Genomic DNA, 63,829 nt, shown 5'->3' on the forward strand with positions numbered 1-63,829 from the left:
TGCGTCCACTTCAAGAGAACCGTTTGGCACACCAAGTCTAGATGGGATATTTCTCAATGAAAATTGGGAATATGATCTACACACAGAGACTCTAACAGACCTATACACGGGTTACACATACCATGTGGGTTGGTTAGTAACTTTAGCTTTCCAACCTTGGCTCAACTTTCCATTCATGAATCCACAATGCCTACCCCAATGATGAGCATAGCGGAAAATGCACCTGTTACCGCTGTAGTTAGTACGACACCGCTACCTAGTGGAACAGTACCTACAACAGTGCGTGCCAATGCCTATCAACCATATGTACCTATCGCTACTCATGCTCATGTAGCTCCTACGCCTCTTAGTATGCCAATGGCGTATGCTCCACGACCACCTTATCATAACCATTATCCAAGGGGAGCTAGGCCTAGTCACATATCATATCCTACGTCGTTTGCCAACATACTCAGACCAACGCCAACTCCTATCAGCCAGGCTATCCCAGAAGTGCCTCCACCAGCTATGCCTGCTCACCTAGGTGATCTCGCAGCGTTTGCTCAGACGATCGGACGATCTATTGCAGAAAACATGCGGGGTATGCCTAAGAGAGAACCTAGAAGCAAGGCAGTACAAGTGGCTAAGCTCACTCAAAACTTCAGTGGTAACGAGGATGTTAGGAAGCACATTGAAGTCTTTGAACACGTGTGTGATTCTTTGGAAGAGCACAATGAGCTGCATAAGTGTAAAGCCTTAGGCTTAACCTTGAGTGGGAAGGCCGGAGATTGGTATCGAACCTTAAGGGTTGAAGAGCGCACTCACTACCCCACTCTTAAGAGATTGTTCTTGAAAGAATACATACGCGAGGGTGTGCTTTGGTGGGGGGTAGCATCTCAACTCCAAAAAGCTGAACGCGAGGAAGGGGAGTCAGTGAGAGACTTTATAAGTCGATTGAAGCATCTAAATTCTTGCTGCACTCCCGATGAACGCTTCAATAACAACCAACTCCTCGATAGATTCATCCGAGGATTGCGCCACGAGGACATTTACAATGGCCTAGTCATTAGAGGTCTTACAACAACGTGGGAAGCAGTCTCACTGCCAATGCAATCCAGTTAGAAGACAACTTAATGATTGCAGGTAAAAAGGTGTCTTCAGAAACAAAATCCGTTAGTTCGCAAGTATCTGGGCACGAGCCAATGACGATAAAACCTATTGCCAAGGAGCCCAAGATATCTGAAATGTTTGTGACCGACCTTACTAAGGCTCTCCAAGAATACTTTAGGGGTAATCGAGCTCCTCAGAATAGCCATATGTACCCAAGAAGAGAGCAACAATGGTGTTCGGTGTGCTTAGGACCACATAGCACGAGTGAATGTCCCACATTCAGAGTCAAATTCAATGGGAATTGCAATGCGTGTGGTAAGTATGGCCATCAATCTAAAGATTGCCTAGTACTTAAGCGAATGTTGGCAAACCAGGCACCACTAGCTTGGTCAAATACACCTCAAGTACCCGCGCTAATGCCTGCACAACCTGTCGAGCAACCGTCACAGCACATAGTTCCAAGGAACCCGAATGTAGTCCAGTCTGTGCCGTTACCACCGCCAGTGCTAGGACCACAACCTCCACATCCAAGGATTACCCCTATAAACCAGATGGGTTGTGAGTCACATAGCGCGTGTGGGGATTATGAAGAGGAGATAGACCCCACTGCTCCATACGGGATTGATACATTTGAAATGATTCCCCAGTACTACATGGAGGATCATTTCGGGCAAGTCAAGCCTGTATATCAAGCGGCTGCTCTTGCCACAAGAGGGCAAAACCTTAATACCATGGCAAGGAGACCACCTCTTCAACGCTACGAGTGTGGTGGACCGCATCGTGTAGCGGAGTGCCCTAATAGGCTACAGAAGATCTCTACTCAAATGCAACCAAATCAAGGGAGCACATCGGGAATGCCGGTACTTACATGTAATCGTTGTGGCATAGATCATTTGATCGCTCAATGTCCACATAATCCTAATGCACCCAAGATTACGCCATTGAATTTGGTTGAAGTCACCAACCAAGCACGAGGAACCACACCCGTTGTACCCGCGAATGTAGTTACACGGTCAATGCTTCAAAATCAAAACTACATTCTTGAAGAGAGGGATACTGCATCAATCGCTCAGGCAAAGAAAAAGAAAACACGACGAAAGAGATCGCTTAATGCCACGAGCTCCAAGCCCAGTTCAAAGACTAACATAGGGACAGGAGACGACCCCATGTATATGAATGATCCTGAAGATGATTCTAATTCAATAGAAACCATGGGGACCAAAGCCACTACCTTAAGGGAGGAACCCACTCGGGAGCTCAATGAAGGAGAATCAAACGAGTACATAAATAAGGAAAACCAGAAGGAAACTCCCTCAGCCCCACAACCAAGTCAGTTAATGCCCTCTCGACCACCCAAACTGACTGAGACTCCCCAAGACAAGCCACGTGGGCCAAAAACCCTCAAGAAAAAGATTGGAACTTAGCCAAACCTAGTTGAGGAGATTGAACAAGTGCAACACTTAAGGGGTTTGGTGGAAGAAACACAAAGAGAACTGGAGCCAAACCCGAGAAAAATCAAAATTCCAGACACAATGTTTCCTATGCAAGTTCAGCCTCACCGGAACCATAAACCGTTAGCTATACCTAGTATCATTCGGGAAGAAAGTGAGGATAGGACATCCGGAAGTGGGCAAACACCCTTCTTGCTGGAAAGAATGTTTAGTGAGGGAATGCCTGACCCCATTGAAGAGGAAGTGATTCCATCTTCACCAGTCCCTAGTCAAGGGGCGATGTCTCGAAAAGTACCGTTGAATGTGTCTAAGCTAATGGATTTCATGTCCTCTGAAATCAGAACCACGATCATATCCAAATTATACGGAGATCCTGAGCTATTCTTAGCTCTTCGGGCATTTCTCAATGGAGAACTAAAGGCGGGGCTACCACAATTTGCAAATATGGATAGAGCCGACACGCTTCAAGATGAGGAGGAACATTGGGATCTACAACCCAACCTAGATGAAAACTCGGTCGTGGAAATACCTGTTAACAAGTTGGGACAGTACTTTGAAGGTGACGAATCTAATGCCACCCTCCCCATTACTACCAAGGGATTAACTCTAAAGGGAATCCTTGATGGTGGTGCTGGAGTGAGCATTGTGACTAAAAATTGTTGGGAATCTATGGGGAGACCTCACCTCGAAGTCACAAACATAGTGGTTAAGATGGCAAACGGAACTATTGCTAAACCTATTGGAATGCTAAGGAACCTTAAGATCAAGGTCTTGGGATACAAGGTAAAACATACCTTCATTGTAATGGATTTCTCCAAGCATCCTATGTCATATCAAATGATCTTAGGACGTCCTTTCATGAGGGAAGCACAAATGGTGCATGACTGGTCAAAAAACCATGTCTACCTACAATTCCAGGACTCTGTCATTCGAGTTGATCTTGAGAATGGTCGTGCACATCCTTTAGGAAGCAAGGTTATCATTGATAATCGATCGGATACCACTATTCACTCCGCCCCATTAAGGTATTGCTATACATGCAAAAAAGAGACTGATGATGGGAAAGATTCTCCTTATATGGATGTCCTACCGGGTATGACTGAGTCGGATAACGTGGATTGGGTACACCTAGCGGCAACCATAGACACATGGGGGAATAGAGGTACAAGCTGGGTAACACCTGAGGGGCAAGATATGCCACCGTTAGTGCCAATAAACATGATAGGTGTTATGCACTTGACCCCTGATGGTGAGAAAGTGGCAAACTCCACCGACACTGAAAGTAGCGAAGACTCTGACCAATGCAACTCTGAGTATGAATCTCAAGAACTGACCCTGAGCCTGATGGGGAAAATGAATCAAATATTCACCCAAATGTGGAAGCAAGGTGCTCAAGGCCTAGGACAGTGACCTCCTGCAGTTCATCCGAGAGTGAGGGGGACACAAGTGACGATCGACCAAGTGAGTTTGAATATGATAGAAACAAAAATCAAAAACTTGGTAAGAAGAAAATGAGACATAAGCGCCAACACTATCGAGCTAATGTACGCACTGCAATAAACAAGGAAAGATCCACTGCAGAATGGCTTAGTTATGTAGGAGCCGTTGATGCTCATCGGAAGATAGCGGACAATACCTCCAAAGTGTCATGTGGTGTATTCCGCAACCTCATGACGTTGCCCAATTAGAAATCGAAGAGAAGCCAAAACTAAGTCGTACTGCAAGAAGGCGGCAAAACCAAGAGTTGGCTCAACAACAAAAGGAGGCGGAATTAAAAGAAAAAAACCGGGCACAACAAGAACCAGTAGACTTACACCCCGCACCTGAGCATTTCAAATCATTCACCACAGGGGAACGTAAAGTAGTCTACACAAAAGCCAACGAACGCCTACCAATGGGAGTAGCGGTGTCTACGATGGCCCTGCGGTAGTTAAGGAGATAGACTTAGCAGATCCGGGTGAGGAGTCTAAACCAGTTTTTATTGCTCAAGACCTCACCAAGGCGGAAGAAGCTGCACTTACGAAGCTTCTTAAAGAATTCAAGGACATGTTTGCTTGGACATATCATGATATGAAGGGTGTTCCACCCTCGGTGGTGCAACACACGATTCCAATGATTAGCACTGCTAAACCAGTCCAGCAACGTCCCTACCCAATGAATCCTAAGTACGCAAAGATTGTACAAGAGGAAATTGAAAAGCTGGTAAAATGTGGATTCATATACCCAATTGAGCACTCAGAATGGGTTTCTCCGATAGTCATCGTGCCAAAGAAGAATGGGAAACTCAGAGTGTGCGTTGATCTCAAAAAGGTTAATGCAGCCACCAAAAGGGATCATTACCCCTTGCCATATTCTGAACATGTGCTTGAAAGAGTGGCAGGCAAGGAGGCATATAGCTTTTTAGATGGGTACTCGGGTTACAATCAGATCACAATTGCAGTCGAGGACCAAGCTAAAACATCATTTATCACGGAGTTTGGAGTGTTTGCCTTTCGCGTCATGGCTTTTGGCTTGACCAATGCACCTGCAACATTCCAACAATTGATAAACACGGCCTTTAAGGAATATCTAAGGGACTTCTGTGAAGCTTTCTTAGATGATCTTTGTGTTCATTCCTCTTGGGACGAGCACTTGATGTGTTTACGAAAAATATTTGAAAGGTGTAGATTATATCGCATCTCCTTGAATCCTTTCAAATGCCAATTCTGGGTTAAACACAGAGTTATCTTAGGGCATATAGTGTCCAAAAATAGGATTTCCACTGACGAGAGTAAAATCAAGGTCATTCTGGAATTACCCCCACCCACCAACTACAAGGGAGTCCAACGGTTTATGGGCCATGTTGGTTATTATCGAAGGTTTATTCTATTCTTCGCCGAGATAGCTCGACCATTGTATAAGCTTCTCATTGAGTTTACTTGGACCGAAGAATGTGACCGTGCCTATGAGCTATTAAAGAAGGCCTTGGCGAATGCCTAACTGGGATTTGCTCTTCCATGTGCATATTGATGCATCAAACTTTGCTATTGGGTGTGTGTTAACTCAACATGGAGAACACAAGCTAGACTACCCCATTAGCTTTGCCAGTCGCCAGTTGAACGATGCTGAGATGAACTACACCACTACGGAACGAGAAGGGTTGGCAATGATATATGCAGTAAGGAAATTTCGTTATTACCTCCTTGCCACCAAGTTTGTTTTCTATGTGGATCATCAAGCATTGTTGTATCTGGTAAACAAACCATGTTCCACAGGAAGAATCACACGATGGCTATTGATTCTCCTTGAGTTTGATTTCACTGTTGTTGTGAGACCTGGCAAAAAACATGTTATGGCTGATCATTTGTCTCGCATACCTAATGGTGAGGCTCCTACAGGGGTTGATGATGACTTACCTGACACTTCCATGTTCATGGTAGAGACAATGCCTGAATGGAGTGAGAAGATTGTTAACTTTTTGGTTAATGGCTTCCCACCCAAGGAGCTACGTAAAGATGTAGCTCGAAAGCTGATCAAAGAATGCGAACCCTATTGCCTGATAGCCGGGACTCTTTATAAAAGAGGAAAGGATGACGTTCTTAGGCGTTGTGCCCGAGAGGATGAGTATCTATACATTTTGCAAGAGGCACATATGGGTGTAGCCGGTGGTCACTTCTCAGGAGAATTAACTGCGCAAAAGATCTTACAATCAGGGTATTGGTGGCCCACTATGTTCCAAGATGCATCACTCTTTGTGAAGGGTTGCGATGAATGCCAACGATACAAGAAACCCCAACGGAAAGATCAGATGCCCCTACATCCAATCAAAGTAAACCAACCATTTGAAAAGTGGGGTTTAGACTTTGTAGGTCCAATTAGCCCAGCGGCCCGAAACACACAATCTCGCTATATTATTGTGGCCACTAACTATATGACCAAATGGGTTGAAGCGAAAGCGACACGTAAGGCAGATGCAAGGACAATAGCCAAGTTCCTCTTTGAAAATATAATCACACGCTTCGGTTGTCCTTTTGAACTTGTGAGCGACAATGGTACGCATTTTATAAATGACGTGATTAAGGAGCTCACAACAAATTTCATGATATCCCATCATAAATCTACTCCTTATTATCTGCAAGCGAATGGCCAAGCCGAGAGTACAAACAAGGCATTAATCTCTGTTTTGACAAAGACAGTTGAAGCTCATCGCACAGATTGGGATCTAAAGCTTACAACAGCTTTATGGGCCTATCGTACTGCGTACAAAGTGGCTATTAATTGCACACCATTCAAAATGGTATATGGCCAAGAAGCAGTCATGCCGTGGGAATTTATCATTCCTAGTCTTCGTGTTGCTACTCAAGAGGGTTGGGATGGTAATCCCTTAGTAGAGCGTCTATATATCCTTGAGCGGCTAAACGAAGAAAGACAATTGGCTGTATACAATGCCCTTGTGGAGAAGGATAGAAGGAAAAAATGGTTTGATCGCCATCTAAAGGACAAGGACATCAAAGTTGGGGATAAAGTTCTGATGTATGGAGTGCGAAACGAAAAGAAGAAGCTCAAATATGCTAGTAAGGGACCATATAGAGTATGTGAAATTACCCCGCAAGGTACCATCAGAGTGGAGACTCTCGACGGAGTTGAAACCGTTGGATTCCTTAATGGGAGTAAATTCAAAAGATACTATGACCCCCTGAGCCAGGAGGAGTTACATGTAATCCATCAAAAGAAGGCAGCTAAAGAACAAGCTGAGCTTAAAAAGATACAAGCGAGAGTCGAAGCCAAAGAATGTCAATAGCGTGCTAGGCGACAACGAGAAGCCAACTTGGGAATTACGCAAGTATTTTTTGAGGAAGCAGAGGAGGATGCACTGGAATTTGACCCACCTCTAAGATACCCAATTGAGTTACAGAGTCCTTACGAGGAGGTGCTGTATAATGTATTATTGGATACAGGAGCTCAACACAATTTGCTATCATATGGCGTGTGGTGTCAACTGGGAAAACCACCTTTATCCAAGAGTTCTATCCAAGTTCAAGGAATCAACAAGAAGAAAACCCCTATCTCAGGAATTCTGCACACTCCGATTACTTATGACAAGGGAACCATAATTCAAAGCTTTTTGGTTATGCCTGCTGGTACCATGGAAGGGACTGTAAACTTAGGGCGCAAATGGATGATGGCCACCAAATGCAATATCGATTGGGCAACCAGACGAGTCACGATGCAAGAACCAACACTAGGTCTGACCGCTCAAAATCCCGCTCCTAAGCCATCGACAAAATGCTGGATAACGAAAAATCACAAAGTCCAGTGGCAAAACCATCTTTGATTGTTTGCCACCCCTCTAACGCTTCAACGCCAAGAGTGGAAACAGGCAAGGTGGTATCTAAGGTTCCGCTTACTATGCCAAAGAGTATATACAAATGGGTCCCAAAAGCTTCGTTAACAGCTACTCCCCTTGCTCAATCTCGTTCAGCCACCAAGAAGCCTCGTAAAAGGAAAGCAGCTACTTACCCGAGAAAGGGCAATGTAACATCGTGATGGATCCCTAAAAAATTATTAGTAGCCCAAGGGTACTACGAGGGGAATGACCACATTTGGGTCCCTAAACATAAGCTGAATCCCTCTACATCACCTGTAAAACCTTGCAAACCAATTGTTGCCACCCCAATGACAATTCAAGACCGTGGTAAGGGAAAGGTAACAGAGTGCCCCGCACCACTTCTTCCAGAGTTAGTTTGGATCCCCAAACAATATCGATCATTACCACACCTAGCTCAGGATGGGGGGAGCCACATGAAGCTTCTAGCTCCTCATGCCAGGCACACACTCATATAGAAGTTTCTACATGCTCTACACCTACTCTTGTCAACACCCAACAAAAAACCGATGAGTCTACGTCTCCCCTTGTAATAGTATCGTCGGAAACCATTTCCTCCATTCATCAATGGGAGCGTACACTACCATCTCTACAATTGGATGTGGCCACAAGGGTCATAAAAAGCTATCTGCCCACATCACAACCTATGACCTGCTGGACAAATTGGTTCCAAGAGGCTGCAACATCATTGCAAATAATATGATCTACCCAAGGAAAGGGGGAGCATGTACTCACGCTCGACATTCTAATGCTTCCTCCTTAACCTTCTCCCCTGACCATGTAATTGCCAAATTCAAGGGGATGTATATATATAGCTTCATACATTTTTTTTAAAAAAAAAACAAAGAAAAGAAAAACAAAAAATAGTAAAAAGAGCAAGAGCACAAAAACAAGAGAAATATCCGTATACAATCAAGAACTAGATGGACCTGTCATAAACCTACTGATGCTATATCTGTGTTTGCAGATATGGCAGATGCCCGATCATCATACACTTCATCCACTCCCACCTTTGGTGAGAGGTATCATCTGTACCTTCCTCAGATATTTCACATGTGCTATCCTATAATTGAAACTAAATGGGATCATATAGATGTACTAGCCAGAGAGGAAAATGTTGAAGAATTAGAATGGCTAATTCGCCTATTGACCATGACTGACCCCTACTCCGTAGAGGACATATCCCCGATAGCCCAATGCTTTCCTTTTCCACAAGATGACTATCCTCGCATGGTTACATTCTTGATGAGTTTATGTGGATGGGAAAATGAAAAGGAAATATCTGACAATGATGAATGGATGGATGAAACTCATGGCACTACTGAGGTTGACTTTATTTGTTTGGATGATGCGGATAGAGGCTTAGCCTTAGGGCTAGAGCCAGGACTCTACAACATCCTCTTACCGTATCCTCAGTAGTAGTGTGGTGACTGGTAGGTAGGTTAGTGTTTTCAAGTTTTTTCTAGTTTAGATTCCTTAAACAAGTCTTGAAATTTTCACACTGATGTGCCTCTCGAGGTATAGTGCTTGTTAGTTGATTGTACAGGTTGAAAAGTTTGAGGTGGGTTCGCTTTCAAGTCCTGCGACTGCCGCAACGTTCATCAAAATATATCTACATCAAATTGCAAGCTGTCTCGTCAAATCAAGGAGATCTCCAATTACAGGTGTAATTCTTCCATCCCCACTCTCTTTCTTTTTTACTGTTCAATTAATTGCATAAACTATAATGCATGACCACATGGAAATTGTCAATGTACTACTTAGTTTTTGAAGTTGCTTGCATGCTAGTGTAAATCATTAATGAGCTTAACTTTATTGGAAATATTCCTAGGCAGCATGACGTCTTTAGTTAACCTTGGAATACGATTGTCTTAGGTCTAGGGTCAAACCATCTTAATGTTTGACACCTGGCCATGTGTGTGTTGACCTCTAGGACATAGCTATTACCCCTTTGTCGAAAGGATGCAAGACAAATTATAGTTCAGGAGCAAAGATCAAAAGAAATAGATTTAAAAAAAAAGCCTACAATAAATGGCAATACAAGTCTATGATGTGCTTTAATTTTGGCCTATCGCCTTATTGATACTTGGTAGGCGAGGAGTATTCTACTCCAGACCGATGCCTTGGTTGGTAGGGGGTAGCCTTGCCTAAAGTGAGCTAATAGATTCCTGGATAATGCCTTGTGTTAAACATGGTACCAGGATCGATGTTAGTTTTGCCTTAGGAAGGTCGCCATTGTGTGTAAAAATTGTCACGTGCATTTTTTTTTAAAAAAAAAGGCAAAAGGCTCCTGTAACTCTGATGTTTCTTGTGTCCCTAGGCTTGTGGTATTAACTTGTTCTTAGAGTAGACACAGTGTGGTCATCTGTTTATTTATTAAGCTTGGTTATTTTCCTTGACTTAGGCCAGTTATAAACCTTGATTAACCTTTGCCACCTTGCTAACTCTTGAATTACTTTCAATAATTTTAAACTCCTGTTAATTTGCTACACTAGCTCATTCATGTGACCCTTAAACTAAGTTCTCATAGCAACATCCATTGTGGTCTAACATGCTTGAATTTATACACTTTATATCTTTTGAATTCCAGCATACTTTCACTCTACTTCCCTGTTTTACAGACGATCTACCACAACAACCCTCTCGAGCTTACCATACCATAGCTTCCGAGGACGGAATCTACATCAGGAAGGGGGGCATGTTAATCTATGATGGACATTGAGACGTATTATGTTTTACGTCATTAATTTAAATATTCTGAGTCATGGGCCTGGCTTGTCGGCACCATATGTTAAGGATGAAGGGATTGGGTGATCGCCGATGAGAGGCGCACCTTGACTATCAGTAGGATAAGGGTTAGGATCGGCCGGCCATGTATGGGCACCCAAGTGTGAACGGCCAAGTCACCTATAAGAGTCAAATGTAACCCTAAAATCCTCATTCTCATGTGTTGTGAATACAAGAGTGCTCTTGCCTTATCTCTTTGGTTTCCTTCTCCTGCGTGTGTGAGAGAGAGAGAGAGAGAGAGAGTGAGAGAGCGATCGAGCACTGTGTAGCGGCATGGCGGCGGAGAGGCGGTAGAGCGACGACGGCGGCTCCTTCTTCACGGCTGCGACGCGGGAATCCTTCACGGCGGCGGTTGAGCGGTGAGTGACACACCTTTTGCATTCTGTTTGAGCTTCCTTCCCTGGTTGTATGCTTGCAGCCATTTGTGGCTCGCATACGGTGTCCGGCAAGTCCCTAGCTACGACCTGTGCGGCAAAAGCGCACACACATAACCATGAGCAAGCAGCTATCCATGCTCAACAGCTACAGGAGCTCAAGCACACTTCCTTAACCAAGGAAGAAGAGCTACAAGGCCAACTCCATACACTATCCTTAACTCTTGAAGGAAGCAAAAAATAGAGTGAGCCAATTACAACAAGAAAGAGAACAAATCAACAAAGCAAATGCTGAGAAGATTAGAGCACTCAATGACACCATCAGCACCAATCAGTTTGATATGCAAAGAATGATGATTACACACCAAGAAGCTATGGTGCAAGTCACATAGTAGCTACAAGAAAGTCAAAAATTGGTTGTAGCAGAAAGACTTCAAAGGATTATAGAGGCAAAGGGAAGAGAGGCTACTGCCAGACGAGCATAAGAAGCAACATGGTGCTTTGAGGAGCTGGATGCTACCAGGATGGTCAGAGAAACAGCTATTTCAAACATTCTCAGCACCAAGGACTTGCACATCCAAGAGTTGGAATGCCAACTGGCCATCCAAGAGTTGGAACGCCAACTAGCCATCCAAGAATGAAGTCAATGACCAAGAAACCACAGACGAGATGTGCGTACTCCTTGAGTGAGCCTCAAGGATGGGTTAGTTGCCCCAGTAACTCCTCGGGCCCCTCCTCAAACTCTAACTCTCTTTTTGTCAACACTAACCCTCTCTTTGCTTCAATATGATATAAACCTATCTGAGGACCTAAGCCGAAGAGAACTAACACTCATTAAACAAGACACCGAACATGATGTTGATCCCACGTGGCATCATCATGGGAATTTTTTGGGGGGGACGTAGTATTAACTGATCCTCAAGATATTTACTTATATCCCTTGTAGCCAATTGTGCTCAACCTTCGTAATTGGTGTCAGGTGCTTCAGAACTTCAAAATCTTGGACAACAACATTGTCAATAAATTAGACCTATTTGTTCCAAATGACACACTGGCCAACTACTATGAGGTTGTAGCCCAAAGTTATCAATGGATCATAAGACATGGGTGGCTATAGGTATATAATACTCACCACCAACACTTAAATCTATGTGAATCCTCTTTATATCATCCTTTTGGTATTCTAAAACTATATCATAATATCTACGAACATCTGTTAGATATCATCCCCTACTTGCTGGCTTCCTATTTGGTGTCCTATTTTAGCCTCTAGGGCTGACCGTGTTAGTCTAAGGGACTGGTCACCTCTCACATGTATTTTAGCCTCTAGGGCTGACCATGTTAGTCTGAGGGACTGGTCACCTCTCACATGTATTTTACCCATATTTTATTCCCCATTTATGGTCCTGGGTATTTGTCCCAGTCGTGGAGATATTTATCACTAGTCGGTTGCCTTCATGTGTAGAGGTATATATAGCCGGCATGCCTCCCTCATATTTCACTGCTTGCCTAGTTGCAGCCCCTCACTTACAAGGTTCTCCCCTCTTGCTCGGGTCATGTATTCCTTTTGGTGATTATATTGAGAGCAGGTTCTCACCTGTGTTTCCTCTCCATCTCTCTCTCTCTCTCTCTCTCTCTCTCTCTCTCTCCTGTGTTTCCACTTTCCCTTCTTCTGCTGCACATTCTATCATGGTATCAGAGCGCCGATGATTTTCAGTGTTGGATGCTCCCTCCTCTACCTCTACATATCTGCGTTTTTCTACCCATGGACAGATCTGCGTTTTTTCTCTAGTTGAGGCTTGTGTTTCAAATTTTCAAGGGCTGATTCATCACCACTTCAGTGGGCTGCAGTTTTCTCTCTTCAGGGCTTCAGTTTGCAGTTTTTAGGCAGCCTGACAAGGGCGTTTTTTTTGGACAGCATACCTGCCCATCTTGGCGGCACCTTCCAGGGGTTCTCAAGCATTTTTTTCCAAGTCTGGACAGCAACATAGCTGTCCCAAACAGGCTGCATTTTTGGCCTGTTTGGGCTTGCTTTCCCAGCCCTGATCTTGGAGCTCTCTGGGCTCCCTTTTGCCTATCCTTTCTGGTTATCTTGTGCCATCCCTCCCACCCCCTCATTGTTCTCTACAGTAGTTCTTGATCTGAGGCTTCAGCGTTTCCATATTCATCCCCTTATACCTCTGCGTTTTCAAATTTGCAGTCATGGTTGCTGTGTTTTTCTGAACCGATTTTGTTGGTAGCTCTACCTTCACTTGGGCTTCATCTGTTGGACCCAAAGGTACCTTCAGCGTTTTTCCTCATCTGTTGGACCCAAAGGTACCTTCTCTTCAACGTTTTTCCTCATAATAGGTGTGGACACTGGTTGGCCTGAATTTTCAGGTTTGTAGCCCTTGTTTGGCTGTTTTTTCCTTCTCCAGTGGACATAGATCACTTGCAGAGGGGGTTTTTTGTTTGGATTGTGGCTTCGTAGGCAGTTTGGTACTTGAGGAGGATTCTGAATTTCATATTTCAATCAGCGTTTTGCTGATTTTGGAGCATTTGTACCTGTGTTTTGTTCCTGGCCTACACGGTTTCCCGGTTTCTACATGTTCCTTGCCTTCTGTTGGCAGTGGAGTGCTTTTTTGGTGGATAGCAGTGTTTTGGCTGCGCTTTGCTTCCCACAGGAGTTTTCTACACTCAGAGGGGGCCCTACTTCACTTGAGGATCAGTTTCGAGAGCTGTGTTGTATCTGTGGAGACTTTCTTCCTTGACAGGAGTTTATAGTTATTTGGAGGAGAGCAGTGATCTTTTTAGAGATCCTGAGCAAAGTTTATTTTGTCCGAGCTTGTGTTCTTTGCAGTATTTGCAGAACAAGGAGGGTGTTTTTCCCTTTTGCGGTGTGATCTTTTTTGCAGTGGATCTTTTATCTGTTTTGCGGTGTGATCTTTTTTGCAGTGGATCTTTTATCTGTTTTGCTAATTCTTGGGATCTGGTTCTACTTCTGGAACAATCTTCTGCTATCTGTGAAGCTTTTGAGGACTTTGTTGCCACTGCAATTTATATTCCTGCTTCCTTTCCTCACTCTATGAGGAGTCTATCTCTTCATCTCTTTGTGATGCTTCTGAGGATGCCCCTCCCCCTGTGCCAGTTCTGCTGGCTTGTTGTTTTGGAGGATGGTTTCTTGGACCCGATGAGATGCTTTGGATCTGTGGTTGCTAACCGTGCCTCGGGCACAGTGGTACTTCCAGAGTTTTTTGGATTTGGATCAGAATCAGGTTGGACTTATATCAGTCCGACGATATCTTTTTTCAGAGGGGGATGTGGAGTCATTTCATCTTGCGATGCTTACCTCAGTGGTCGTGTACTTATGTTGTACAGCATTGGGCAACTCATGTTATGGAGTTTGAGCAGATGGACCCCATCTTTTCTACAGATGGACCCCATCTTTTCTACAAATGGACCCCATCTTTTCTACAGAGTCTTTCCATCTTGCAATGCCGACCTTTTCAGAGGATGCTTTTATACAGCATTTGGCTACTCGTGGTACAGAGTTGGAGCAGATTGACTCTATTTCTTTTGAGGGTTCTAGTGAGGAACAGTTTGCTTCTCCCAGGATTGATTATCTACAGGATCTGATCTTGGTTGGTTATGAGGTTTTTCATACCTTCTCTAGGCTAGATACATGACATTCGACTTCACGGAGTGTTCTTACACTTGGGTTTGGAACCATTATTTGGAGCAGCACATCGCAACCTACATGGTTGTTTTCTTCCAGAGGAGCAGTGTACCTGGCAGCTTGTTCTGTTGCTTTTGTAGCTGAGTTGCTGAGGAGATTGCTTGTGGAGCTTTCTTGGTACCTGTTTCTACAGTCTTTCATCTTTGATCAAGGAGGACGGCATCTCTGGCTTTTTGGAGTTTTCTCAGCATCCGCCGGTGCTGATGAGAGGGTGTTAGATATCATCCCCTACTTGGTGTCCTATTTTAGCCTCTAGGGCTGACCATGTCAGTCTGAGGGACTGGTCACCTCTCACATGTATTTTACCCATATTTTATTCCCCATTTATGGTCCTGGGTATTTTTCCCAGTTGTGGAGATATTTATCACCTGTCAGCTGCCTTCATGTAGAGGTATATATAGCCGGCATGCCTCCCTCATATTTCACTACTTGCCTAGTTGCAGTCCCTCACTTACGAGGTTCTCCCCTCTTGCTTGGGACATGTATTCCTTTTGGTGATGATATTGAGAGCAGGTTCTCACCTGTGTTTCCTCTCCATCTCTCTCTCTCTCTCTCTCTCTCTCTCTCTCTCTCTCTCTCTCTCTCTCTCTCTCTCTCTCTCTCTCTCTCTCTCTCTCTCTCTCTCTCTCTCTCTCTCCCCTCCTGTGTTTCCACTTTCCCTTCTTCCGCTGCACATTCTATCAACATCTAGAAGCTATGTTAACCAACGTCCTTTATACTTTTGATAAAACACATATTGAGTATTCCAACATAAATCATCCGGAGGATATAACTGAGCTTCAAGACTTTATGAAACTCCACAAACCCAACCACCCACCCCCAAGTTCAGGCCATGGTCAAGAAGAAACATCAAGTTCATCATTTAACCCTACTTATCCCGTATATTCTAATGTTGCCAGTAAATTACTTAATCCATACCCAAATGCTCCACCTACTAAAAATTTTCAATCGGACTGTATTTTTTCTACTCTTCCTTCTCAATCCTTAGAATTTCCCACTAACACTCGCCCTCGAGGAGGTACCGGCACCTGACCCGTCTCCCCCAATGGCAAACTCAGGAGGTACGTGTCACACTCTCCCACAAGACACCATTGAATCTTTTACTGATGATACTATTCTTGAGTCCTTGTCTACTCTGCAAAGTACAGAGGATTCATAAGAGCCAAGAATCCACTACTAAAACCAAAGATCATGTTCAAGGTGTTAATGTAAATAACACCCTTTGAACCAACATGGTGGATTCTACCAGAAGCATACTCAGATGTCACACCGACGAAGCAACCCTATGTACCATACCCTCTCCGAGCACCTAGACCGGAATTAGAAGAGCTCATACCTTTGGCTGGAGAGGCCACTTTATGGTCTAATGTGGCACAGCACACCAAGCTAGCAAATCCACAATTGGCCGATCCGTTTTGTGATCAATTAGTGCTTCCCGAGGTGGAGGAAGGCTCATCCAGTCCACACAAGAGGGGGGTATATAGCAATTCTCACATATGATGCCAACCCCAAGCTGGAGGATTTCATAATACAACCAAATTGGAAAAAGAGTACATCACAATTCCAGAATATAGCCATGAATATGTGTGCACCACCAACTCAAAGAGTAGATCCCTTGTACCTGCCACCACTGAAGAGAAGATGGACACCTTTGGAGTTTCAAGAGGCAAAGCAATGGGATTCACATGTATGGTATAACTTCCCCATCTTCATGTGCCAGCCACATTTATAGATATAGGAGAGCAAAGGAAGCAAATGCTGAATTGGATACAGGCATGGCACTGTATCCCGGACCCGACAATAGTGGCCAGCATTTGATTCCTAAAATTGTTCTTGGTCCTGATAAATCAACCCAAGGAAAGGTATGCTAGATATAGTGCTGTGATCAGCTTCAGTTCGACATGAATCAAGGACCGTGTGACAAAGGCATGATGTTGTATTATCATCACCTACTAAGGTATCTACCAGCCTATATGCATGTCACATTCGAAGACATGGTCGACACTAGGTTCTGGAGATCACACGCTGCATTCAGAAGAACCCTAAAAAAGCTTCAGTCATACCTTAACTTCTATCATCAGGAGTTCGACGACCAGGTCTTTAAACCTCGGTAACAGGTTCTGAGGATAGAACCTACATCAAGTAGGGGGAGATGTTAATCCCATTTTGGATTAACAAATATGCTCCTCCATTTTAGGACATTAATAAGTGTCATGCAAAGGCACTATAAAAGTTGTACATTATGAGATATTGGCCACCCAAGGCCTTAGTGAAGTAAGTTTTGGGCGCCCAAGTGTGAATAAGGGCCAATTGTATATAAGGCATTTTCTTATATTAATGAATGGACACAATCCCCCTTTGTGCTAATGAGAGCTCTTGCTTTTGTTTTGAGAGAGAGCATTCTAGCACTTGTGCCTCCTCTATACTTGTATGTTGCATTCTTGTGTTGAGGAGTGAGAGAGAGTGATTGTCTTATGTGGTGGTCTGAGCAACTCTACAGTGACAATGTGAAGGTGGAGCTTGGAGGATTGGAGCTTCTCAAGTGAGCTTGAATACCTCAAGGGACATAGGTTCGAAGCATTGGTAAGTGCCCTATGACAGTTGTGTTCTATTGCTCTTCCCTAAGGTGAATGCATTGAGTTCCCTCTTAGAGGTGTGGTAGCCCATAACACCATCTTGGCCTAACTTGTACAATTGCCTCTCACAATCAATTAGTAAGGGGTTGCCTTTTTGATAAGGTTCCAACAAGGGGTCTCTCTTGGGAAAAATCATTAGCCAATAGTTGAACAATCTCTTCAGCCCATTCTTAAACAATGCAGAGTCTTGCTGGCTCATTTCCTCAAAAGCTCCTCACTTGAGGTGGATCTAGTCTTCTTAATATAAGGAGCACTCTATTGTTTGATGGGATCAAAGTCTTGGTAGGTTTGAGAAAGTGTGGTTCGATTCACTGTAGTAAAATGTATTGGTGTTTCCACCAATAGTCCAGATCGGGTTTGCATCATAGGTCCTTAGTGTTTCTCTAAATAAATCAAGTCTAAAAATGGTTTTACATACGTTCCTTTTTTGGACTCACATCTCTACATTTGTAGGCTCTCGTGTGTCTAGGTTCATGCCTCTACACTCACATCTAGAGGTTCATGTCAACAAGCTCGCGTGTCCATGTTCATGTATCTAGGTTCACACCTCCAAGCTCACATCTATGCCAATTCACATCTTTTCATGTATGAACAAGCTCATGTCTACATGTTCATGTATCTAGGTTCATGTCATAAGCTAACGTGTCCATGTTCATGTATCTAGGTTTACACATCGAGGCTCACATCTATGCCATTTCACGTCTTTTTTTGTATGAACTAGACTCACGTACTACTTTCTTTTTATGAAATAAGCCTACCTAAACACAGACTTCTAGGTCAATGATATGAAAGAATGAGTGTTACCAAAATTGATTAAAAGATGAAATTGCTTTCCCTGGTCATCCTGCCAAAGCTTGAATCACCAAAAATCATTTGTTTTGGTATGAGTGTTCTATAGCTATATGAATTTTTCCTTTTTGTTTGCCATCTAGGTCTGCAATTTCTGGTGACAATGCTGTGGTGTGATAAAGAAGAAAATCTTTCTATTGAGTTCTCCTGATTTGAAGAGGGGGATCGATTACTCTGAACAGAAACAAATGGCTTTCAATACAATGAATTCTAATTGTACTGATTAGGTACAAAGGGCCTTGGTGTCATGTCTACTAACACCAAAAGCACTTATGATCTTTGAAGAGTCTATCTTTCTACTGAAGGAATAGAATTACCTTCCTACCATAGATCTACCTTCCATTAATCTCGGTTTCTTTTAAGAACAGGGAGGGGGCTTGGAAATGATGTTGCTAGAAGAAAAAGATATTTTTGTAGCAAATGGTAAGGACTTCTGTGTAGTTTTGGCTAGAAAGGCTCTTGCAAAGTCCTTTGCCAAAGCTACAGCTTCAAAAGTTAATGCTAGCTTTTCTTTTTTTACCAAGCTGCTGCCAAGATGCTCATCTAGCTTTCATATAAATGTCCAAGACAGTTGCATCATCCCAATTGTCAAGCGGACAAGGATGGCAAAGGCCCATGATGCTACTCATGTTGAGGGCAAAGCAACGAGGGCAAAGTGGAGAAGGCTGGCAAAGGCCTATGATGGTACTCCCACGAGGGAAAAGTGGAGAAGGTTGGCAAAGGCCTGTGATGGTACTCCTCAATTGTCCTTGTTACACGTTTTGCGTATACCTCATGGGTTTTTTATAGTGTAAATGAACTCTTGTACATGGGCATTTTTTTACCTTCTTTGCTAGGAAGAGTTTTTTTCAGGGAATCCTTTCTACCAAAAAATACCAGCAATAGCATGTGTGGTATTTTGGTTAAAAAATCCATAAAATACTTATTTTAACCATAAAAATAGAGAAAAATAGCATTTCCACTCACGGAATTTCCCCGCAACATCAATGCGTCCATGCAAAAGTCAAGAAGCACCATGTTCCAACCACCATATTGATGTTCCCAACACATAGACCACTAAAACAAACTAAAAAATAACTTTTTTTTTTGCTTAGTAAATGTTACATTTTACTTTAAAAATGCTAAAAATTTAGAATAATGAGAGAAAAATAAGAGAAAAAAACATCAAAACTAGAGACCACTTTGATACCACTGTTAAAACCCTAAAGATCTCTCTAGCTAATCACTATGCATAAACATGCATAAACTAGGCATATACTCATCCACTTGATCACCCCCGAGCCCAAGGGTGCACACATAAATACAATGAAGTACTACATACCTTATCTTGGTGTCCCATACCACCAAGAGATATGACTTCATGCCAGCAGCACATAGCTCTAGCATGAAATGACAAGAGGGTAGATACAATGCTCTACACAAGAGAACATCCCTTTAGAGTTCCCCATGTCCCTATTATATAGGAGGTCCCTCAAGTGACTCTTAACTCTCCATTTCCATGTGTGACCCTTGGTTGCCTGACCCTAACCTCAACCCAAGGTTAGACCTAACCCTTGCCCCACTAGAGCATGTTCCCATGCTCCCATGCTCACATGCCTAGGATGGGTTAGCCTCCTAGTATATGCACATATAATGTGCACATGACAGTACCCTAGAGCATTGTACCATCCCTTCTCATATATGTTATATCTAGAATAACTATTCCAACTCTCTTGTTCTCATGTGTATGTGCATGTGCATTTGAGCTTGGTGCCCTCCTCAACCTACTAGTGGTTGTTACCATATTATAGTAGTGATGTGTGTGAACACACTTAGGACCGCCGGGGCACTTTTTCCCTCACTAGGAGGTTTTTTCCCCCGTGCATTGTATATACGCCCATTATCTTCTAGGGCTTGTTATCTTTCATTTTTGGCACTCATAATACACTACTGTGTTGTGCTCAAGCTTCCTCATCTTCTTGAAGTTGTGTGTGCATTCCTGCAACCCTAATTCCAACAATTGGTATCAGAGCAGGCTTCCTCCTCCCGGGCAGCATCACCGGCACCTGCCGCTTCATCTCCTCCGATTGCAACGAGGTTTCACGAGCGTCTGCAGGTTAGTATATGCCGTGGGTCATTTCGCCCTCCGTTTTTGCATTCCAAGTACTGCGCAGGCAAAATCGTCCTACTGTGCAGATTTTCTGTCAAGATTAAAATCTGCAGGACAGGTGCCCATTCGTCTGTTTTGGGCTGTGCTATATAGCACAGGTCGATTTTATACAGGTTTACCTCTTGCAGACAGCATTTACATCTAGTAGTACAGTCATTGGCCATGGCTGACAACAATGATGTATTCCGCATGTTGGCTGCTGAGGATAAGTTGGATGGCACCAACTATCCATTGTGGGCATATATGATGCGACATGTATTGGTAGCAAAGGGGTTATGGAACATTGTGCAGGGTATTGATGCACGTCCTATTGTGGCTGGGAATGCTGCAAACACATCAGAAACAGGTACTGTTGATGATGGTGCAGGCACAAGTGCTGTAGCAGCTGTTCGAGAACCACCACTTTCAGCAGAGCAGATTCGTTGGGATGGTAGAGATGCGCAGGCTCATGCCTTGATTGCGCTGTCTGTCAAACGTACCATTATCCCACATATTCGCTCCTGCAGGACTTCTAAGGATGCTTGGGATGTACTTGCCACATTGTATCAGGCAAGAAATGAGGCTCGTGTTGCTTATCTCCGAAAACAGTTGGAGAGTGAGCATATGAACGAAGGTGATTCTATGGATAGCTTTTTGACAAAGATCAAGGATTTCAAAGAGCAGCTCATTTCTGCAGATGAAATCCTGTCAGACAGTTCACTTGTGCAGACTGTTTTGAATGGTCTACCAGATTCTTATCAGGGTTTTGCTTCCACTCTTCGCTTAATGATGAAAGGCAATCCCAATGCCTTATCATTTGAGGAGTTAGTTTCTGTTTTGCTGCAAGAAGACCAATCAAGGCAAAACAGGAATATTATGCGTGTCGCAGATCAAGCTTTCGTTGCTAGTCAGAGAAGCGGGAAAGGTAAAGCTGGCTTTTCTTCTAGTAAGCAGAAATCTGCAAATGCTGCGCAACCAAAGAAGGAAGACAAAGATGAGAAGAAGGGTGACAAACAGAAAACATTTTGCAAGTACTGTAAGGGAAATGATCATGTCATCAAAGCGTGTCCTAAGCTGGCTGCGAAAGAGGCTAAGAAGAAAGAGGCTGGTATGGCTGTTGCAGATGCCTCTCCTTCTAACAATGAATCTGCTAATGTTGTGCTAGATACAGAATGGGCATTCAATGCGCAGTGCAGTTATGACCCATCTTTGCATGACACATGTATGTCTGCAGTAGATTCAGATGTATGGTACTTTGACAGTGGTGCCACTAAGCATATCACCTCGCAGCGCAGTTTATTCACTTTCCTTGAGTCTGCTCCCACAGGGAATACTGTCACTTGTGCCAATAACTCCTCTTATCCCGTTAAAGGAGTTGGACAGATTGTGCTGAATGTTGCAAATGGCAACACCTTTACACTTTTTGATGCATTGTATGTGCCAGGGATCAAAAAGAATCTGCTGTCAGTCTCCGCATTTGCCAAAACAGGTTTGGTTGTAAAATTTGTGGATGACAGATGTACTGTTCATGATCTCTCTTGTGGTGACATCATTGTAGCATCTGGTTCACTATGTCGAGGGCTGTATAAGCTCAATATGGATGGCAAATGTGTAGAGGATTCAGCATGTGCTATTATGGATACGCAGGCTATTTCAAATGCAAAACTGTGGCATGCACGTTTTGGTCATCTGAATTTTGCAAGTTTGCTGCGCCTGCAGAAATCTGAAATGGTGTCTTCTTTGCCTAAGCTTGAGGCACCTGTCAAGCATGTTTGTGAGGGCTGCATATTGGGTAAAATGCAGCGTGCTTCCTTTCCCAAAGATGGATCAGTGAGAGCTGAACGCAGATTGCAGCTTGTTCACAGTGATGTTTGTGGTCCCATGCAAACTCCATCATTTGGAAACTACCTTTACTTCGTTACTTTCATTGATGATTTTACCAGGCATGCATGGGTATATCCTTTGAAGGCAAAGTCCGAAGTGTTTTTGTGCTTCAAACAGTTTTTGGTTATGGCTGAAAATGTGTCAGAAAGTAAGATGGGCACCCTCCGTTCAGATCGAGGGGGGGAGTATATGTCTTCAGAATTTAATGCATTTCTGGCTGAGCGTGGGATAAAACACCAATGTACAGTGCCGTATACACCACAGCAAAATGGTGTGGCTGAGAGAAAAAACAGGTCTCTCATGGAAATGGCAAGATGTATGGTTAAGAGTCAAAGTCTACCACATGGTTTTTGGCTTGAGGCTGTCATGTGTGCCACTTATGTACTAAACAGGTGTCCCACCAAAGCATTACAGGTTGTCACTCCATATGAGGCTTGGCATGGCCGCAAGCCATCTGTTAGCCATTTACGTGTTTTTGGTTGCCTGGCATATGCATTAGTGCCTGTGCAACATCGCAGAAAATTGGATGACAAAGCTGTCAAATGTATTTTTGTTGGATATAGTGCTGAGAGCAAAGGCTATCGTTTGTATCATCCACAGACAAAGCGCATTTTGGTTAGCCGTGATGTTGTATTTGTGGAAGATGCAGTTCAGCCCTTGGTTTCATGTACTAAGGAGACAGATATCAGCTCACGTGATGTCTATGATACATTGTTGCCTCTTTTCAGTGGTGCACAGTCAAGTGCAATACCTCATGAGGCAGTTTTTCAGCCTATGCAGGTTTTAAATGATGGCACAGATCAGCCTATATCTGATGCAGATGTGCATGATGCACTTGAGGATGAGAGACAAGAGATTGAGGGCTCTAGGAACATGCCTAGATGGCTGGTGCAGACTTTGCGTGACAGCAAGTTGGATGCCCCTTTGTCTAGTCGCACTCGTTCTGGCTCTCATGGTGCCTCTTATGCGTCAGATTGTTATGCATTGGCTGTTTCTAGTATGTGCGATGAAAGTGAGCCTGTTTCATTTGATGAGGCACAAAGTTCAGAAAATTGGATGGCTGCTATGCAAGCAGAATACGATGCTATTATGAAGAATGGTACATGGTCTTTATGTGACTTGCCCCCTGGCAAGAAGGCCATTGGCACTAAGTGGGTTTACAAATTGAAGTGTAAGCCTGATGGCACAGTGGATCGCCATAAGGCTAGGCTTGTTGCAAAAGGTTATGCTCAAGAGAAGGGCATTGATTTTGATGAGACTTTTGCTCCCACATGTCGTATGACCACTGTTCGTAGCATCTGTGCATTAGCAGCTCATAATGGTTGGAATGTACATCAGCTGGACATAAAGACTGCGTTCTTAAATGGAGATTTGCATGAGGAGGTGTATGTATCGCAGCCTCGTGGTTTTGTTCAAAGAGGGCAGGAAAACAAAGTGTGCAGGTTAAAAAAGGCTTTATATGGTTTAAAGCAAGCTCCACGAGCTTGGTATGAAAAAATACATGCATATTTGACTGCACATGGGTTTCAGAATAGTCCAACAGAAAGCACTTTGTATGTTAAACGTGTGGATGGTGTACATCTAATCATTGCTCTCTATGTCGATGACATGCTGCTCACAGGACCAAATGAGAGTCATATTGCTGATTTTAAGGCTGATTTGAATGCCTCTTTTGAGATGTCAGATTTGGGGCATTTGCATCATTATTTGGGGATACAATTTAAGCAGTGTGATGGAGGTATTGCTTTGTGTCAGACAAAGTATATTGAAACATTGTTGCGGAGATTTGGCCTTGAAGACTGCAAGCCTATTGCTACTCCAATGGAGACAGGTTTGAAGTTGAGTCTTCATGATGCTGGAGATCACTTTGATGTCACACTCTATCAGACAGCTGTTGGTTGCCTCATTTATGTATGCATTACGAGGCCAGACATTCAGTTTGCAGTCTCACAGGTGAGCAGATTTATGCATAGCCCAGGCATTAAGCATTGGCAGGCAGTGAAGCGTATCTTTCGCTATTTGAGTGGTACTCGGCATCTTGGGTTGTTTTATCCCAAGGGGGGATCATTGCCGCCAGATTTACATGCTTTTTCAGATTCTGACTGGGCTGGTTGTTATGACACACGCGTGTCCACGAGTGGTTTTTGCTTCATGCTTGGAAGCTCATGCATATCATGGTTGAGCAAGAAGCAGCCTACTGTGGCCACTTCTAGTTGTGAAGCTGAGTACAGGGCAGCTTTCACAGCTACGGTTGAGTGTGTGTGGCTCAGACGCCTTATGGCTGATTTGGGTGTTGGGCAGCCATCTGCCACCACCATCTTCACTGACAGTCAGAGCGCATTGGCAGTTGCGCGGAACCCAGTGTTCCATGCTCGTACGAAGCACATTGAGGTGCACTACCATTATGTCAGGGAGAGACTCTCTGCAGGAGAGATCAGTTTGGCTTATGTGCCAACACAGGATAACCTTGCAGACCTTTTCACAAAGGCTCTGCCTCGTGAGAAGTTCGAAGCTTTTCGCAAAGCTTTGGGCTTACTCCCTTTTGTGGATTCGTCCACATAGCTAGACACTTCCCTATACATGAGTGCTAGCTCTTGTTCACCGCATCACTCCAGGGGGGATTTGTTACCATATTATAGTAGTGATGTGTGTGAACACACTTAGGACCGCCGGGGCACTTTTTCCCTCACTAGGAGGTTTTTTCCCCCGTGCATTGTATATACGCCCATTATCTTCTAGGGCTTGTTATCTTTCATTTTTGGCACTCATAATACACTACTGTGTTGTGCTCAAGCTTCCTCATCTTCTTGAAGTTGTGTGTGCATTCCTGCAACCCTAATTCCAACAGTGGTATCAAAGCAGATGTATTAGAGCAGGGGCCTCTTAATCTATCCCCATAGCTTAAGCAGGCGTATCAGAGCAGCTGCCACTTAAGCTATCCATAGCTTCTCTCATCTTGTAAAGCTTTCCATTAAAGCTTGGAGAAAGCTTAGCAGCCTATGTGTGCAATACAGTAAACAGGTGACTCCATGTGGTTGGCACACAATTGTGTTGTGTCTAGACTCTATTTTCTCGAAGATGTTGATGAAGATAAGTCAATGCCACGTGAGAAAAGCAACATGAAGCTTGGCATTATCTGCATAGCAAACAAAAATAACAAGTAAGGTGTTCATAGGGAAACAATCAAGATTTAGCACACAAACAAAACATTTATAGATATAGTCATCATACAATGGAGATAAGACTGGTCAAACTTTCCAAAGATGCTACAAAGATGAAAATTAATGCGGATCTAGCTTATAAATGAGTACAAAGTCTTCTATCCATGAACCTAGTGCAAGAGTATGCCTATGGTTATGACCGCAATCTCAAAACACAACGATGCACATGAATCATCTAAAGCAAGATGCTAACTCTAAAAGCAAACTTACTTGTGATTAGACAATTATTTACATAGCAAAAGTTGTTTTTATATTTTTTGATTGATTTATTTATTTATTGGTGCTTCTTGTTTTGTTCTTGCAATAAATAGAGATAAGCCACCACCCTATGGAGACCAAAGCAATGGCCCAAAGGCCTTTGCCAAGAGTAATTAAGAATTGCTAAGGACCTCCTACGGTGATGGTTTCCTAGGAGAGCAAAAACACAAGGTTCCACCCCATAAAAAATCAAGGCATCGGTCTAAAGTACCATTGCCAGTGTCCCAAATACCTACAAGGATCCTACATGGTGATGGCTCTCTTCTTGGCCTTCTCTTTTTCTTTCTTTTTCTTAATTAATTTATTTATTGTAACAACTATCCTTTCACACACAAATTGCCTAGAGAGTCAAAATATGGCTAAAGAGGGGGCTCAATAAACATAAAGTTAAGTACTTGGCATACTCCTTTGGCATACCTTATTTTAGATGCAGAATAAGAAGAGTATGAATCTTTTTAAGAAAAAATGCTAGCATTAATATTCATCTAGATAGCACTAAGAGAAATTCGAACCAGTCCAGTTGTTGCAATGCAAACATTCTCTAAATGAACAATGAAAGTAAAAAACTACAAAAGATCTACATATGAAGAGTAAGTTTTGAATACACCTATTCAAATAGAAGAGACTTGCCATATGCTGCTTGTAAATGGTAGAATGAGGAGATGTGGAAGGCTACATTGATAGACATACCCTAGTAATCTTGTAAACTTGACTACACACTTCAATGACACATGTAAGAAAATAACAAAAATGAAGAGAAAAGCTTAATATCGTAAAATTTCATCGTCGGAAAGATACAATGTGAATGCAAACTCAAACTCATCATCACCACTAGGTTCCTCATCCTCACAAGGTAATAATCCCAGCTCATATGCTACTTGTGGCATACTTATGTTAACCAAATCAACATGCTACCTTGCACAAGAGAGGGAGAGAAGAAGAGAAGGAAGACCATGCAAGGGTTAGTTCCGAGACTAACAAATAGCCAACCCTAATGAGGGTTAACTCCCCAATCTAATTGTGTCACTCAAATGGAGCTTCCACAAGCAAGGTAGGGAGCAAGGAGGAAGGGAGCTATGGAGATCTCAACCTCTACTCCATGCCTTTGTGTGTGCAAGAGTGATCTTAAGAAGAAGACAAGAAGAGGGAGAAGAGGAAGCAAGACAAGAACCGTCAGCTACATGCACACAACCACAATCAAGCAAGCATGCATCGACAAACACAAGCTTACCACCATAGCCACAAGAGAGTGTGAGAGAGAGAGAAGGCAAAACTCAATTGTGATAATGGGATTGTCCCTTTTCATATTTCATAAGTCACTTATATACATGAGCTCTCTTTTTACAATGGTCGATCGCCCATTTAACAATTGGGAGCCCAAAACTGATCTCCTAGCTCTATGTATTCTTGTTCACCGGCATTACACGTCGTAAGCCGAAGCGCTTAGCACGCTTACATAATAATGAGTTACAAGAAGCATAACCACGCTTAAAAATGATGTTAACCAATGTGGTCAACATACCCCCCTCCCTAATTCAGAGTCGTCCTCAGAGCTGGCAAGGGTACTCAGAGATAGTAGATGGAGTAGGTGCGAATGAAGTCGTACTATGACTTGGGATGTAGGGGATGAGCGGAGTAGGTGTGGATGAAGTCGTACTGTGATTTGGGATGTGGGGGACGATCGAGGGATCAATGGAAGACCTTGTAGCTGGTCCAAAAGGTGGTCTCCATCATATCTTCGAAAGTATTCAGGCGCCAAGCGGGCATCCATTGGATGCGCTCGTAGTAGTCGAACAACTGCTTCAAGGTTGAGCCTTTGTTGAGATCAAAGGCAAGGGCTTGGTTTCCCTCGAAGTAGTAGTTCCAATCCAAGTAGGCCTCTAGAAGAGTGATAATCAAGTTGAAGAAGCAGATTGTGGCCACATGATTGCTAGGTCAAGGACCTAATCTTATTTGTTGTCGATGAAGGCATGCATCTTGGTCATCATGGTGGCCTCTGTGCATGGGTGCTAGGACATTGGTGGGGTGAACCATGGAAAGTTATACTACAACTTGGGGTTTTCCATCTGCTCCTGGAATAGGTCCCAAGCCCAGCGCGCGGATATGCAAGTACGTGGGTTTATGCGTAGGTGGCGAGGTGCCTTACAGTACTGCTCCCAGATGTATGGCTTTAATAGAAAAGGCTGGCGCTAGACAGGCTACTCACCCATAAGTTCGAAGGTAATGGGGCGTGCAGTGGAAGGAGGCCGGTACCACCATGTTGATGATGTGGGTGTTGGCACTTCCAAGCATTGTGTTTGACATCCAGATAAGGCCACAGAACATGGATGTCTAGTCGGTCTATGATCTTGGTGATAGGGGGACCAAGCAGTATGTTGATTACCTGCTCAAACTCCGTGCGATCCAGGGGGTCACACCAGTCGAGGGGGGTTGAGGGGTGGATTGACCTCTTCGTGCTCCTACAGGTGGGGGCGAGGGAATCTCTCCTTTCTCCGGAGGTGTGGGGGAAGGGAGTTCGGGCAGTGATTGCGATTGGGGAGGAGCAGTCGATGGAGAGGCTACAGTAGGAGGGTGGAGTCAAGAAAGGGTGGGGGCCATGCTGATGTCAAGGCTATATCTTTAAGGTTTATGGGGAGGCCTAGATGAAGATGGAGGGTAGGTGGTGAAGGAGGTGTTGGTGATGGAGGAGGAGTGGGTATCTGAGAAAGTGTAGAGGATTGTGAGGGAAATAGGGAAAGGGTTGTGATTCCTAGTTGTGGTGGGGGCGGTGGAGATTGAGAGTTGGGCCTTGGTTGGGCGGAGGAGGGGGGAGGTTGGTGAGGAGGGGATGATGGTGCGGGTGGATGGTTAGGGGGATGCCCCGGTCTCGGCACCTCCGTCATTGCTGCCATCGTTGTCGTCATCGTCGTCCGAGTTATTGTCAATGTCGTCGTCCAAGTTATTGTCGACGGGGCACTTCGAGTAGAAGAAGGTTCGTTCTTCATCAGCTTCCTGGGGGGAGAAGTCTAGGGGGAAGGCCACGTGGGATTCATCAAACTATATGACCCTAGTGGCCTAGATAACCTGGAGTTGTCGGTGGTAGTCCCCTTTGCAAACTTTCTGCTTTTGGAGATGCCATTGGTAAAGCAATGATGAAAATGAATCAAAACTTTGGAATTATAGAACTAAACTCCTGGTGGAGATGGCAAAGCTTGCTTTTGGGTCAAGGGGTTTGAATATTTGTTGATTATTGTCGGTACCATTGCATGTTATGTCTTGTGGATCAATAGGAAAGGATCTACAGAAATGCATTAATAGCTTCAACTATTGTCTCAATACCATTGCATGTTATGTCTTGTGGATCAATTGGAAAGGATCAATAGGAATGCACAAACATTTAAAGAAGCTTCAAATGTTGAAAAATGCACAATTTTTTGTTAGGCGCGCTTAGTCTTAGCTTATAATGGGGGGCTAATCCAAAAGGACCAATGAAGAATACTCTCTGGGAGATGGTGAGCTCCACATACACCTTCATCGCATGGAACATGAGGCATGGAAGTGGCCAACCTATATGCCGCTTGGTGTGTATGGTCTAAGACATGGCTTAGTGCCCAGTGCATCATCTTAAAAAATGGTTGGTAGATATGTACTTTTCTTTTTAGATAGTTGAATGGCCTTAGTATGTCATACATTGCCAACTTTGATTACAACCACCACAACTTAAGTCTTTAGTTATGGTTGGTAGATATCTACTTTTCTATTTAAATTTTAGTATATGTCAATTTTGTAAAGGCTTTAGTATAAGCAAAGGCCATCGGCCTCATGTTTACCATATAATATAAAGGCATCTTTTATTTTTTTATAAAAAGGGATGTCCAGCAAGCACTTGCTCAAGTGGCTCAGCTCATCACAACCCACCCTAAGTAAGAGGGGTCGTGGGTTCGAGCCTACACCCTAACTAAGAGGGGTCGTGGGTTCGAGCCCACACCGTAGGTTTATGTGTGTGAGTGGGTCGCGGGTTCGAGCCCACACTGTAGGGTTGTGTGTGTGTGTGGTTTAGCTTGTAGCTCGGCTACATCTCCTCAAAAGGGGGAAGAAAAAGAATATTATGGGTCAATTAGCCTTCTACTCTCAAAAACAAGTGGCCTACCATCCTAAAATAAGTCCACTCCAATCCATGATCACAAGTGTCGGCTCAACCACCAACGGCATTACTTGGATCCACACTAAGAGCTCATGTGATCACTTGTTTCAACTTCTTGAAACTAATATTCATCTCTACTATATAGGTTACAAGCTAGTACGTTCTCTAATGCCCATAATCTATAGAAAACAAGCCATTCATACACCTTGCTGGCATTATATAGTCTATATGCAAGCCCTTGCTTGATTGAAGAATTCACATTTATCTACCTTAGCAAAAAAATAAAACTAAGGATGGGCCATACTGTTCATAAATGGAAACTGAGCTACTCAATATATCCACTAACTTTGACATAAGATGACTACCATTATGAACTCCTTACAAATGTGGGCTAATGTTCTATACCATCAGAACATAATGCTAAAACGTAATGTAGTGAAGACCCATCATTTGATGTACTGCAAGAGCAAATACAATGGTCAATTAACCAGCAAGATTCCATACACTTTTAAGGTCCCATCTATCAAAAATACTTTCCAGTTATCTTCCAAGACTAGCTCTTTCCCTAGGCTGGGGACACATTTCAAGCTCCCCATGTTGTCGTTTAGCTCCCACGCCACCTCTCCCTAGGTCCTTCATGAAGCTTTCTTAGCGTTGTTTGCTTACTTTGGGATAGTGCCGGTTTACCTTCCAGAGATTGAGCAATTTGCTTCTTTGACATGGAGCTTTTGGTAGGAGACTTGCCTTTCTCTACACATGAGGATCTAGACTCTAGAGCCCTTGCCTCTCTTTCTCTCCTCCCTCTCCCTTAGATCTTTCCTTGTCCTTCGGCAAGTCCTGAGGTCCACCTCTTCCATCATCCCCCTTAGAGCTCTTACATCCCTCTCTTAGCAATGATCTAGAAAACCAAAGATCAAAAGGCCAGCTTGATTCCTATTTTTCCCCACCCTACCAAGGTCAGGAGGATACTCTGTGCAGAGGTAGGCACCCGAGCGGTTATATGTTTTGTCAACCAACCTGTGTCCTTCGACACTTGGCCACTAGAGGGCTTCCTGTAACATGTGCTCCTTTTGTCAGATAGTCCTTCACACCCCTCAGCTTCTGAAGTGTCAAAAACTCGTCTTCATCGAAAAATTGTGCACAGTACAGCACCAGCTTTCTAGGTTCAAGATAATGGGATGGACAGAGAGGTGGTATATGTCATGGGTATATGTCGTAGGGAATGAGGAGTTCCATCTCTCCTTGGAAGTAGAGCGTGGCAAGGGTTGGGTATACGGAGCCAGGCACCTTGTGTTAGGATTCTAAAACATTGACAGTGGGAAGGAATCCAGGTGTCAAATTGAAGTTGGTTGAGGGTGAGGGCTTTCTTTCCAAACCCCATTAGGGCTATTGGGTTGTGGGATGACGGGTGAGTTGAGAGAGCTTGGCTGCTGCCTCCATTAGGACAACAGTTTGTTTGTAAGATATTTATTTTGCTTTTTGTTGGTCTTTGCCTAATCTTTCCCTTTCTGCCAGTGATACATGTAATTTGCTGATCTCGTCGTCTGTGTCTTTGAGGACTTGGCTATGAACCGGTCACCTCCTCTTCCAGCTAAAAGAGATGGACCCCTGTGTGTTGAAGCTGTCCTTGGTCATGCGGTGGTCATATGCTCGGGTGAGCCTTTGTGCAAGTTCTTCCTTTTGAGCCCTCTTCTCGATGACTAAATTGGCCCTATCTTATCCTTGAGTTGATCCTCCAGGGATGTGACATGTGCCTTGGGAGCCTCAATTGTAATTTTTATCTCGACACTCCTGTTTTCTATGTCCATAGTGAGGAGCCCAATCTGTGTGTCCTTAGCATGTGACGTGTGCCTTGGCAACCTCAAGGTCTTGTAATTTTTATAGCTACACTCCTGTTTTCTATGGCCATGGTGAGGAGCCTGATCTCCGTGCCCTTAGCATGGAGCGCATCCTATGCTTTTGTGAGCAGCTCCATGGTACCTATATGGACTCGTTATCAGCGTGGGCCTGGTGACAGCTGGTTATGACCTGCTTTTGTGCCTCAAAAAGTTGCTCGCCCCTCATTTGCATGACATCCCTGATGTGGATGACTTGCTTTATGAGCAGCTAGCCAATACCTGCTTCCAAATCTGGGGTGTGTCCCTCTTCCTCCGCTTGTGCCTCTAAGAAGTTCTCTCGGGTTCTTTCCCTGTTTGGACCCACTGGAGGGTTTCTAGGTAGTTGGTGTCGTGATGTGTGAAGGTTATTGCCATTGCATCCACCAGGCTTTTCCCTTTCCTAACCTGCTGAGCTTCTATGTCTGAGAAAGATCTATAAACATTTCGCCCTAGAAAGCTCCCATCCGGTGAACCTCAGCTTCAGGTCAGGATTCTATCCCATCTCCACCTAAAGGTGTATGCAAAGCATGCTTCCCGTTGACCTTCCAATTTCTGTAAATTCGAAACCAATTGGAACTTAACTTTGACTTGTAGATCACTTCAATTTTTTTCCTCCCCTCATTGGTTCAAATCATGCTGCTGCGAGCTATGAAAATAGGTACCTCTATGTTTCTTTGGTTAATATATGTATATGCATATGATAAAAGGGTAGGTAGGCAACCCATTAGATCTTAAAAGTTTATCTGCAACATATCTTTTACAAAAGGTGGAGGCAGAGGGCAAATCAGACCCTTTTTGTTTTTACAACACAAATCTCTTTCTTCAGGTGGAGACGTGGGCAAGCACCAAAGGTGTCAGGGTTCAAACTCACAACCTTTGTGAAAATCGTGAGCTAATCACTTGAGAATGAGCCCACCAATTCAAGTGGACCTTTTTTGTCCATTAGCCAACCTCCTATAGGAAATCATCATGTGTTCACTTAAAAGACAGGTGAAGATGAGAGACAAATAACCTCCTCGCATACTGAAGTGAAAGAAAAACCACTCAGTTCCGCAAAAGGCCTTAATCATTCCAATTTGTGAAGATCATCTGCAGTTGTGTTTAGCAAGGGCACCTTCACTTTAAGGGAAACAGTAGCATAGTCCTTATATTCAAGGTTGGTGACATTTGGTGTGATAAAAAAGATGTAAAGCTGGTCATTCTCAGCTCTTCGGATCTCGTACAAATGCTGCCCAGCAGCAAAGTTTCCGAGTAGCTGATATGATTGCTTGGATCCATCCATGGTTATACATAAATCCTCCGCACCTGCACAAATATGTACATGAAAAGATCTGAAGAAAACATGAATACCACCACAAACTCCAGAAAGGGGCAACAGACAGACACTTACAAGCTGCATGTTCTAGCTGAGTGTTGTATATGTATTCTAGAACTGCCGAAACCTCCTGTTCGAATTGATGAAATGGACCTGCTGTAAATCTCTGCCTCCGGAGCTTAGCCAAACCTTCTCCCAGCTCAGTCATTGCTCCTCGATGATTCTGAATGTAACAGGAAAATTCATGAAAATGTGCAAGAACACATTGGGCGCTTCCCCCCCTCACACACCCGCCCCCGACCCCCCCCCCTCCCAAAACCCCGCGGCCAAGCGAGGGGCATGTTGTTATTTTATATTCAAAGAAGAATTTACATCAACCATCTCCAATGCCCCCAAAAATGGAATGACTACACTGGCCATACTAATGAGGTTAAGCAAATGCTCATGACTAGATAGTGGCTCAAGTGAGGGAAACTTTGTCCTAATCGAGTTGAAGAAGATAAAATACAAATAAATATACATGTACTATTTGTAATATGTCCTGGACTACCGTCGGAACCTAATAAAATAGTCCTAGTTATGTATGCTTACTTTGGACATCAATAACCGATGTGTAACGCAGGTCCATGTGACTATAGCTCTCTAGTACTAACAAGGGCCTATATCCCCATGTAATCACATCTGACACTTAACAAAGTATGGTCATCTTGCCACTCTTGTAGAATCTAGTCCAAACAAGTAACCTGTCGCTTCTTGATGCCCAACTAGATGACCTACGATGCCTGTGCACATGAAAGCATGTGATGAAGATGTGCTCCATGATGTCCTCTATCAAGCTGTGATGTTACATGACGTATCCAGGTAAAGGCACCTAAATATCCATGCAAAGTGATCCCACTATCTGGCAATCAGTGGATGCTCATTACTGATTAGTTTTCATCCATATACACATAATCTGACCTGATAGGGATGAACTCCAGGACCTCATGTACCATCCCAAGCATCCCATCTTCTGTAAAACTAAGCAGATAGGTCAAGTGAAGAAGGACGAAGTAGACACTCAGTTGGACTTGGCCATGTCATCACCTGATGTGTTTGACTATCAGGTCACATCCAACAGACCAGTCAAAGCTGGTAGATTCTGGCTTACATTTCTAGCAGTCCCCCTTAAGCCTGGATCCACCAGTTGGACCCCTAAATATGATCCGAACTTCTCAAACTGTACCCTCGAGAGTGTCTAGGTAAAAATATCTCCTACTTGGCTGTCAATAAATATCATATTAACCTCTCCAGAAATCGCTCTCTAGCAAAGTGGTAATGAACCTCTACATGCTTCGTTCTTGCATGGAAAACTGGATCATTGGCCAACTGAATACTTGATATATTGTCAGCACGCTGATACACTTCCAAAACAAAATGCACAACTTGATGTACTTCTCCTTTCCTCTGTGCTACATGCCCACTCAAACAATCCTTGGTGATGTGCTTGGTGGAGTCACAATAAAAGCATTATATACCTTCATAAGGTCGAAAAATCTGAACTTATGAATTGAGAGATTTGAGAAAGAAATAATAGTGAAGAAGGACAAAGACAAAAACAAAGCATTTGAACTAACAAACCTAGCTACTAAGGAGAGGAAATCGAAAGATAATATCAAATGAAGACTTTTAATTAAGACATTGACAAAAAACAAAAAAACAAACAAAACAAAACAAAACAAAAAAACAAAAAACAAGAAACAAGAAAACAAAACAAAACAATTACATGAATGAAAGAAAATTTAAAAAAATAAAAAAAAATAAAAAACACAAAAGCATACACGCGCTTCTTCTTAATAAGAACTTAAACCTTTTGAGCTGAGATACTAAACAACAACACAAAATAGCAAAACAGAGAATTGTAAACTCTAGACCTAAAGCACTTAAGAGCCAGAACCAATCATTAAGCTAAACTTTAAAAAAGACTTTGACTCAAAAGTGCAACCATTAAATCCAATGTCTATCTGAACATGAAGTGTAGGTTCATCAACTCTATCATGCATAGCGTGGACAATAAGCTAACTCACGTCATTAGTGCCCAAGAGTAGGTGCAGGTTTGTATAAGGTTAAATATTTAATGTTGTCTTATGTTATGCGTGGAGTGTCTGGCTGCTGGCTAACTCACATTTGACTCTCACAATAAAAGCATTGTCCACCAGCCATCTTGCTCTTCAAGGGTGAGGTGAGTCGCCTAGGCTCCCCCAATTGCCATGTCCTTGGACTGGCTACCCTTGTCTTTGTGAAACCGGCCTTCAGAAATCTAACAGGCGGTGAAACAAACACTCGCACACAAAACACTTCATCACCCATGGGGACCTGGAAAAGGAAACAAACAGGGGGATCTAGAGTGCTCCTGCATATAGTACAAGGACACCGATTGGCGCCAAAACGCAGTGGCGCCCCTTGTGGTATTTCTTTACTTGATCAAAATTTGAGTACGAAGTACAACTTGTAGAATCCTCTACCAATAGGATCCCTTATAGTTTCACCCAGAACTTCCAAATAAGAACTAGGTTATATAGTGGTCGGCTGTCTCTGCCCCCCCCCTGTTTCACCTCATATCTACCACCTTCCACGAGAGAGAGAAAGCGTGAGAGATGCCCTGTTCGCTGTCCAGAGCTGCCTGCAGTTCTGCACTTCAGCAGCCCAGCCCGCCACAGCCTTCCAAAGCAAGAGAGAGAGGGAGAGACTGAGAGTGCTGCAGCTCAGCCCCTCGCAAGTGAGAGAGAAAGCTTAGTCCAACCTTGCGCTCTCTGCTGACCAGCCCACCTCCTGCAGTCCAACCCGCCTCCTTCAGTTTTGCACCACTTTTCACAAGAGAGGGGCCAACGCAATCCAGCCCAGCGCACAAAACCAAGAGAAGCACCACACGCCACCATGCTTCGGAATAAGTACTTCTCCCAAGAAGACTTTTGATCTGCCACATAACATTTTAAGAGGTCCAACACGGCTAAATTTGCAACGTCATGTTGATGCGATTCAGTTTGCTTTCTAGAAAGCAAGATTTATAGCAAAAAGCGCATCCTTCCAATAAATAATATTATTATATCATGTAAGGTTTTAAAACCTTATAAACTCAAAAATCCTCTTTTGTCCCTTTTACACTTGGGCTGGCCACACACATGGGTTTCCTTTTCATATCCAAACTGATGCCGTTCACACTGTCCATCTCGTGCCCGTGCCCACCTGCTTACTGTCCAAAGGAAAAACACATGGTCGTAACACTTTGCCTTTCTGTTGCCCCTGTTGTTGAGTCCCAGACTTGGAACTCTCCCGCGTCTCAAGGGTTGTGGCAAAACGTACTACATCTAAAAGATCACAGGGTCCATGTGCATGAACATCTACGTGCAAAGATGGTTTAAAGACATCCACAAATCGCTCAACGTGCTCCGAGCGTCGGACGGTCCTTGGTGTCAAATATACCCTGCACTATGGTGCTATGTGACACACTGGCTCAGCATTTTATGTAACATCATACAGCACTAATAACTTTTTTAGGATTACTTGTCCTATGCTGTGGCCCCGTTGTCAACCCCAGTCTGAGGCATGTCAGGCACGAGCTACGTAGGTCATTCTCCCAGCTTTAGGTGTCAAGGTCAGTCCCTTAACCCACTTGGAGAACAGAAGCATTTAAGTCACCTGAAGATAGAGCATGTAGGGGTCAGTCCATTGACGGTAGATGCATGAAAGATCATGTAGAAGAATTATATAAAGGCATGTGCACATGGGCCAGCCTATCGCATGGGCTTTGCCTTGGCATGATGCTAAGCATCACAGACCTCTAATCATCCAGTCCGCCAGCATAATATAGCATTAAATAGCAGTTGGCCAGCAGTGTTGTAGCAGAGCACGAATGGAGTCCTAAGGCTATCTCCTCCACTATTCATGGACAGCTCATATAGCTCTCTCACCACCTGGGAGACCTGCACCTTACAGACATTGTTTTCCCACTTTTGGCCCTTGGCCCGAATAGAGCTCAGTGGATCAGGCCACGGCAACCGGGAAACTAGGATGGTGAGCTCGTGAGCTTGAGCTTGGAGGTGATCCTCTTCATTAAGTTCCATGTATCGTTGGCGGTACCTCTGCCCCCTCCTATAGATACCTTCACTACTATAGCTGGAGCCCAGTTTATGCATACAGCCAAGCCAGAGCAGAGAGCGGAATGGGCCCACATGGAGCATAGGATCGGGGAACACCTTGCTCGGCTGCACACAGGACAGATTGTGAATACTCGCCATCCAAACCCCTGCCCAAGTCTCACAGGGTGGAGGGTAGTGCAGACAGATCTTACCCCACTATACCCCCATGATGCAGATAGTCACTTGGAACATTCAATGATTGTGCGGCCCGTATTGCCGCTCAAGGCAAGGAGTTGTAGAGAGCCTTAGTGGGAGGCTCTATCAACATCCTCTTTCTGCAGGAGCATCATTTGTTCGCTGGTCGTTCCTGCAAATGTGAGGAGATTTTGCAGGGCAGGAGTCGCACCTTTTGATCACCCGCCTTTGGCCCATCTGGGATCCAAGGCGGTGTATGTATCTTTGTCAGCGAGCAGCTTCTTCCAACGGTGGTGGATTCAGGCACCATAGTTCCAAGGAGGGCGCAGTGGGTGATTATCAGACTTGGGAAGGACCAGGTAGGCCTCCTCAACATTTATGCCTCAAACTCCATGGCAAGTCGAGCAGACTTTTGGAGCACAATTAGGCAGGGCCTCTCTCATGCGGATTTCTGGTGTATGATGGAGACCATGTAGCAAAGACTAGAGGTAGATGGGATCAAGGTGGTTCCAAACGTAGTGAACGATACGTTTAGTATGTTTGGAAAACGTGCTGAAAAGATTCCAAACGTAGTGAACGTTGCCTCCAAGAGAGAGAGAGAGAGAGAGAGAGAGAGAGAGAGAGAGACTTGCGGGAGAGCGGGGGAGAGAGAGTTCAGCGGCCAGCCGCAAGCGTGTGCGGGAGAGAGGGGGAGAGAGAGAGACCGACTCTAAGTGACTTTGGCAATGAGCGCAACACGACCAGAGAAGACTAGCACGACCAGCCCACAAGTGCCCGCCACTAAACAGAGAGAGTGCCGCATGCACGTAAGAAACAGGAAAAAAATACTTGATGTTGACGTGCGTGGGTTTTTTAACCAAGGACCCACGTTCACTAATGTTTCCAAACGTTAGTGAACGTTTCAATCATTCCAAACGTTTGGATCAAATCCAAACAGCATTTGGATGCAACCTTGGATGTGATACCATCTCTAGAGCTAAGGTGGCGGCTTGGGAGGAGCTTATCTTCACCATCAAGGGACAGGACCCCTAGCATCTTCCAATGTTTGGGTGTAGTCGGGGGAATATGAGATTCTCCAGATCCGCCTATTCGGATCTAGCGGCTTCGGAGGAGCTTATCTTCACCATCAGGGAAGAGGACCCCTGGCATCTTTCGGAGTTTGGGCGTAGTCAAGGGAGTCTGAGATTCTCCAAATCTAGCAGGCACAGCATAGGCCCCAACCTCTCCCGAATAGACCGCTTTCATGTTGAGTGGGCTTGTGGACGGGGAGGTCTGGCTGGTATTTTGGCTCTCTCTTCCTTTTTTGACCATTCATCTATCAACCTCTCTCTAGCAAAACCCATGCAACAAGATAGTCAACAAAGCATTGTTGACATCTATCATGCAATGGTGTGCGTAGGATAGCTGGGGCATTCTTTATATACCTAGATGAATCTAGAAACATGCCCAAATTCACCTTTTACGAACGTGCATGTTATATACTCATGGGAGTCAACCCACAAGACTATATAACTATCAACTCCATTATGCATAGTATGGACTAGTGTCATGGCCCTGTGAAAATGGAACAGTACAAGTGTGGGCATGGTGGTAGCAGAGTCAGAATATTTTATGATTCACATGGGGGGGTGCCCGGACAGAGTTTAAGATGTGTGGACATCCCTAGGTGTGAAGGGGGGAACTAGAAACATTAAACTTTAATGTTTATTAAAGTTTGCCCCTAGGCCTTAGTGGCCCTAGGGACTTATTAAAGTTTGGGGCCCTAGGGATTATTTTTGGGAAGAGGGCCACTTTTGGAGAGTTTCTCTCTCCTCTCTCTCTCTCTAGCTTTTGGAAAAGAGGGAATCGTGGAGTTTTCTCAAGCGCATGTTCTCAAGTGTGGAAAAGAAGAAGGGAAGGATCGTTGGAGAAGCCGTGCTGCTGTTGCTGATTTTCTGAGTGCAAACCAGCCGTACAGCACTGTACGGCCAGATCTGCTGCAAATACCCTCTTTCTCTTCTGTTTTGCTGGCTGCGCATAGGAGCTGCTGCAAGGAGTTCTGCTGCACACAGGGTCTGGTCAGGCTGTACCAGCAGGTACAATAGCAGTACCATACTGTACGACTGCCGTACAGTGTACGGACAGTCAGGTACAGCAAGTACAACTGCTGCAGGCGGCGTAAACAGGTGCTGGACAGAACTGTGTACTCAGATTCAGGCAGGTACAAGAGTGGACAGCAGACTGTTTGTGCAAGTACAACTCCTGGCACGTATCCCGAGGTGGTACAGACGGGTACAGTGCTGATTTTCAGATCTGTATTTTCAAGGACAGCATAAGAGTGAACATCAGGAGGAGGATACAGGCAAGTACAAGCACATGTGTGAAGCAGGGTTGTGGATACAAGTGCCTGCAAGTACAAATTGGTGCTGTTGCTTCCTCCAGTACTGTTTCACGAGCTGAACTTGGTAAGCCTTGTTTCTGTTCATCTATCTCTCTTTCTACTGCTTGATGTCTCTTGCAGATATGAGTTATCTGGCCCCTTGTGAGAGGAGGGGTATGGCAGATTGACAAGGGTTGAGACAGAGTTTGGACAGCACATGTATGTTTGAGCTGAGATGATGTATCATGCACTTGAGTTATGCCAGATGTATACCCATGGCTGGCCTGCTTAGTGATCTTGGCTGATCAGAGGGAGGCACAGTGTGTTATTTAGAGACACAGATCTGTGTGCATAGATCCTCTGTGCTAAGAAGGATTTGTGGGCCGTCAGATTGGATATACAGGTGTAAACTCTTGGCTGAACTTTGTGTTGTACTCAGCCATTCATTTTATTATAATTGAATAAAGAAATACCGCAAGGGGCGCCAAGCTTTGGGGCCAACAGGTGTCGCTGTGTTTTCAGATTTGGGCACTCTAGCTCCAATCTGTTTTGTTTTATCATCTAGACTACAAGTGGACGGGTGATTGCTAATCTACCGCACTCTGGTTTTCTATCAGAGGCCGGTTTCAAGGTTCCGTCGCCGGGACCAATCATCAACTTTCTGAAGGGGGTGAGCTCGTGGTTGCTTTGAAGAAAGCCATCGCTGAAAATTCAGCAATCATGTCTGATACAGAGGATGAGTACTTCTATCAAGAAGAAGAAGAGCAAGAGACTTCTTCTGAGAGAGATGTATCTGAGGATATTTTTGCAGGAGAACAGGCTGCAGATGTTGAGCCTTATGAGGATGTAACACAGCCAGAAGATGTGCATGGTAAAGAGGATGATGATGCTCGGTTCAAAGATCGCTTGGCTAGTGTTATGGATACTTTTATGCAGCTCACTCAGAGCGAGAGATTTGCTGAATTTATGAGATCTCGCACAGAGCCCCGCACAGAGCCCCAGAAAAAGAAGAAGAAGGTTCGTTCGAAGAATCTTCCTCAGGGTCATAGTGGTGCAATCCCACAGGAACCATCTCTTGGCCAGTTTCCGAATATATGCAGCATGCTTATGGAGCAAACTCTCAGAGTTCCTTCTATGGACAGCCACCTATTCCTCAGCAGAATATGCATCCAGGTTATTTTGGTGGTGGCTCGGTGTTCCAATCCATGACTGGGGGTTATCCTCAGGGAGGCATGGGTATGTATGGGCCTTTTGGAGCCAATTTTCAACCTGGCATGCAAGGGAATATGTATGGTGGTATGCAGTCCGGTATGGCTGGAAATATGTTTGCAGGCATGCAACCTGGGATGCAAGGCAATATGTTTGGTGGCATGCAGCCAGGTATGCATAATGGAATGTATGGAAACATGGCTGGAATGTATGGTATGCCTAGCATGGGAATGGGAAATGTTGACCCAATGATGGGTATGAATGTTGGGGGCAGCAATCTCACGAAACCACTTCCATATGATAATCTAACGCCTATGGGAAAGGCGAAGGATTACAAGGAAGGGGGAGCTGCAGTGAAGTATAACACTTTCAGTGGGGCCAAGGATAAATTGAAGGCACTTACCTTTTTACAACAGTTTGATGCTGCTTTTTCTGGTGGGAATTACATAGAGTCCTCTAAGGTGAGGAAAGCTGCCACTTTTCTCAAGGGCAATGCTTTGCAGTGGTGGTCTACTCTTCTTTTGCAGGGCATAGCACCCACCACATGGGTCCAATTTAAACAGGTTTTCTCTTCTGTATGGCTCACATCTACATTTGAGGTGGATGTTATGACCGCATGGCACAAGCTGGATGCTTCAAAGTGTGATAGTTTGGAGGATTATAACAAGAAGTTTTGGGAAGCTCTACTCCCAGTGACTTCTTACCGTGCTGTGCCACTATCTGAGCAGGTAGAGAAGTATTGTTGTGGGCTGCCCAAGGAGGTACGAGATTATTGTATAAAGACGAGTAACGAACATGTCACAGATGATTGAAAATGCTATGACAGCTAATGCGTTACTCACAGGTGGTTCATCTGGGTTTAAAGGCAGTAAGAAATTGAGCAAGAAAGCTGAAAAATTTGGGCATGCTTCTCGTGATGCTAAAGGGTCTTCAGAGACAAAGTATAAGAAGTTGCCAATGCCCAAGAGGACTTCTGAGGAAAGACAGGCTTTGAGAGATGCTCAAAAGTGTTTTTACTGTACTGAAGAGGGGCATATGTCATTCAATTGTCCCAAAAGAAAGTCCCAAAAGGATCCTGACAATAAAGGAGAGCCCAAGCCAAAGAAACCAAAGCCTTCTGCAGGCTTAGTTCCTGATCTTGTGGGGGAGCAGCTAGGTGGTGAAGCTACAGAGTTGTGCAGGGCATGGGGCAAAGTGAGAGATCAGAATGCTTTGATCTTCTTTGACACAGGTGCTAGAGCCAACTTCATTTCACCAGATTTGGCTGGCCGATTGGGGATTCGCGCAGAGGAGATGGGGCCGTTACATGAGGCAAATATGGCTTGTCCAGGGTATGCAGAACCCGTTACTCCTATTATTGGGAAGCTTCGGCTTCATTTGCAGGGTTATGTGGACAGCGAAGAGTTCTTCATCATGCCTTTGGATGGCTGTGATGTTTTGTTGGGGATGCCATAGTGCCACAGGGTACATGCGGTGGTGGATACTTCCAATAGGAAAATTACTCTGACTCATAGAGGGAAAGAGCATGTATTGGATGTAAAACTCAAAGGGGAATCTGTTCCTATTGTATCCGCTTCGGCGATTTCATCAATAATGAAAAAGCATCTTTCCGCGTATTTGATTTATGTAAAGGATGCACAGGATGATGAGTCTAAGTCTAATTTGTCAATGTTAGATAAGGACAGGGCTGATTTCTTAAATGGGTTTCAAGACTGTTTTTCCGAGTCATTGCCAGGAGAATTACCTCCTGAGAGGCCAGAAGATCATGCCATAGATCTGATTCCTGGTAGTACTCCACCGAATAGACCGCCGTACCGTGTTAGTGCAGCCCAACAGGAAGAGATTATGAGTCAGGTGCAGGAGCTATTGAATAAGGGGTTGATTCAGCCTAGCTCATCACCCTTCTGCTCACCTGTGCTCTTAGTGCAGAAAAAGGATGGTTCTTGGCGCATGTGTATTGATTACAGGGCGCTGAACAAGAATACCATCAAGAATCGATTCCCCATACCGAGGATCGATGACATCTTGGACCGCTTACAGGGCTCCACAGTTTTTAGTCGTATTGACTTGAAAAGCGGGTACCATCAGATACGCATTAGACCGGAGGATGTGCATAAGACAGCATTCCGAACCACGTTTGGATTGTATGAGTTCTTGGTTATGCCCTTTGGTTTGACAAATGCGCCTGCCACATTTAACCGAATGATGGACAGGATTTTCAGGCCTCATAGAGAGTTTGTGGGCACATTCTTTGATGATATGATTGTGCATTCACGAACTGAGGAAGAGCATAGAAGGCATTTGGCCATTGTGTTTGCAGAACTCAGAAACCATAGATTGGTGGTTAATGGCAAGAAGAGTGAGTTTTTCTTGCAGGAGATACATTTCTTGGGGCATATTGTGTCTGGTCATGGAGTCCGTATGGATCCAGCAAAGGTGGAAGCAATACTTAATTGGCCAACTTTGAGGACCGTGCATGATGTACGCAGCTTTCTAGGATTGTGTTCCTATTACAGGCGTTACATACGGCACTTTGCTGAAATTGCTTCGCCTCTTCATGCTTTGACGAAGAAAGCAACTCCGTTTAGATGGGCTGATCGGGAAATTACAGCATTCAAAAAGCTCAAAGAAAAGCTTACTTCGGACCCAGTATTGGTGTTACCGGACCTCCGAAAGGCTTTTGTTGTCCAGTGTGATGCATGTGGAAGTAGCATTGGTGCAGTTCTCATGCAAGAGGGACATGTGATAGCCTATGAGAGTAGAGTTTTGCAAGATGCTGAGAAGCATTTACAGGTGTATGAGAAAGAGATGTTGGCTATAATTCACGCTCTTTCTACATGGAAACACTACTTGCTTGGGGCTGACTTCACTGTGCAGACAGATCATCAGACCTTGCGATATTTCCTCACGCAGACTAAGCTTTCAGAGAAGCATATGCGTTGGGCAAACTTTTTGTCAATGTTTCACTTCCAGATTGTGCATGTGGAAGGCAAAAAGAATGTAGTGGCAGATGCTTTGTCACGCAAGCCACAGGTCTCTGCAGTTTCACTTGCTTATCATCATGAGCTTGATGAAATGAAAGAGCAGTATGCCCATGATGAGGATTTTGAAAAGTTGTATGATCAGATGTCTGAGGGTCAGCGGCATGAGCATTATACTCTTAGAGATGGGTTTTTATTGATGCATGGCAGACTGTGTGTTACCAGGCCATTGCGACTCAAGGTTATGATTGAAAGTCATGCTCCACCGTATGCAGGTCATAGAGGTATTGATGCCACGGTCAAAGCAGTGGAGACTTTCTTTTATTGGCCAACCTTGAGAAGAGATGTTGATGCCTTTGTGAGGCAATGCATCGTATGTCAGAAGGTAAAGTTTGACCGTCAGAAGACACCAGGGTTATTACAACCTTTACCTATTCCAGATAGACCTTGGGAGAGCATTGCCCTGGATTTTGTATTTGATCTTCCACGGACACAAACGGGAAATGATGGCATCTGGACTATCATATGCAGGTTCAGTAAGCAGGCTCATTTCATTCCCGTGCGGAAGACAATTAAAGTGGATCATATGGTGAAGTTGTTCATGGCGAACATCTTCAAGTATCATGGCTTGCCTACGTCTATCATTAGTGACCGTGATCCACGGATGACGAGTTTGTTTTGGAGAGGGTTGTTTGACAACATGGGTACAACTCTCAAGTTTTCATCGTCATTTCATCCACAGACAGATGGTCAGTCAGAAGAGGCTAACTCTACAGTATTGGATCTTCTCAAGTGTTATGTGTCAGAGCACAAGCAACAATGGGAAACGTATCTTCCTTCGGTGGAGTTTGCATATAACAACACTGTACATAGCTCGACAAGCAAGGCGCCTTTTGAGATTGTAGAAGGAGAGAAGAAAGTACCACCCATTTTGCATACAAAGGATAAGATCTTTGAGGCTGATCAGTATGTGGAGAGCTTGGATGAAGCTTATCGGAGAGTTAAGTTGGTCCTCCAGAAAACTCAGCAAAAGCAAAAGAAAGCCGCAGACCGTCACAGACGTGATTTACAATTTGCATTGGGTGATTGGGTTCTTTTGCGCTTTGAAAAGGCTAGACTTAAGAAGATGAAGGGTAAAGAGCGCTTATTCCCTAAGTTGAGCATGCGATATTATGGGCCTTTTCAGGTTTTGGAAAAGATTGGTGAGGTAACCTATCGTTTGAAGTTACCAGATCACTGGAGGATTCACAATGCTTTTCACGTGAGTCTTCTTAGACCTTTCCGTGGGGATGTGCCTGAGGATGTATCAGATGAGGCTCAGCCGGAAGTTGAGGAACTTGATGAGGTTCTGATTCCAGAGCAGATACTGGCACATAAAGAAAGGAAGGTACGAGGCAAAGTTTCCCGTCGCTATCTTGTTAAGTTCAAGAACTATTCACCGATGGATGTGAAGTGGATGGAGGAAGGTGACTTAACAGATTCACCTCAGGTTTTGCAGCTTTATCTCGATGCCTTTGAGTTAGAGCCGACTCTTATTGTGGCTCATTCAGGTTCAGCAGAGCATGGGTCTGGAGCATTACCTGATGCTCAAGAGGGGGTAGCACCTTCACTCCCTTGATTCAGACAGGCTCAGATGACATCTAGAGGTCGCTTGGTGCAGATTTTAACTCACCCGAAGGTACTGAGGCTGACAGTACATCTGTTATTGGGACTTCTATGATATATGTGTACTAGTCACATGGAGATTTTTGTGGATATGTATGGTTCACAGTGGTATACAACTTGGACTATTACTATACCATTGGTTTGCAGTGAATGTTGATACATGTGTATGGCTTAGAGAGATTGGGACGCTGATCTTGCCATATTGTATATTTCACTTTGGATATTTTGATGCATCACCAGAATGCAATCGAGGACGCTTGCCATTTTTCAAGACGGGGGTATGTCATGGCCCTGTGAAAATGGAACAGTACAAGTGTGGGCATGGTGGTAGCAGAGTCAGAATATTTTATGATTCACATGGGGGGGGGTGCCCGGACAGAGTTTAAGATGTGTGGACATCCCTAGGTGTGAAGGGGGGAACTAGAAACATTAAACTTTAATGTTTATTAAAGTTTGCCCCTAGGCCTTAGTGGCCCTAGGGACTTATTAAAGTTTGGGGCCCTAGGGATTATTTTTGGGAAGAGGGCCACTTTTGGAGAGTTTCTCTCTCTCCTCTCTCTCTCTAGCTTTTGGAAAAGAGGGAATCGTGGAGTTTTCTCAAGCGCATGTTCTCAAGTGTGGAAAAGAAGAAGGGAAGGATCGTTGGAGAAGCCGTGCTGCTGTTGCTGATTTTCTGAGTGCAAACCAGCCGTACAGCACTGTACGGCCAGATCTGCTGCAAATACCCTCTTTCTCTTCTGTTGCTGGCTGCGCATAGGAGCTGCTGCAAGGAGTTCTGCTGCACACAGGGTCTGGTCAGGCTGTACCAGCAGGTACAACAGCAATACCATACTGTACGACTGCCGTACAGTGTACGGACAGTCAGGTACAGCAAGTACAACTGCTGCAGGCGGCGTAAACAGGTGCTGGACAGAACTGTGTACTCAGATTCAGGCAGGTACAAGAGTGGACAGCAGACTGTTTGTGCAAGTACAACTCCTGGCACGTATCCCGAGGTGGTACAGATGGGTACAGTGCTGATTTTCAGATCTGTATTTTCAAGGACAGCATAAGAGTGAACATCAGGAGGAGGATACAGGCAAGTACAAGCACATGTGTGAAGCAGGGTTGTGGATACAAGTGCCTGCAAGTACAAATTGGTGCTGTTGCTTCCTCCAGTACTGTTTCACGAGCTGAACTTGGTAAGCCTTGTTTCTGTTCATCTATCTCTCTTTCTACTGCTTGATGTCTCTTGCAGATATGAGTTATCTGGCCCCTTGTGAGAGGAGGAGTATGGCAGATTGACAAGGGTTGAGATAGAGTTTGGACAGCACATGTATGTTTGAGCTGAGATGATGTATCATGCACTTGAGTTATGCCAGATGTATGCCCATGGCTGGCCTGCTTAGTGATCTTGGCTGATCAGAGGGAGGCACAGTGTGTTATTTAGAGACACAGATCTGTGTGCATAGATCCTCTGTGCTAAGAAGGATTTGTGGGCCGTCAGATTGGATATATAGGTGTAAACTCTTGGCTGAACTTTGTGTTGTACTCAGCCATTCATTTTATTATAATTGAATAAAGAAATACCGCAAGGGGCGCCAAGCTTTGGGGCCAACAGGTGTCGCTGTGTTTTCAGATTTGGGCACTCTAGCTCCAATCTGTTTTGTTTTATCATCTAGACTACAAGTGGACGGGTGATTGCTAATCTACCGCACTCTGGTTTTCTATCAGAGGCCGGTTTCAACTAGATACTACAACATCCCCACTAACATCATCAGTGCCCAATAGTGGGTGTAGAACTCTGTATCAAGATATACTCTCACACACGCACTCCACACACACACACACACACACACACACACATAAGTGTTAGAAGTCATCTCCTGTCTTTATCAGACACCAAAGCCTCTGTTGTGGGTGTGCCGGCCCTGTATAGGTGTTTTATCATTTTTCCTCACTCCCCGTATTGTTTCCCCATTTTCCCCATTTTTCCATGGTGTGGGTGGCTGCCACCACAGGCTGGCAGGAGCTTCTGATGCTGGCCGACTACACTCTTGTACACGTGGAGCTGGCCGACCTGATCAGAAGGTGTCGTGGAGTTTTTTGCTACTGGCCGACTGGATGTGCCCAGTCGTGAGGGCTGGCGGCGCATGCTAGCGCTGGCCGACTGCATGATGGGGCCATATAAATAGGCCCCATTGCCCCACATTGTATTCATTCAGTTTTTTCCTCGAGATCTTGTGTATAGAGAAGAGTTATACGCCTATCTCTCTTCTTCTCTTGTGCTATCTATTTTCTGCACTCTACTTGCTCTTGTGGTCTCAGATTTGGTTATCATTTCCGCTGCATATTTTGACAATAAGAGCATATATTCACACAAAGCCCTTCGTACTGAGTTTCTATCAAACCTTTACTCTCCTTAGGAGGGATTTTTCCCTGTGCACAGGAACACACCTTTAGCCACTTAGTGTGTGTTACCTTATCATGTTATTGTACTTTCATTTTGGTAACATTATTGAGTTACGTGCCTCTTCAACTCTCAAGCTAACATGACTATGTACTTGCTTCTCTGTGTGTGTGAGTGCTGCTACTGCTCCCCTGGCCATGCTTTTGGTCAGGCAACAATTGTTACGAGACAGATTCAGCTTCAGCCTCTCTCTTGGTGGGAGAAATATGGGCTTAGCACTCCTCATCTCATGAGTCTAAAACTTGTGAATCATGATTACATGTAACATAATATATATTGCACGTATGATTACATGTAACACAATACATATTGTATATATGAGACTTATAGCGTTTCTCGTCTTCTTAATGACAAAAACGCCTTTGCCATTAGAGTTCTCTCACGAGATTGGAGCTCGGGTCCTTGTGAGAGGAACTAGAGTACCTGGACCCTCTTCCATACAAAGAAGAGGAACAAACTAAGCAGTGCTCAATTGGAATGGTTGGTGTATTGTCATTGCAACCTCCATGTCATTGAGCAAAGGCAACCCCATCGAGCCATATCAAGTGAACATGGACAATATCGACATCAAGAAGGTGAAGGATGTTCTTGAGATTCCTCAAGATGAGCGTGCCATCTGTGAGTCTCCCTCTAGAATGATGTCAGTGGTTCTGTGTATCTGGTTTGGTACCGGATGCCAGATCACTAAGTAGATTAGGATTAGGACAAGGGGCCAGCCCATAGGGCTACCCCGGATCTGAGTGTGGGCACGGGAATGGTGTAGAACCACCCCCATGAGGGCCAGGAAGGCCCAGGCTGAACCCACCAGCCATGGAGGGGCTGTATGACAGCCCTAGGGCACAGATCAGGCAATCTCCAGGGGATTACAGCCTTTAGATGGCTGTAGGGCATGTATGGGGCAGCCCATACAGGCTGCTCAGCCTTGGGATTGTGGACAAAAGTGGTGTCCCGCCAATCAGAAGCAGGCGCATCACTTTCAGCCTGTTAGGAAAAAAAGGCAGTATTTTTTGGGATTTAATTCAGCATTTATTGCTGAATTTCACCAGTCATGGGACAATAAGCTGTTTTTCAGCTGGCCGACTGCTCCTGAGGAGGAGTATAAATAGGGTAGGCCTAAATCCCATCATTCATCTCAGTTTTCACGAAGTGCTCAAGCCAATCAAGGGCCAGTCAAGCCAAGGAGATTGCCAAGCAAAAGGGGTGGACTTTTGAAGGTCAAGGGCAGGATTTTCCAGCCAAGAAAAGGTCAAGTTTTCTGTATTTGTTTTCAGATTTACATCATTCTAATAAAGCAAATACACCATCCGTGGTGGGGGCCCTACAGAGGGTAATTGGGACCCAATACTGTGTCCTCTCCATCTCCCCCTTCTCTCTCTATTTTTCTGCACATCTCCTTTCAGTTTGTGCGTTAATTTCCGTCGCGAAAAGAGTGCTGATTTCTGAGTTTTGAAGTACCGATCCTTCTCCAAAGCTTCCGCATATTACAGTGGTATCAAAGCCTACTTCAAGGACAAAGATTCAGCAAAGAAAACCAGAAAATTTTTTCGCTTGTGTGGTTGGTTTTTAGATGCCGGTGGACTACCCCTTTCGGAGTGACTCCTGTCCCTCGAAGAACGGTTGGTTTTTAGCCTCCGGAAGCCTCCGGAAGTCTCCCACACAGATAGTGGATGGTCAGATTGCGTTCCGGAAAGGAATTGCTTTTTCCCGCTATGGCGAGCTTTGGCGACGAGAGAGAACCAGAACCATGGGACCAGAGTGCACCAGGCAGCCCAGCTAGGGCACCTTGCTTGAGTGTCACAGACATGTTCCAGCAGATGATGCGAGCAATCGCAGACCAGACAGCCAAGTTGGATGAGCAGAAGGCGCAGATTTTGGCTCTGGAGGAGCATTCTCGCTCTCCAGCGTCGCGTTTTCCATCTCCTCCTCCCTCTCCTTCCGTATCCCAGATACCAGATCCTCGTCACAGGGACCCTCTCGCGGGGTCACAGCCGCAGCCAAGCTCCTTGCTTGAGATGCAGATGCGTGCATTGGAGATTCGACAACGAGAAGACGACGCCATGCGACGAGTGGAACACGAGCGTTACCTCAGAGCTTTGGACGCCAGATTGACACCGGCGGCGCCCTCGAATCATTTTCCCGAGAAAATGAATTTCAGTAAGTATAATGGTAAACTCGATCCCACAATACTTTATTCATGGTTGCATCAATTTGAAGCTTACTTTGCCGCAGTTAGGAAAAAGCTAGTTGGTACTTGGAAGGTGAGGCCATTCCTTGGTGGACTCAGTGGGCTCATGCCCACACCAGAGCAGTTATGGCAGCTTATGTGTGGGACGAGTTCGTCCGCGACCTTAAGCAGCGGTTTCTACCGCCCCACTACCTTGAGCGACTCGAAGACGAGTTCAGGGGAGCGCGTCAGAACGCGCAACCAGTCCTTCAGTTTGCCAATAAAATTTCGACCTTGTGTCTGCAATTAGGCTTATCTGATACGGACAAGAAAGGGCAGTTTTTGTATGGCCTGGACACGCAAATCCAATGGGAGGTGCATATGTTTAGGCCAACCACCTTTGAGGATGCACTCTCGCTTGCGCAGAGTGCAGAAATGAAACACAATGGTGGCAAGCCCAAGACTTCCCAACCGGCTTCTCCCAAGGCTAACGCCTCGGGGGGCAAAAGCCAGAACCAGACGAGGTCTTCCCCAGGACAGAGCCCAGGAGCCTCTGGCTCCAAGAACTCGAACAATGCGTCTAAGCTTACTCCAGACCAGAAAGCGGCGGCGGCAGGCAAGACAGGTGGCAAGTTGAGTGCTGAGGAGCTTTCTCAGTACAAGGAGGAGGGTAGATGTTTCTTTTGTCACACAAAAGGACATACTTCTCGGAATTGTCCGAAGAAGCCTCCAAAGGCCGCCGCCGCCTCCACAGCTTCCGTGGTGAGCACAGCTCCCACACAGACCCCAGCGGCTACCCCTAGTTCTTCAACCCCCGGTGCTTCAGTTAGAGCAATTATTAGCCGGGAGCTCGAAGATAAGCAGAAGGGCGCCCATGACCAGGAGTATGAGCGCAACGAATTACTCAAGTCCTTTGGCTACATAGGTGGCCAGAGAGTCGTCGTCTTGTTTGACAGCGGCAGCACGGAGGATGTGGTCATGGAACACGCCGCTAGGCGTGCCCGTTTCAAGCTAACTCCAGTGGACAAACAGGTTGAGGGTTTTAGCACAGGTATGACAACGAGCGTCAAGTATGAAGCTCTAGGTGCTAAGTTAGTGATTCAAGGCATAGAGTTTGTGCGTGACTTTATGGTTGCTCCTCTTGTAGGAGGGGCATACATAATTTTGGGTATCCAGTGGTTTCACAAGTTTCTTCCTGATGTCAAGTGGGACAAGCACACGTTCCAAATCGATCGGAATGTGTCAAACACCCCGGTGACCTTAAGTGAGAGCTAGGTATTCCAAACTTTCCACTCATAAGCCACTTGCAGGCTAAGCGAGCAGTCAGGAAAGACGCACAGTGTGCAATGATTTACATCCAGACAGCCCAGACGATGGCCAGTGCTACCAAGAAGTACTCGGTTCTCCATGAAAAGTTCCAGAAGATTTTTCTTCAGGACAGTCTCCCTCCCCAGCTCCCCCCGTCCAAACCGGAGGATCACAAGATTGACCTCCTTCCAGGCTCGGAACCCCCGAGCAAGTTTTCGTATCGCCTTTCTAAGGCAATGGAATCGGAGTTGGACCGCCAACTCCAAGAATTGTTGCAAGCTGGCTTCATCCGCCCTAGCGTGTCGCCATTTGCAGCACCGATCTTGTTTGTCAAGAAGAAAGATGGGTCTTCTCGGTGGTGTGTCGATTATCGTGCACTCAACAAGCTGACTATCAAGAGCAGATTCCCGATGCCTCGAATTGACTATATTCTCGAGAGGCTGAATGGAGCAAAGGTGTTCTCCAAACTGGATTTAAAGAGTGGGTACCACCAGGTATACGGATTGTAGAGGGGGACATTCCCAAGACGGCCTTTCGTACAGAACGGGCCCACTATGAATTTGTGGTCATGCCATTTGGTTTGACGAACGCCCCAGCTACATTTAACCGCATGATGATGCGTGTTTTCCGGGAGTTGATTGGAGTGTGTGTGTTCATATTTCTGGACGACATACTCATATTTTCAGCTACAGTTGAGCAGCATGACATTGATGTGGAGAAAGTCCTTAAGTTGCTAGAGAACAACGAGCTCTATGTCAATGAAAAGAAGTCAGAATTTTATTTGTTCCAGGTACATTACTTGGGATATATAATTAGTGCCGAAGGCATTCGACTTGATCCGGCTAAAGTGGCCGAGATTGTTAACTGGGAAGTACCTCAGACCGCTTATGACATTAGATCGTTTGTGGGTATATGCCAGGCATATTCCACCCACATTGACAAGTTTTCTGATCTCTCGACAGACCTCACCGATCTGCTAAAGGGAGTGAAAACAAGAAGGCAAAAGATTCGAATGACTCCACGAGCGTTGGAGGCATTCCAGAACCTCAAGGTGGCTTTGTCAGAAGCGCCTTGTTTAGCCCTTGCCTCGTGGGACGAACCATTTCAAGTGATCACCGATGCAAGTAACATCGCGATTGGAGGTGTATTGCAACAGAATGGTCATCCGGTAGCTTACATGTCTCGTAAGTTACTGCCCGCCGAAAAGAACTACTCAGTCTATGATCGTGAACTCCTAGCAGTTATACAGGCCTTGAAACATTGGAAACATTTCCTGTATGGCCGTGACTTCGAGGTTCGCACTGACCATCAGGCATTGCGCTGGATTCAGACGATGCCAAGTGCACAGTGGAGTGATCGACAACACCGCTGGAGTCAGATATTCCAACAGTTCGGTGGCATGATTGAGTACCTTCCAGGAAAGGCCAATCCAGTGGCCGATGCTTTGAGCAGGAAGGGACAAGTATCTGCGATTCAGACCACGAGACTTGACCTTGTTGGTACAGGACTAGAAGACATGAAGCACACGTACGCGGATTCCGAGGAATTCGGTACACAGTGGGAACAGGCATTGGATGCCACAGGACCGTGCCATTTTCTCATACGCGATGGCTGGCTTTTCTACAAAGGCCGACTATGTGTCATGAAGTCATTCCGGGCAGCTCTTCTCCATGATGCCCATGACGCCATTACAGGTAGTCATAGGGGCATGAATTCGACTCTGGAGAAATTAGAACGGCAATACTATTGGCCAAAGATGAGGCGTGATGTATTTACATATGTACAACGCTGTGACATTTGTCAAAAGGTGAAAGCTCCTCGTGGAAAGAAGATAGGGTTGTTACAGCCTTTGCCAATTCTTGTGGGTCCTTTCCAAGACATTTCGATGGACTTTGTCACAAATCTGCCTCCTAGTCCGAGTAAGCGTAATACGCAGTGTTTAACTATTGTTGATAGGTTCAGCAAATTTGTTATGCTTATTCCTTGCAGGGCCAATGTGACCGCCGAGGATGTTGCCCACTTATTCATTCGGCATTGGTACCCGATTGGCGGGATTCCTAGGACCATAGTGTCAGACCGAGATGCCAAGTTTACCAGTCATTTTTGGAGGGCATTGTTTGATAATTTTGGTACTAAGTTGAATTTTTCCAGTGCATTCCACCCACAGACAGATGGCCTTTGATGTGCTGAAGTGTTATGTCCACGATCAGCAAGGTAAGTGGGAATCGTTTTTGCCTTTAGTTCAAGCTGTTTTGAATGACTCTTTTTCTTCAGCTATTGGCAGGACTCCATATGAGGCAGCGTTTGGAAGGCCTTTCCAGTCATTGTTAACCAGGACTTCGTCTTCAGTACCTGAGGCGAACAGAGTGACGGAGTCTTACCAGGAGATCCTAGAGTCCGTTAAAGACAGATTGGCTAAAGCGCAAGAGGCCTACACTCGACAGGCCAATAAAGACCGAAGGGACATGAAGTTTTTCGGAAGGGGATTGGGTGTATCTTCGGATTATGAAGCAAAGATTGAAGCAGGTGGACAAGCGATGCCCAAAGTTGTCTTTCAGGAGCTTCGGACCATTTCCCATCCGGAAAAAGATTAATGAGGTGTCTATGCAGTTAAAGCTACCTCCGAGTTGGACTATGCACGATGTATTTCATGACAGTTGGTTAAAGCCATATGCAGGTCCACCCCCTTCAGAGGTCAAAGACGAAGCGGAACCAGACATTATTGATGAAGCAAAAGTAATGGTTCCAGAACAGATCCTTCTGCACCGTTTCAAGCATGGCTCAGGTCGAAGACTACGACAGTTCCTCACGAAGTTTCAAGATCGAGGAACTCATGAAGCGGTATGGCTCGACAAAGAATTTTTCGAAGACTATCCGGCGTTATTGACGGATTATTTGGAGGCTATGCAGCTTCTGTCAAGTTAAGCAGAAGGGGATGTCACGTGCATCCCGCACTTGGATGCCACGTAGACATTTCTGTACAGAAGGTGCAAGACCTGGGATGGTGAACTGGTCCCATGTGAGCCTAGTCCAGGACGAGCCAGCCAGGGATCCATCTCAGTCGTCCGAGGTCAGGTGTGCATTGTCCTGCACATGAGTCCAAGGTCAGGTGTGCACTGTCCTGCACATGAAACAGTGCCAGTCCGCGCTGTGAGTCTCCCTCTAGAATGATGTCAGTGGTTCTGTGTATCTGGTTTGGTACCGGATGCCAGATCACTGAGTAGATTAGGATTAGGACAAGGGGCCAGCCCATAGGGCTACCCCGGATCTGAGTGTGGGCACGGGAATGGTGTAGAACCACCCCCATGAGGGCCAGGAAGGCCCAGGCTGAACCCACCAGCCATGGAGGGGCTGTAGGACAGCCCTAGGGCACAGATCAAGCAATCTCCAGGGGATTACAGCCTTTAGATGGCTGTAGGGCATGTATGGGGCAGCCCATACAGGCTGCCCAGCCTTGGGATTGTGGACAAAAGTGGTGTCCAGCCAATCAGAAGCAGGCGCATCACTTTCAGCCTGTTAGGAAAAAAAGGCAGTATTTTTTGGGATTTAATTCAGCATTTATTGCTGAATTTCACCAATCGTGGGACAATAAGCTGTTTTTCAGCTGGCCGACTGCTCCTGAGGAGGAGTATAAATAGGGTAGGCCTAAATCCCATCATTCATCTCAATTTTCACCAAGTGCTCAAGCCAATCAAGGGCCAGTCAAGCCAAGGAGATTGCCAAGCAAAAGGGGTGGACTTCTGAAGGTCAAGGGCAGGATTTTCCAGCCAAGAAAAGTTAAAGTTTTCTGTATTTGTTTTCAGATTTACATCATTCTAATAAAGCAAATACACCATCCGTGGTGGGGGCCCTACAGAGGGTAATTGGGACCCAATACTGTGTCCTCTCCATCTCCCCCTTCTCTCTCTATTTTTCTGCACATCTCCTTTCAGTTTGTGCTTTAATTTCTGTCGCGAAAAGAGTGCTGATTTTTGAGTTTTGAAGTACCAATCCTTCTCCGAAGCTTCCGCAAATTACAAGGCATCCGCCTCTTCTAGCACTGAGTCAAAGAAATCAAAGAAGTCAGACAAAGACCTAGAGGATACACATCCTTGACGCTTGGTCCCAATGTCTAAGTCATAACTCATGACTTCTTGGATCATGGACATTTATTTCTATCATTTTGTATCAAACATGTTTTATTTTCTTTGATCACTCCATCATTGAGAACTTGAGAACTTGTGATCATTTATGTCTTTTGCATTGCTAGTAGCTACTAGCCTCTAGGATTGCTAGCTATTTGACTCTTATTTCAGTCTTCAAAGCATCTATGATATGCCATATGGCATATATCATTTGATGTATTGGTCTTTCAACTTTGACAATTTAAATTGTTGTAACTTGTCTTGACTACAGGTGACAAGTCCAAAAGTCACTTGATAGTCTTTCAACAACTATGCTTCATGCTTGATACTAAGAGGTGATAGGTGACAAGTCTAAGCCAGTACTCAAGAGTCAACACTCAGGAGTGAAGACTCACGACTCATCTTCTGGTTGTATACATGTATGCACGTTCTTAAGTGCATATCAAGGAGTTTTTGAGTGTATCAAAGTGTTGTATATGCTCCTGGAGTTGTAATAGCAATATCCAATATTTTTGTCCCTAGTAACCCCCCCCCCCCCCCCCCCCCCCAGCCCTCTACCCGAAACGTTTACGAAACTTCTTGGAAAACTATGAAACATTTATGAAACTCGTTTCATGGGAAGCCTGGCTACTATGATCACTAGATTGGTCAAATGTCCGTGTCAGTTCAGATGCCAAGAAGCTGGGAGCCATCCTGTATGGGTTGGACTTTCCACTTCAATGGGATGTCGGGGCTTCGAGCCCGAGGCCTATGAGCAAGCGTTCCGGCTTGCTCAAAGCGTCAAAATGAGAAATAATCATGGCAAGCTCAAGAAGACACCATTCCAACATGCCCACACCACAGCAAGCTGGCAATAAAGCACCATCCTTGGGATTCACTCCTAAACATGGTTGCAGTGCTTCTAGCTCAAGCCCACCAAGACCATAACCTAGATTACTCCCGATTAGAAAGCGAAAGGGGAAATTGTTCCAGACTGATAGGACCCAATATCAACATGAAAAGCATTGTTTCTTGTAACATGCGTGCTAACAGCGGAAGACTTAAACGATGATTAATGCTAAGCAAAAACACAGATTAATGCTAATAACAAGACGACAAACACACAATAGAGAAGACCATAGACATGAACTATTGTACAATGTATATAGCAATGAATATATACGATGATGTTCACATATCTGAGACATAGATCTACTCATGCATAGTCGTACATATTTACTGATGCATATGCAAATGGTTACCCGCTGCTCTCCATGTGAAAACGCACATGAGAAGTGCTATCCCCTATGATGATCCAGGTGTCAGATGTGCCTTAGAACAGTGCTTCTTAATCAATGTTAAATGTCTATGAGAGAGATGCCCTACAAAACGATCTTTGATCTCCTTTATATAGTGATCTCGCGGCAAGTCACTTTTAGGTCGGCCATCCATTTTCAAAACATCATTTAAAAAGGCCATGAAACATGTTCATATTGTGCCCACCTTGTATCCCAACCATACCTTCGGTGGGCCATCAAAACTGCCAAAATCGAACCATATTCTGCCCCCCATCTTGCCTAAGAGGCGGCTAATGCTGAGATCCATGTCCATCGGGCACTCACAAATGTGATGCACATGATATTTATGGTGCCACAGCATAGGACACATGAAAGAAACTTGTTGCCGGACCCCAGCCCCAACCCAACCTCTACAGCTGCCGTGGTTAGTGTTCCACCACCACCACCACCTATGTAGACACAACTGCCATTGGTACTTTTCCTAGCAGAGAGCTAGAAAGTAAGCAAGAGGGAAACAAACACCGAGAGTATGGGCATAATGAGTTCTTTCAATGTTATGGGTACCCATACATACATATACATACATGAATATATACATACACATGCATGCATCCAACAGAAAAAAAACCTGATTGAGGAGGTGGTACAGGCCAACGGAGCACTGAAGGATGCCATGCAAGACACTGCGCTTGGGCTCTTGTGAGCTGTGCCAGAGGTTCTCCAGCACGTCGTGGCATTTGTAGTACTCCCCGCGATTGAAAAGCCCAACCCCACGTTCGAAGCTCACATCGGAATCTTCAGATTCGCTGTCCTCGTCATCACTCCATCGCCAACCAGCGCCCAGCACGTGTCTCGTACGTCTCCCATCTGATTCGCCCAAGAGAAGGATTCCAGAAACGTGAAAACTGCGAAGTTGTATGGAGACGGGGGATGGTGAGTTTGCAGTGGTACGAGGGAAGACCTTAGTTTGGTGGTGCTGGTTGGATAGTTTTGGGGAACAGGCATGCTGATGAAAGCTCAATGGAGCTCCTCCCATTGATCACAGCCTCACTTCCCTTGCTTTTTGATCCTTTTGTTATCCCAAGGGCCTTGTTGGCCATGCTAAGCTTTCCTTTAAGAATGTATCCAAAACTTGCATCTTTTAGTCAAAGATGTATATATTCTCTTCCATCTTTGCATGTTAATGTTTGATTTCATAGAAGCAATATATACAATGTCTATATCACAATGCTAATGTTAATGTTTGATTGCATAGAAGAAATATTTAGAAAGTGTATATGAGAAATATTTAGAAAGTGTATATGGGAATGCTAATAGTATTTGTCCTTCTCACTTTAAATGTAATAGCAATGCTCTTTATTCTTGGCAACTCTTGTGTCATTGCGTTTATCAAGCCCTCTCTCTCTCTCTCTCTCTCTCTCTCTCTCTCTCTCTCTTCGATCATTGGCTTCCCTATGAAGGAGATTTTGGATGGATGAGGATGGATGTACCATGTATTCTAGTGGCATGGCGATGTATTTATTCTCATGTATCTATAGATATTTGTTGCACACTATCCTTCATGACCATTAAGGACGTACGAGAAGTCATTGTGTCATGTGTATGGCTCATGGGTGATTCTGTTATTTTCAGACGCCTGGCATATGCAATAGTGGGCCGGACTAATTGTTGCAGGTAATACTATGTGAAACATCACAGTCGTCAGGTGTACGTTTAGGCCTAAATCATTGTTAGTGTGTGATTTATATTTATAGCTTTGTGTAGCATTGTCTTGGTGTCCAATATGACTTATTAATAGCTTTGTGTGCGGTAATGACGTGATTGTATTTGTGTGTAGGTGAAAGAGAGGCATCGGTGATGCCGAGCGTGTGTGCGCTGTGATGATGGTCTCGCCGATAGTATACACGAGACACTTATTGGACGTCCAATTGTATTTTGATTATAGTGTAACCGCCATGATTATTTTATTGGTCATGCGCCATTATTTGTAAATATTATTTTATCCACCTTGCACTTGGGCACGATGCTATTTATATTAGCGCATGTGAACTAGATTTATTAGTTTTTCACACTTTATGTGTGAACAATTCTATTTTTGAAAAGTGCAAGCCCATTTTGAACAAGATAATATTTTTAGCTCTAAGGGCTAATTTTTGAATACATATCCAAATACTCATGTCATAAAGGGAGCTACATGCATGAGGGGGGGGATTCATCCTAAATTTGAGTAGATAGTGATGTTTAAATTTTATACTATTGTTTATGCTATAGTTTTTTACCTTTGATTTGCTCAAGGCCTATGTCTATGTTTATATCAATGGTATAAAGGTCTTGATAAAGGTCCTGACAATGGTATCAAAGCAAGGGACCACTTCGAAGGGGAAAGACCGCTCAAATTCAAGACAAATTTCAAGGGAGCAAAGGCGAAGGTCTCTTATCCATTGGATAGAAGAATCTCTAATGGTTATTACTCAAGGGCAAAAGAAAAGTGAATTTACATAAGCCAAAACTGTCCTTGTTTCCCAATAGCGGTTTTTCCCAAATCTCAATCTCATCAAGGTCAGAGCACATGGATGTTTTCAGTAGGCTGTGAAGGTATGATAAGCTGTGAATTCATTCCTTCATCTCACCAAGACCAATGAACAAGATCTTCTTCCCTACAGTAATCTACACGACAGTTTGACTTGTTTACGGGCCGATGGTTTTCGCTATAAGCATTAAGCCTTATAAGCTAAAGTCTTAAAGCTTTAATGGCTTACTCTTAAGCCTTAGATGTAAGGCTTATAAAGCCTTTACTAAAGACATAAATACAAAAGCTAAAGCCTTAGTTTAAGGCTTTAAGGCATTTAAAAAAAACCCTTAAACAAGTTCTTTTTGTTTTAATTAGCACAAAGGGAGGGCCCAAAATTTGTTTCTAAAAGAAATCCAAAAAATGGAAAATTGGTTTACTTCAAAAAAAAGGCATTAAAAGATGAAGCTTTGCATCTACGCCATTAATTCTCGAGCAACAACACACACGTCATCTTCTCAGATGCTTCTTTGAAAATTTGACAAAGTAAGGACAAAGATCAAAAAAGAAAATTGAGAACATTTATAGCGAGACTTAACCCAAAGATTAGGGCCTAGGTGAACATGTTTCACCCGCATTCACTTTCTTGTACCATATCTCTTGCTTTAAACTATGAAAGAAATAATGGTACCCCAAAGAGATTTGAATCTTCACGTGCTGTGTGCCCGTATAACTTTCAAAGGAATGTCTCTTCTTTTTCAAAGTCTTTTGACATGAATCAAGATGATCTTATCCCTCTAACAACAATGGAGAATCTAAAGGTAATAATTAACCTAAGAAGGCCTAACATCTCTACCATTGTAAATAAAGAGAAAGCTAATTCTCATGTAGTCTGTTACTACAAGTGTAATAGATTGGGACATTTTTCACCAAATTGTCCTCAAAAGAAAAATCACAAGTAGCTCGAATGAGCATGATCGGTGAAGATAATGGAGATGACTAACGATGAAGACTACTTGTCTAAAGTCGAAGACGACTATGGTAATGGTGAGTGCAATCAATCCGACCAAGAAGGTAAGTAATCTAATGATCAACATGTAAAGTTTACTCCTCACACACTTTTGAAGATGCAAGGTAAAGTTCACAACAAAGAAATCATGATCTTACACAATGATGGAAGCACAATGATGGAAGCACACACAATTTTATTTGAGAACGATTAGTAAATGCACTCAATCTTAAATCTGCACCTTCACATTACAAAGTTAAATGTGCATTCCAAAATAAAAAATATAGTTGCACAAAGAAATACAAAATCTGTATGTCACCCTATTTTGAGGAAAGAACTTTTCTTATTGCACCTTTACATGGAATTGATATCATTTTCGATATATTGTGGTGTCATAAGAACAATCCACCTATTGATTATGACACATATTCATTTCACTTCATGCATAATGATTAAAAGCTTTGTTTGGGATCGTGGGAATTATGCGCTCCTTAGCCACATACAGGTAAAGAGGGTAGTAAGGAAGAGGGAAAAGACACACCTCATCTTGGTTAATAAGCTTATAACTTATGAACCTATTCCCCAGGATGCCTCGTATGCCTTCTTATAGATCACCTTATAAAACTAGTTATCCACAGATGATCCTCTCACAATTTTCTAGTTGCTTTCTTGATGAACTACCACCCTACCTTCCTAAATCTAGACCTGAACACCATAGGGTCAACATCATACCTAGTAGACAAAAGGAGAATGAGAGACAAATAGAAGATTTGCTAGAGGGAAAGCTAATTTAAAGCAGCAATCCACCATACGGAGCAATTATCCTTCTCATGAAAAAGAAGAACGATGCTTATCATATGTGCATTGACTATAGAGTCCTCAACAAGATCATCATCATAAAGAATAGGTTCCCAATTCTTAGAGTCGATGACTTTTTAGAAAAGTTGAGATGTGATAGCATCTTCAGCAATATCGACCTTAAGTCCGATTATTATCAAGTAAGAATGGCTAAGGAAGATGTGTACAAAATTGCTTTTTGTATGCATTTTGGTCACTACGAGTTTTTGGTGATATTGTTTGGACTCACCAATGCTCCAAAAACCTTTAGTTGAATGATGAATAGAATTCTTTTTAAAATTTCAAGGCTTTTTTGTCGTATTTTTTTTAATGATATCCTAGAGTGTGGAGGATCATAAAAAGAATTTAGAGACTATATTCAATATTCTTCAGGAAAACGACCTTTATCTCAATCCTAAAAAGAGTAATTTTTTCCAAAAGGAAATTCAATACTTAGGTCACTCACTAATCTGTGTTGATCCCAAGAAGATAGAAACTATAAAGACCTATCCACAACCAAAGGATATTCATGAGCTTTGTAGTTGCTATCGCCGTTTTGTGAAAAAAAATTGCTTATTACAATGCACATTCACTTATTGATCTTTTGAAAAATTTAAAGCATTACATATGGATTGGTAGGCAAGAAAGAGCATTCAATTCATTAAAACATGCACTCATCACCATGCTCTTTTTTGCAATTGCCTGACTTTATGAGACATTTCTTTGTCTTGGGCACCGATGCTAGTGGTTATGGCATAAGTGAAATACTTATGCAGGATGGTTATCCTGTTGCTTATGAGAGTAGGAAGATTAGATTGATCAAAAGTAAGTATAATACCTATGACAACAATAGTACATGCACCTAAAATTTGGAAGCACTATCTCATGGGTACTGAATTTGTCATAAAGATTGACCAACAAGCATTTATTGTCACAACCTCTCATTTTAGATAGGCACATTAAATGGGTGGCCTTTATTCAGAGCTTTCAAACTGTTATTCAATACTAACCCAATAAAGAAAAGGTGGTAGTTGTGATGCTTTAAGTAGAAGGTTGAGTGTGTATAACATACATGCCATTGAGAGATCTTCTTTTGAGAGTATGAGAGATACATACGGTAGCACCCTTGACTTTGCCACTACATGGTCTAAAATGGAAGACAATAATTGGACTCCTCGTTTTGAGTTCTCCTATGATGATGGATAACTCTTTTTGCAGAAGAGACTATGCACCACCCAACCATTTAGCTGGTTATTGAGGAATTTCTCTAGCCTCCTTATTTAGGGCATAAAGAAGTTTCATCCACTCTATAGGGCATAGCTAAATACCTTTATATTAGCTTTCAATGAGATGTTATATAGCTAAGTTTGTTTCTAAATACATTCTTTGCCAAAAGTTAAAAGTTATAAAAGAGAGATTCGTTAATGCCACTTCAAATTCCAAATGTACCAGGGCAGTAGTTGTCTATGGATTTTATTACTCGTTTTCATGTTACTTCTTACCATAATGATATAATTTGGAAAATTATGGATAGATTTATTAAACATGTGTACTTTCTTACGTGTAAAAGGACTTAAATAGCATACCAATATGCACATTTATACTTCAAAAAAGTCTTTGTTCATCATGGGTTACTAGAAGTCATTGTTTCTGATAGAGATATGAAATTTTGTAATGAATTTTGGATTACTTTATTTGATATTGCTTTCCATCCTAAAGCTAATGGTCAAACTAAGGTAACAAATAACACTATTCTTAAGTTGTTAATTCTAAGATTAGTACTTACACATTTTACAATTTGCCTACAATAACACTCCACACACTGCTATTGGTAGATCACCTTTTGAAGTATTTTATCCTTCATATCCCCATAGAAAGTGTAGCCAATTTATGAGGGAGTGGGATCATGGCATCAAGGGATGCAGAAAGTGCGGCCAATTTATGATCTAAAGGCATAGAAATGCATCTTCATTGGTTATTCTTTGGAGGAAAAAAGTTATGGATGTTGTAACCCTACCACTTGTGAGATGGGAGTAAGCAGAGATGTCTTTGATGAAATGAGTAGTTGGTATACACCAGTGAAGGCAACAAAAGATGTAGATGTAAGAAGTAATGATGTTGCCTCACAAGTAGAGTAGCAATCACATATGCTTAGTGGACCTAGAGAGTCCTCTAACTGTGGATCCACTATTAGTCCATGGTCAAGTAGGTTGAGGATACATGTAGGTGGACCTAGAGAGTCCTCTAACTGTGGATCCACTATTAGTCCATGGTCAAGTAGGTTGAGGATACATGTAGGTACACATGTATTAGGCAAAGGGAAGAAAAAGGTAGATCAACATTTCGTGCCTAATTTGTTAGCAGATCACTCATATGTGGATGATGACTCTAGTGGTTATGAGTAGAGCTTTGATGAGGCATGGCAGTGATCTAGATGTACGGAGGTGTATGAAGGTTAGATAATACCTTATTGATAGGTTGAGATATGATAGATATACAACCCATAATTACACTTATATGGTTAAAGCAATACAGGAGTTGGAGCCCACTTGT

The 63,829-nt window shown here is 44.0% G+C and overlaps 1 protein-coding gene across 1 annotated transcript; it reads right to left on the minus strand.

Annotated features, from left to right (window-relative positions):
* Positions 1-32,484: 32,484 nt before the first annotated feature.
* Positions 32,485-58,053, minus strand: LOC147622740 (DUF309 domain protein). Its single transcript, XM_086822364.1, has 3 exons — positions 57,550-58,053; positions 33,148-33,295; positions 32,485-33,062 (listed from the first exon to the last, which is right to left on the minus strand). The coding sequence occupies exons 1-3, from the start codon at positions 57,955-57,957 to the stop codon at positions 32,824-32,826; spliced, it is 795 nt and encodes a 264-aa protein (XP_086678490.1). The 5' UTR covers positions 57,958-58,053; the 3' UTR covers positions 32,485-32,823.
* Between the last annotated feature and the right edge of the window lie 5,776 nt (positions 58,054-63,829).

Source organism: Cibotium barometz, chromosome 28 (assembly GCF_041138505.1).
Source record: "Cibotium barometz isolate CiBa-2024 chromosome 28, ASM4113850v1, whole genome shotgun sequence".
NCBI lineage: Eukaryota > Viridiplantae > Streptophyta > Polypodiopsida > Cyatheales > Cibotiaceae > Cibotium > Cibotium barometz.

Excerpts from the sequence above, each read along its gene's own strand:
- LOC147622740 (XM_086822364.1), bottom strand. The coding sequence starts at position 57,957 with ATGGGAGGAGCTCCATTGAGCTTTCATCAGCATGCCTGTTCCCCAAAA. Across the intron at positions 33,296-57,549 it reads TGTACCACCTCCTCAATCAG|AATCATCGAGGAGCAATGAC; the intron begins GTTTTTTTTCTG and ends TGTTACATTCAG. Across the intron at positions 33,063-33,147 it reads TCAGCTAGAACATGCAGCTT|GTGCGGAGGATTTATGTATA; the intron begins GTAAGTGTCTGT and ends ATATTTGTGCAG.